The following is a 68506-nucleotide window of genomic DNA, read 5'->3' on the forward strand; positions in this document are numbered from 1 at the left end:
TGCTAATGGGGGCGTTGTCCCCCGGAACCACAAGATGGCGCTGCAGTCTCGCTGGTCTCACACCTGCTGCTGTGGCCTGAGCGGGCTGGGCAGGACGATGTGAGGAATCCGGCTGCTCAGGAACCAAGCCGGCTGTTCTTAGCTGTTGTTTCTGGACACCCTTGGCCCATGCTACTCCTAGCCGGGGTGGGGGGCATGTTTCTCCTGTACCCCACCCCACTTCTAGTGGTGACCTCTTCAGATTCTTCCCCCTCCCCTAGGTGGGCTGAGAAAAGCAGGCAAGGCCAGCCCCTCTGCTCTTAGTGTCTCTAGCTGGACAGGCTTCCCCGTATCTGAGGGGCAGTGTTCTTCTGTGAGTTTGGGGAGGAGCACCCACGTGAACTGGTTTGGGAGGAGGCAGGAGCACAGGACCCGGATGGAGCCAAGGATACGGCTTCTGCTCCCTGCTCCAGCCAGACAGTGAGGCATAGCCTTTGCTCTCTTGGGCTTCAGTTCCCCCACTCCACAACAGTTCCCGGGGGCCTCTGCTCCAACACCCCGGGACTGTCTGACCTCACCCAGGATGGGGAAATGGGCATGGAACAGCGAGGGGTGGAGTGGCAGCTTCCTGAACGCCAGCTGTCTGGGAGGAGAGGGAGAGGGCCTTTGGGGGCTTTGCCTAGTTCTCCCTCGACTTCTCAGTACCTTCAGGCAGAGACGAAAATTGATTGCCCCTCCCGGGGCCCTGAGAGGCCAACGGAGCCTAATTTTAAAAATGAAAAAATCCCAGGATGAAAATGGCTAAGAGGACAAGTTTTTCTGTGCAGAACGGAGATCAAATCAACGTTGGAGCAATTAATGTGTGAGGGGAGAGAAGGAAAGGGGGCCGGCACCTGGGTGCTAATGGCGCTGGGCTGGTGGAGGCTGCAGGATTAATCTCAAGGTCAGATGGAGCAGTGGATGACCTTGTGGAGTTTGAGCCAGCTAGGATACTGGCACCTCCTTCCAGTTCCCTGTTCCCCAACCTGTCGGTGACCTGCCCACGCCTAGGAGCCCCCCTCAGTCCCTCCTGGGACAAGCCCTGTCTAGGGTCCAGGCGTGGGCTGCATTGGCCTGGGAGGGGGTGGAGTGGGGTCTGGGAACTCCCAAGGCTGGTCCTTCAGGCCAGTCCTTCAAATAACTGAGAACGCTCTCCTTGTTCTTCATCCTGAGGATTCACTCAGTGGAGTGGAAAGCTGCCTGTCACCTTTTTTTAAAAAATAAATTTTACTGGGGAATATTGGGGAACAGTGTGTTTCTCCAGGGCCCATCAGCTCCAAGTCATTGTCCTTCAATCTAGTTGTGGAGGGCGCAGCTCAGCTCCAAGTCCTGTCGCCATTTTCAGTCTTTAGTTGCAGGGGGCACAGCCCACCATCCCATGCGGGAATTGAACCAGCAACCTTGTTAAGAGCTCGCGCTCTAACCAACTGAGCCATCCAGCCGCCCCTCCGGAAGCTCAGCGGCAGCTCATTGTCTTCAATTTAGTTGTGGAGGGTGCAGCTCACTGGCCCATGTGGGAATAGAACTGGCAACCCTGTTGTTCAGAGCTCATACTCTAACCAACTGAGCCATTCGGCTGCCCCTGCCGGTCAGCTTCTTCATGCAGCCCCTCAAGACCTCCATTTCACTCCCATCCACCTGCCTGCTGGGTTTCTTGGGAAGCAGGGTCTGGATGGCTCACTAGGCAGGACTGAGGGTGTGAGTGGGGTTCTTCCCACAAGAGGGCGCGGAAGGGTCAGGAGGTTGAAAGTTGTCAACCTGGTTGGGGGTGGAGGGTGGGGAGGAGTCTCAGCTTCCTTGTACATCCGGAACTGCTGGCTGAGGAACCTGCAGTCCTACTGGTCTGACGAAGGCAGGCACAGGTGCTACCTGCATCATTTCAACAAGCAGCCAGAAAGTGTTGGTGTATCTCAGACCGGTCTGCATGAACCCTAGTTTGTGACTGGAAAGGAGTCTGGTCAACAGCTTCCTGACTGGTGGTTATGAACGTCTCTGATTAAATAGGAAGGGAATGTGTTCTTCATCCATATTCTTTATTTGGTAGACAACACCTTTCCAGACATCAGATCCACTAAGGGTAATTATTTTTAAGAAGATAGAGTGGGAAACTGGGCAGGTATGAAAGCAGAGATGGACCTGTCCAACCCCCTCATTTCCCTGAGGAAACCCCCAAGGCCTTGAGAATAAACAAAAGTCTGAAAGGGTGTGAAGTCTGGAAAAGAGCTAGGCAGGGGGAGGACAAGCAGCGGTAGCCCCCTTCGGGTCCATGTGGGAACCCAAAGCAGGAGCCAGGGTTCTGGGCACGAGGATCCTGCCATCCTCAGTTCCCCTCCATTATGTCTGTCTTCCCTCACCAGCTACCAGCTTCTCACTTCCTTGTATCCAGAGGGTGTATGGGATCCGAGGCCCACAGAGTGAGGCAGAGGCATTCACTGGTATGTACGTACAGGAAGGTGCTCTCTACTCCTGCCTTGCACAGGCCATTTCCCCTTCTGGCCATCAGACAGAAGGCCGGGCGTGGACTGCAGGCCCTGCTGAGGCCAGGCCGGGGGTGGCACTGGCTCTCTGTTCCTTAGAACCTACCTCCTCAGTGCTAGGAAGTCCTGGACATCCAACCTGGACCCCCAAGGCCTGCTGCGGGCCTTTGGACATCCGTAGGACAGGGTTGTCTGGCAAGCCGGAACTGGAGTGAATCGTGGGAGGGGAGAATGTCCTCCTTGGAATTTCACAAGTTTCCATTACCCACTCTTCCTTTAAATCAGAGATTCTTCCTTTACTGTTTGGAACCATTGACTTGGACAAGAGTCTGATACACGTTACGAATCTTTTTCCCTCCATCCCCACGCAGCCTCCTAAAAACGAACCCTCATATTTAACACTCTTGCTTCCAATCCATGCCCTCTTCCCCTCCTGGGCCCCTCCAAGCCACCTGGCATGTCAGCTGGAGCAGCTAGAAAAAGCCCCTTCAATTCTCCTCCTGTCCCTCCCCCCCGGGGACCCCCACCTCTTAGGGTCCAGCCCCCATCCCCCTCTCAGGCTCCTCCAGTCACATCTTTTTTCTTTGCTCTCTTTTCCGAGGGGGGCAGTGGAATTTATACAATATTTAAGCAGCCAGAGCCGAGTCCGGGAAGATATTATTAATGTAAAAGGGACGGGCTGCAAATGCTTTTGGACCTGGTTACAATTAGAGGGTGATTTTTCTAAAGGTCAATGAATTCAGATAATATCCACAGGGGGGAGAGAAATTTAATACCTTTTTAGTGAATTAATTAATTATAATATTATATCGGCTTGGGGTTCTTTTCCAGAGTGATTAAGAGAGCGATCTGTCTTCTGTGAGGCTGGGGGGCGGCGCCTGCCACCAGCGAGGACCCTGTCTCGGGGCTCAGGATGGGGGCCCTTCCCTCTCTTCTCACCCCAGTGGTGACCCGGGAACTGGGGGGTTCCAGCAGCAGTAGAGGCTGGCAGGACTTAGTCTGGACAGGGGCGGGTAGAGTGATTGGCAGTGCCCTTTCCCCTCGGCGGGTGCCCCAGGCCCAGGCCTCCTCCTGCTGCCTTGTCCCTGAGCCTCACGCCACGGCCTGAAGAGCTGAGGCATGGGTTATGGCCTCCTGCTTTACACTTGGAGAAACCGAGGACCACGGGACTTAGGGACTTGACCTGAGTCCCACTATGAGTTAAGACAGACTGGTTTGGCAACACTGGCTGGAAATAACGAGAAGGCTCACCCACCTCTCAGACCAGGACTTCTGGAAAGTCTTCTACACTGGCCTGTGAAGGTCCCTCTTGCAGAAGGAGGCTCTTTAAGGGCTCTACTTATAAAAAGAAAATGCCCCAGGAATGCTGGTAAGTCCAGTTGCTACAAGGCCTGGTGGGGAATCACTGAGATTTCTGTCCCTGGAGGGACCTGAAGGTGCCCGGGGAGAGGTACCTTTCACCTCCATGGTTATTCATTCATGTATTCAATCATTCATTCATTCAACAAACATTTGTGGCATAACCATTCCCATGCCATTGTGGGCAGACTGAAATAGCCTTTCTCGAAGCCCCACCCACCTCATCTTGAGCCCCAGCTGCTCCTCTGAACAATGGGGGTGGGCTGGGGAGACCCGGTGATCCCTTTCCACCCAGACAACAGTCCTTGCCTCCACCTGAGGGCAGGAGGATGGCTGGGAGGGAGTGTTCATTCATTCACTCAGCAAACCCTGAGCACCCACTTTCAGCAGTCCCCATGCTGGTTGCAGGGCATGCTTGGGTGGATACGGGACGCCCCCTGCTCTCTAGGAGCCAGTCCCAGGGACAGGTGGGGGCAGGGAGACACACACACACACACACACACACACACACACACGAACAGCAATGAGGATTCAGCAAGGGGTTTAAATAAAGGGAGAGGCGATATTAAGCTGAGTTGTGAGGACGGGCTGATGAGGAGAGGGAGAGGGCATCGCAGGCACAGGGCACAGAGCACATGAAGGCCTGACGAACAGGGGTGCCTGCGGAGGAGCGGGCCAGTGGGACTTCTCCATAGATGACGCTGGGCGGGCCTGTTGAATGCAATGGTGACTGGAAGACTATTCCGCGGAGAACACAGGTTCTGAGTCCAGGAAGGCAGGAATCAGCAAAGCCAAACAGGCCTGTGTTTAAATGTGGGCTCTACCATGGCTTCCTATGTGATGGGGGAAACTCTGTGCCTCAGTTTCCCCTCCTGTACTAGGGGATTTCGATGTCTACCTCCCAGTGTTGTTGTGAGAAGTAAAGGACTAACTGAAGGGAAGGCCAAGGCACAGCATCTCACTCAAGATATGGCTCCAGCCTTCATAGCTTCCAGATGGCCCTCGAGGGGTTGGGTGGATCAGTAACCTGCCCCAGCTGTGCCCTCAATTCCTTTTTCCTCCCAAGAGGGTACCAACAGAAGCCCTACCCTGGGGACATTTTTTGGGCTGGGGGAGATCAGCGTTTTTCTCCCCTACTTGCTCAGCTCTTTCTCTTTCCTTCCTGCGTCTGTCCCTCTTCTCTCTCTATGCCCCCCTCAGCCTTGGCTGCCCCCAGCCCCTCCCCCATCCTCTCATCCCTTTGCATGTGCGGCAGCCGGGGAGGGCCTTCCCATTGTACTATCTTTGGGCCCTAAATTAAAATTGATGACATCTTGAAATGAGCAGTGAGGGTAATTTTGCTTCTGAGCCGGGATGCTAATGAGGCCCCTTAATGGTGCGAACGCTGAGCTGACGGGTCGTGTGTCACACGCAGCGGCGAGGGGGGTAATGGCCACGGTAAGTGCCGGTAATTACACCCTGTCTTGCTGTATTTTGGCAGGCCTGGTGGGAGAGTGGGGGCTCAGTCACTGCCAGCGGGGGTGACCCCACCCACCGTGGGCCTGACAGCCAGAGATATCCCCTTTTGGCTTAGCCAGGCCCCTCAACTCCAATCCTACCTAGAATGAGGGGCACACTCCCCCAGTCTGCACAGGGCAGTTAGACACACGCATGCTTACCCATCATACTCCCCACACACACACTACACACCCTGGGAAGACGCACAGCTTCATCTACACACCCTCATGGCTCACACACTTTTGAGCACACAAACCCCTTCTCAAATAGTGTGCGAGCACTGAATGCCTACTGTGCTTCAGTCTATTATCTCTAATTCTTCCCACTCTTCTGAGATAGGTATCACTATTCTCATTTTATCATACAAAATCTAAGCCTTGGGAGATGAAGCAATTCGTCCAAGACCACACAGCTTGGCAGTGGCAGAGGCAGGAGCAGAATTCAGGTCTGTCTTAGTTTGCAATCTTTGTACCCCCCTCCCCGCCTTTCTTCTTACGTATATTTGCATATATATATATATATACACCTCTCAATGTACAAACACACGTGCATGCCTGTGCATGCGTGTATATTTATCACACACAGGTCACACATATCCTCAAATACATATACCAGCGCACTGTGCAAATATTCACCTATGCACTGCTGACACATGTAGGCATGGTGTACTTAGCATGGACACACAGATACACACATGTGCATACATGCCAGATCACACCATGTTCACACTCCATGCACACACAGTGCACTAGCCGCTCCAGGCTCCAGCATCGCGGTCTCTTAAAAAGGAGAATAAGTCATGCTCCACTTTCCTTGCTCGTATTTAACTGTTGTTAAGGCAGAATGACAACCACAAAAAAGGAATGTGATGTACCCTCCTATAATCCTCTGCAGAAACATACACTGGTACACACACAGAGACCTTGTACATGTGCACACACTCTGACCATGTGATACCTGAGCTCTTCGTGCACGCAACGTGCAGCCTTTAGACACAGCTCTGCACGCACACTATACATATGCAACGAACCTGCACACACAGCCCTGGTATAGCATCCCACGTGTACATACCTCTGAAGCTGGAAACTCCACAAGGCTCCTGGTTACTTGTCATGTGCATGTCTTCCCATCCCCCGAATGTTTATCAACCTATGATTACAGTAGAGGGTAAAAGCATGGACTATGGAGTTAGACCATCTGGGTTCTTGGCCTAGGATCATCGCTTTACTTGCTGTGTGACCTTGGGCAAATTACTTAACCTCTCTGTGTCTCATTTTCCTCCTCTGTAAAATGGAGGTGGTAATAGTGTACCTGCTTCATAGGGATGCTGTGAGGGTTAAATGAGTTCACAGATGTAAAGCAGTTAGTGTCTGGCACATGGTGAGCCCCAGGAAACATGGAGGCAAGGAGTATGTCTGTGACAAAGGATGCACGTCAGGATATGACAAGCCCCGAGGAGTGAGCCGTGGAAGGCAAAGGAAGAGTGCCCACCTAAGGCTTGGGTGGTCTGGGAGGACTTCCTGGAGGAAGAGGGATTTGGGTTAGGCCTTGAGAAGAACTGTAGCCATGGTTTATTGAGCACCTACTCTGTGCTGCGCCCTGCTCTAAACAGTTTGTGTGAATGAGCCCTCTGAGTTCTCTGTGACCCCCAGGAGGTGAGTCCTATCACGTCCACATTATGGATAAGGAGAAAAAGGTTCAGAGAAACTTGGTAAGTTGTCCAAGGACAGGAAGGGTTTAGATAAGAGGAGAAGAGGGCACGGGAATTCCAGGTGGGAAAGCAGCATGTGTCAGGAATAGAGCAACAGATGGGAAGACACCCCCAGAGGGCTTTCCTTGATACACTGTAACTGTTTCCAGATAATGAGAAGGGGGTGAGCATCTGGAGGGGCGTTCTGACCTAATTGCTGTGTCTCTTTCAACAACACCAGGGACCTGGGGCGTGTTTGGGGGCGGGGGTGGGGGCGGGGGTGGGGCAGCACAGCCCATAGCATGCTGGAGCAGGGGTGGGAACTAGCCATCCACCCTCCCCCTCTTCTTCCACCAAGGGCCCAGCTAGGGAAGAGATGGGTCATCCTGAGCGTCCTGGCCCTGGAGACGAGAACAGGTCTGGCTCTTTGGAAAAGGACCAGAAGAGAACTCAGGAGAGCAAGAAGCCGTGGGAGGAGATAGTGAGGGCGGTGAGCAAATTTCTAAGGCCAGCATAGCCGCACCCCAGGGGCTGCTTCCCTGGGGCCCCTCCACAAGGAATAAGCCAGTCATCAGGGCGCCCGAGGTTCTCCACAAACAGGCCATTACGTCCTTTTTGGCCTTATGTCCTTTAAACTATCCCAGGGCCCGATAAGCTGGTTCGCTCACCATTCTTAAAAACATCACAGATGTGTTTTTCCCTCAGTGTTTGGTCGAGTGGTTCCCACTTGCAGGGCATTTTTCGCTACCCAGCCAACACATGTGCCCCATCCTCCATGAAGCTCTGGCATCCAGACCTTGGGGCCCCTCCTCCTTGTATCTCTCAATCCCTTAGGCCAGTGGCAGAACACGAAGAAGGGAATAGGTCTCATCTGGTCGGATGGTTCTTTGGACAGTCAGCCTACACCCCAGCCTTCTGTAGGATCTTCTCTCTCACCTGCTCCCAAACTACTCGCTCACCTGCCCACCCTCACCACACCCCACCTTACTCGCTGCAGCCTTTACTCCAGACACCCAGTTGCTGTTCCCGCAGCACAAGTCCCCTCAGCCATGCCTTTGCCCACGCTGATCCCTCTGCCTAACCCCTCTCCCTATATCCTAGTGCGTCCCAACCCTGCCCACCAGAGACCCAACACGGAGGCCGCACTCCTCCCCAGGTGCCTTCTGGCCCTCCTCATCCCACACAGCACTACTTTCCTAGCATCCTCTGCCCAACACAAAGGGGCATGGCAGGGCAGGAGGAGAAGGGGCTTGGGTTTCCGAGGACCCCAAATGCAGGTTAGCATCCCAATTCCTCCCCTTTCTAGTGGTGGGAACTTGGGGAAGTCCTCCACTCATATCTCTGTCATTTTCTTCTGTCAGGGGTGATAGGCAACCCAACCCCCCCAGGCTGAGTGTTGCCCGGGATTTGTGTGTTCAGCACCTGGCCAGTGGCAGGCAGAGGAGAGGGTGCCCACTGTAGGATCATACTGTTTATTGCCCAAATCAGAACACTGAGAGTAGAAGAGGGCACTATGAATAATTACACTAGGGCAATAAGTGAAAACTAGGACTGTCCTGGGAGAAGCAAGATGTGTGGTCCCTACATCAATACGCAGGGTCAGTCCCCTTCCTGCCCACACCTCTGGTCGGATGGGCTGGGGCGTTTGTGCGGCCCCACCTGCCAGATGAGCTTGGCCCCCTAGGGACCGGTTGAGGCAAGGGAGGCATGGAGATCAGGTCATACCTGGGGCAGAATCTGAGGGGGAGGTGACATCCTGGAGACAAGGAAGGTGGAGATGTTGTGGCTCCCAAGGCCAAACCGTGGAGAAGAAATTTGAGGGGTGGGAGACACCAAATCCCAATGTGCTCTCATGGAGGTCCCAATTTTAACTGCTGCCCTTGTAAAGCACTGGCTTTGCAAGGCAGGCCCTCCTCTGAGCCTTTGCATGCATGGTGGAGGCGGGGGGAATGGTACGTATATTATCCCCATTTCACAGAGGGGAAGCTGAGGCACAGAGAGCTCTAGAGTAACTCGCCCAAAGTCACACAGCTAGGAAGGGCAGAGCTGGGGTCTGAACGCAGGAGCCTGTCCCCGTCCCCCGAGGCCCCGACTGCTGGCTCTGTAGAGAAGTTAAGTTGCGTTGCTGAGGTATATGGCTTCCCGGGAAGGGGCAAGTCACCTCCCCACTCAGGGTCCCAATGTTGAACATTGTGAGATCGGGGAAATTCTGCAGGAGGCAGCTAGACTAGTAGACAGCAACTTCGCTTGGAGTCAGACCTGGTTTGAGTCTGGCTCCATCCATCCTGGTACATGTCTCACTCTCACGGAGCCCCCATTGCCTCATCTGGAAAACACCTGTTCTGTCGGGTGTCTGAGGTTCTAGACACTAAGCTAGGGGAAATGATCAGCAGAAGGTGGGTGTCTCATGAATGCTGGTTCCCTCTCTTCCACTCTCCAAGCTGGGCCTGCCCTTGGCTCCCCTCACCCCAAGGAGGCCAGGACTCAGGACTCCAGAGTGTTATCAAATAAGGGCTCGCTGCCCGGTGTGCATAGCAGCCAAGACTATCGTACTGGCTTTTGAGAAAAGAAAAAGCTCTCATTGTGAGGTCAATTGGCAAGGAGACAGGTGGCAAGGCTCAACTCTGTCTCCCCGATCCAGGGTTCAGGCAAGATTTACGGGGTTTCAGCATCGGATCTTCCTGGGCAACAGACCCTTCCCTTCCGAAAGGATTCCTTGTTTCAGTTTCCAGTCACGTCCCAGTCTTTTCATTCTGTGGGGTAGGGGGGAGCAGTTAAGGGTTCACAAGTGTTCCTCATTAGTGATGTATCCAAGGTTTAAATTTTGGTTCCAAGTCTTGTTAGAAATAGGATAGGACCAGTTCGAATTGGTTCTGTAGTTACACACTTCCGTCCTGATTTGGGCCTGGGATTTTGAAGGAAGGCTGCAGGTTTCTGAATCCAAGATGGTCAAAATGTTAGGAGTTGTTTTTCTTTAGATTGTTGTCACGGGAAGGCAGCTGACTTCAGGTCAGGGCAGTGTGGACTATTCCAGCTGGCCCCTCTAGGATCAGGATGGGCTCAGAGGCTGGCCTGGGGGTAGGGCAGCATCTACCATGGGTCCCTTTGGTGCCTTCGCTGGTAGGTTCTAGAAAAGGGGAGGGGGAGGCTGCCTCCTAATGAACAATTAGTGTCTGCCGCTTGGCTAATCATGTGGTTCTGTGTAATTAAGAAGCTAATTAGTGCTGTGTCAATTAAGGTTTAATTAGTCCCCTCTTCAGAGAAGACTGGAAGACCCTCATGCTGGAAGCTTCTGGAATGGAAGTTGGGGGGTGGGCAGGTGGATGCAAGGAGGGACAACAGGTATGGCAGGGAGCCCCACTTCCGCTTGTTGTACCCCCTCCAGTTCCGGGGTCAGTGATTTATTGACCGTTGGCCCCACTCCCGTTAGCTCTGGTCATGGAGATTTTAGGACCCTATGAGGCTCTCCTCATCACCAAGGTTTGCTCATCCCAGAGTGATGACACCCCTGCACAGCCTCTGTGGAAGGGGCCCTTAAGGCATTGCATCCCATTCTTCACATTTGCTTTAGGTCACTTCAACTGCCCCACCCCTTTGAGGGAGATAAAGAAACTGGGACCCAGAGAGGTTAAGCAACTTGCTCAAGGTCACAGATCCAGTTAGGTGGCAGACCTGGGATTCAATCCTTGTTTTTCTCTCCTCTGCTCCCCACCTGGGCACCCCACCTTCCCCTGTTACTCAGCAATGACCTGGCCTGGTGGCAGGGTACAGAGCCACACTGGTTACTCTCCTGCCGACAAAAGGCTGAAGGTGGAGCGTTGCATTCTGGGTAGCGGGGCTTTGTCTGTTTGGCTGTCTGCAAGGAGGCACTTGGGACTACAATCATCTTTGGGATGTCACACTCAGCAGGGTTTCCTCTGACACTTTAACTCCAGTCAGCTGCTTCCTGAAGGCTCTCCCGTCCCTGCTACCTGGTCTCACTCCCCTCACAGGGGGGTGTCTCCATCTCCTTTGCAAGGCAGCTTCATTTTCTGGTGGGGTCCAGTGCTGTCCACACATCCGGCAGAAACCACTTTCCTCACAGTGCCTAGAAGCCCTAGTCCGTCCTCCATCTCCATCCCCAGCCCTAGGCAACCACTCATCTACTTTGTGTCTTTACAGATATGTCTATGCTGGAAATTTCACCTGAATGGGATCATACAATATGTGGTCTTTTGTGACTGGCTTCTTCCATTTAGCATGACGTTTCCCCCATTCTTCTTATTAGTCTGAATAATACTGTGATGGACATCGAGCATAAGATTTTTAAGCACACGTTGAAGTTCTTTAGGGTAAGTTTCTGGAAGTGAAACTGCTAAGACAAAAGATGAGGCATTTGGTTTGATCTACTCCTCACCCCTCAATTACCCTGTCACAGCCCAGAAATGCCATCCTGCCCACATATGGCAGAGGAAGCCTGGCAGGTGTGACCCCAGCCAGCCTCCTGCGGTTTGCATTGCTCCAAAGATGGAGGCACCACTTTTGTGTTGAGGGATCAGGAAAAGCTTCGTGAAGCAGCTGGTGTTTGGTTTGGGGAATTCGGAATTCAGAAGAAAAGCCAACAGAAGCAATTACAGAGGGCTGGAGGGGGCAGCTCAGGTCAGGTGAGGGGCCTGGGCTTGCGGAATTATTGGGGGTATACAAGGAAGGAAGGAACAAGGCTGGGGGTGCAATCAGCCTTCAAGGGCCACCAAGGAGTGGAGGCTTCATCCTGGAAGCACTGGGAACCATCCAGCAAAGACATTCCTGGACGTTGAAGCCGGAGTCCTTGCTCATGACATAAGCGGGAAAAGAGACATGAGGGGGAGAGGAAGGGGGCCTGCGGTGGCAGCAGGGGCATAGTAAAGACACTACAGAAAGGCAGCTCTCAGGGCAGGCATGACCCCAAACAACTCTGACTAGAGCGTGAAAGCAGAAAGGGGTGAGGAGTAGATCAAACCAAATGCCTCATCTTTTGTCTTAGCATTTTCACTTCCAGAAAGTTACTCTAAAGAACTTCTTCAACGTGTGCTTGAAGGTCTTATGCTCGATGTCCATCACAGTATTATTCAGACTAGTAAGCAGAGTGGGGAAAACGTCATGCTAAATGGAAGAAGCCAGTCACAAATGACCACATATTGTATGATCCCATTCAGGTGAAATTTCCAGAATAGACATATCTGTAGAGACAGAAAGTAGATGAGTGGTTGCCTGGGGCTGGGGATGGAGGGTGGAGGATGGACTAGGTAGGGCCAGTTCATGGGGTACAGGGTTCTGATTTGGGAGATGAAAATGTTCTCAAGTTGGGTTATGGTGATGGCCAAACAACTCTGTATGAGTAAAAATACTAAAAATGATTGCACGGTACATTGAAAATGAGTGAACTTTATAAACTATATCTCAATAAAGCTGTTCACATTTTCAAACAGGGCAGGTGGATTCTAAACCGTTTTTTGGAAGCCAGGCCCTAGGCTAGGTCTGCAGACAAGGAGAGAAATAAGACAAACCCTTGTACACTGGGAACCCACAGTTTAAAGGGAGAGGAGAAAGGGCCCTTAGAAAACAATGTGGTGAAGTCATAGGGTTTTTGGGGATACAGGATGGATCCCTCGTTCTGCTCCACGGGCTAACCCCCTCCGGTGGTGGTGATAGACAGGAGCCTCTGCCTTGCCGCCCCCAATCCCCAGGAGTAGGAGTAGCTGAAAGGCCCAAGGAGGGAGGGGACGCAGAGAGATTAAGCTTGAGGAGGGGAAGAAATGAAACAGAACAGAGATAATTGTTCCCGTTTGACAACTTTTTCTAATTAGGAACCAATTATGTCCTCGGATACCTAATTGGGGTCCTCGTAGATTCTCTAATTTGCTGGGTAATTACTGGCCAGTAATTCTGCCAGGATGAAATTCAGGAAAAAAAATGTTTTCACAATATTTTGGCTTTCACTGTCCAGAGGGCTTTGCCCAGAAAACAAGCTAGGTGAGCTCTTTCTTCAGCCTCTAACCCACATCCCTCGTGGTCTTCCTCATATCGTCCAGTGGTCTGTCCTCTATCCCTGAGCTCTAGGAGTTGCATTCTAGTAATAAGCCTTCAGCCAACAATACAAGCATATGGTGGGGTCATCTGTATTTTTGCCTCTGTAGCATCCAGCCAGTTTTTGGTAATATAGGATTCTTGTGTGTCCGGAACAGTTTCCGGACACACACACACAAACACACACACACACACACACACACTTATTTAATTCCACAACCCGATGATATGGATATCAATGTCATCTCCATTTTACAGATGAGAAAACTGAGATACCAAGAGGTTAAGTAACATACAGGAACTTGCCATAAAGAAATGATCCAAGATGTACCTGAAGGTTTTATGCTCAAGGACGTCCGTCATGGTGTTATTTTTAATGTCCAAGGCTAGTCAGTGGTGGAGCCATGGCTGGAAACCAGAGTCCATCTCTCCTGGCCTTGTACTCAGGCATGACACCATATTTCCCCTCACCGTGAAGTTATCCTTTTCTGCCTCAGTTTCCCTGTGTGAAGTCATTCCTTCTCCGTTTAGTAAAATGGCTTTATTGGGGTATAAATGACATTCATTGCACATATTTAAAGTGTACAATTTGATGACATTTAAGTATGTTTCCAGCCATGAAACTATCACCACAATCAAGATAGTGAACATATCCGTCTCCTCCAAAAGTTCCATGTGATCTTCTATAATCCCTCTCTCATGCTCCTTCCCACCCACCTCCATCACTAGGCAACCATTGACCTGCTTTCTGTCACTGTAGATTAACTTACATTTTCTAGAAGTTAACCTAAATGGAATTATACGCGATGCAGCCTTTTTTCCCCTCTGGCTTCTTTCAGTAAGCATAATTATTTTGAGATTCATCCATGTGTTGTTGCACGTATCAGTATGCCATTCCTTTTTATTGCTGAGTAATATTCCATTGTCTGGAGATACCACCATTTATCTATTCCTTCATTTTTTGATAGACATTGGGTTTGGCTATGAACATCTATGTACAGGTCTTTGTATGGACACATGCTTTCATTTCCCTTGGGTAATTACCTAGGAGTGGAATGGCTGGGCCATTTGGTGGGTATATAGTGAACCTTTAAAGAAATTGCCAAACTGTTTTCCAGAGTGGTTGTACTATTTTATATTCCCACCAGCAACATATGGGATTTGCAGCTCCTCCACTGCCTCAGTAATATTTGGTAGGGCCAGCCTTTCATTTTAGCCATTCTAATAGGTATATAGTGATATCTCATTGCGGGTTTAATTTTAATTTTCCTAATGACTAATGATGTTGAAAATCTTTTCATGTTTATTTGCCATGCATAATTTTTCTTCGGTGAAGCATCTGTTTAAATCTTTTGCCCATTTTTATTGAGTTTTGAGAGTTCCTTGTATATTCTACATACAAGTTCTTTATTATATGTGTGATTTGCAAATATTTCATACCAGTCTATGACTTATTTTTCATTTTCTTAACACATCTTTTGAAGAGCAGAAGATCTTAATTTTGATGAAGTCAAATTTATCAATTTTTTAAATGTACGTTATCTTTTTTTTTTTTTTTTCAGGATTTTTATCGGGGAAGGGAACAGGACTTTATTGGGGACAGTGTGTACTTCCAGACCTTTTTTTCCCCCAAGTCAAGTTGTTGTCCTTTCAATCTTAGTTGTGGAGGCTGCCGTTCAGCTTCAAGTTGTTGTCCTTTCAGTCTTAGTTGTGGAGGGCGCAGCTCAGCTCCAGGTCCAGTTGCCGTTTTCTAGTAGCAGGGGGCGCAGCCCACCATCCCTTGCGGGACTCGAGGAGTTGAACCAGCAACCTTGTGGTTGAGAGCCCACTGGCCCATGTGGGAATCGAACCAGCAGCCTTTGGAGTTAGGAGCAAGGAGCTCTAACCGCCTGAGCCACAGGGCCAACCCCTATCAATTTTTTTTATGGTTCATGTTTTTCTGTTTGTCCTGTTGAAGAAATATTTACCAAACCCAAAGTCACAAAGACTTTTCTCCTATGTTTTCTTCTACATTTTTTATTTATTTATAATTTTAGGTTTTACTTTTAGGCCTACGATCCATTTTGAGTTCATTTTTAAATATAGTGCAAGATATGAGTCACAGATCATTTTTTACAGATGGATACCCAATTGTTCTAGTATCATTTGTTGAAAAGATGATTCCTGCCTTGCCTTCTTTGTTTAAAAAAATTGATCATATATGTATGTACCTATTTCTGGACTTTCTATTGTTTCATTGATCTATTTGTCTATCAATCAGTTCCATCAATTTGTCTGTCTTGATTACTGTATGTTTATAAATCAGATAGTACAAATTCTCCAGATTGTTATTCTTTTTTCAAAGTTGTTTTGGCTATTGTAAGTCTCTCTATGTGAATTTTAGAATCAGCCTGTCAGTTTCCACATAAATTTCCTGCTGAAATTTGATTGGAATTGCATTGAATCTATAGATCAATTTTGGGGAGAATTGACAGTTTAACAATATTGAGGTTTCTGATCTGTGAACAGAGTATGCTATTATTAGTGTTTTTCTGGTAATTTCGGACTGACTAGAGGTTTCTCAATTATATTGACTTTTCTTAAGGCATCATCTTATGGTTTCATTCATTTTCTCTTGTTTTTCTGTTTTCTGTTTCATTGATTTCTTCTCTGATCTTATTATTTCCTTTCTTCTGATTATTTTGTTTCACTTGTTTTTCTTTTTCTAGTTTCTTTAGGTGGAAGTTCTGGTCATTGATCTGAAATCTTTCTCCTTTTTTAATAAAGGCATTTAGTGGAATAAATTGCCCTCAAAGTACTGTATTAGCTGCATTTTACAAATGTTGACATGTGTTTTCATTCTCATTCAGTTCAAAATATTTCCTGGAGGGTGGTGGTGGCGAGGTTAGGAAGCCATGGAAGGGCCTCCTTCCCTCAGGACCCTGAGCTGGCTTCATGTTTCCCTTCTCTGCACTCTGCTTTCTGCCTTCCCGGCCACACAGCTGGATGCTCTGTCTTTGGGAGCAATCCTATCAGCCCAGGCTGGATCCGGAGGGAGCAGCAGCTCTGACTCTCAGAACTGAGGGGTGTCAGAAGAGGTGTCAGAGTGAGAATCTTTCTGAGGATGAGGGTTCATTGTAGGATGCTCAAGAATGTGCAGACACAGATTGGTGGTCATTCCAGGACTTGGAACTTCCAGAACGGGGCTGTCAGCAGGCTGTATGAAAATGACCTCTGATGCTCTTCCCTCTTCCTAAGGTAGAGAATCTGATAGGGCCAGTTGGCCATCATGTCTGTCACTTGCCCATTTGTCCTCAGAGCCATTCCTTGACCTTCCTCTGCTCTGTGTTGCTCTGCTCGTCACAGGGATAACAGCCTTTGTGGCCAGCGTTTCTCAGCTCCGGTATCAGCTGGCTTCCATCTGAGTTCAGCCAATGGCAGCCACTGGAAGGAGGTGGTAGGGCAGAAGGAATGGAGAGGCCAGGGTGTTTGTCTCCTTTTCTTTTGGCCTTGGGTGGCCTCTCCAGAAGGAGTGTGCTTTCCTCTTTGCGGCTCCTGCTCCCCCAAGCAGCCCTCTTCCAGGTGTATCTTCTGCTAGGCAGCCCCGGGTGTAGTTTACCTCCTTCTACCTGGCCCCGGTTTCTGGGCTCTGGTAACACCAGCTCTTCTTTTCCAGTGTTGATAACTGCTGGGGTGCCTTCCCACCCCACTGGCATCTCGGTTCTCCCACCACCCATTAAACTCATTCCCCATGTTAAACCCTCCCCCTACTTCCCGACACACATACTCAATTTAGAATTCCCTTAGAGTTTTCCCAGTGGTCCCAACTCATAGAGCCATCATCTAAAATGGAGTGGCCCCTTTGGCTAGACTTTTAGGACAAGACCCCCTAAAATGGCTGGATTCTTTCATGGCTCAGCCACCCATCCTTGCTCCAACCAGACATGTTCAAGTTCAGGACTGGCACACACTGTCCAGCTTCAAAGGGCACCACTCACACAGAGTCAGTGTGAATAGTGGTCTCTTAAGGTTTTCAATGGGAAGCCCTTCTCTGGACGGTGGGGTTGGTTTTAGTCAATGTCCTAACAAGATGCATGGCAACATTTAATAGAAAGAACCACTTGGGGCCTGTGTTTTGGAGAGGATGGGGTTTGTCTTAAGCATCTTCCCAGCAACCTTTCCCTACTTCTTCTGAAAAATACCCCTGCTTTGAGGAACAGCTCTTCTTCCCCTCTATGTTGTTCTGATAAGGCTCTCAATGACCACAGCCCCCCCCCCAACTGGAGTACAGATGACCCAGGCCTGATCAGTCAGTGTGTCCAAGTCTCCTGGCAATAATGATTCATCTAGAGGAGGGCCATTTGATCAAAGAGAGCCATCCAGAGTCCTGGGACTGATAAATTTTCCCACTGGGGTTTCCGGCACCTCTGATTTCTATCAGCCTTGCTTTCTCCCCACCTACCAGTGTGGAGGACGTCTGCAATAGGGGCCATAGAGGTCAACACACAGGGCGTCACAGAGTTGAGACAGAAGGAAGGAAAGAGAGAGAATTCTGGTAGCATTGGGTCCCCAGCTCCCAGCTATTGTTGATATCTTTTTTTTTTTTAATTTTACAAATACCAGATTGTCCTTCCGTTTATGAGAGCCAATAAATTCCTTTTTTGCTTAAGCTGGTTTGCAGAGGATTCTTGTCACTAGTATGGTATACATAGAACTTTCTGGATTCCTTGCCAGGAAAGTGAGATTTTGGGGCAACCTCTTCATTCCTCTCACAGAACAACTAATGTCAAGAGAAGGGAAGTAGATCAGTTAGTAGTTTAGTAGTTTTTCTTTTTCTTTTTTTCCAATTTAATTGAGAAATAATTGACATATATTATTGTGTAATTTTTTTAAAATTAAAGTTTATTGGGGTGAAAATCGTTAGTAAAGTTACATAGGTTTCAGGTGTACAATTCTGTAATACATCATCTATCTGGATGATTGGATAAAGAAGTTGTTGTATATATCACTGTGTAATTTTAAGGAATACAGCATGATGGTTTGATTTACATCTATTGTGAAATGCTTACCACAATAATTTTAGCTAACATTCATCATCTCATAGAGATACAATAAAAAGAAAACAAAAAAGAAAAGAAAAAAGATTCTCCTTTGATGAGAGCTCTTAGGATTTACTTTCTTAACAACTTTCCTACATAGAATATCAAACAGCAGTATTAGCTCTAGTGATTGCTGTACATTATCCCTAGAAATTATTTATCTTATAACTGGAAGTTTGTACCTTTGGACCACCTTCTTCCAATTCTCCCTCCTCCCACCTTCTGCCTCTGTCTCACAAGTCTGATCTCTCGCTCTCTCTTTTTTTAATTCCACATATAAGTGAGATCATACAGTATTTGTCTTTCTCTGTCTGGCTTATGTCACTTAGTAGAATGCCATCAAGTTTTATCCATGTTGTTGCAAATGGTAGGATTTCCTCATTTTTTATGGCTAAATCATATTCATATGTGTGTGTGTGTGTGTGTGTATACATACATACATATATATGTATGTACAAGGTCTGATAATTAAGATCGCAAACTCATCCTAGAAAAAGTGCCGCATACCTCACTGCTGAATATCACTACGGTCACCTTCGAAGTCCTCCCCTTGGGAAGCCATGCACCGATGCCAGTGCCTAGTCCACCCTTCAAAGCAATTTTGGAACTCTTTTTCTGGAATGGCCATCAGAGCTGTCGTCGTATTACCCTTGATGTCCTGAATATCATCAAAATGTCTTCCTTTCAATATTTTCTTTATCTTTGGGTAAAGAAAGAAGTCAGTGGGGGCCAGATCAGGTGAGTAGGGAGGGTGTTCCAATCCAGTGATTTGTTTACTGGCTAAAAACTCCCTCCCAGACAGTGCCGTGTGAGCTGGGGCATTGTCGTGATGCAAGAGCTTTTTCAGGACCATTTTTGTACATACTTTTCTCATGCCAAGATTTTCAGTTAAGATTTTCCTGTTTTTCTATTGATGTTTACGTGGCCTGCTATGCTTCTCACCATCAGCCGATGATTTTGATGCACAATTCAATGAATTTTTGCAATGTTTTCATCAGTTCTACTCCCTACTGGCCACCCTGGCCTCTCTTCATCAGAAAAACGTTTAATCCACTTGTACACTGCTGTTTTCTTCATGGCGTTATCCCCATAAAGTTGAACTAACATGTCCATGATTTCACTTTGACTCTTGCCAAGTTTAACAAGAAATTTAATGTTTGTTCGTTGCTCTAATTCGAGCTCAGACAGTCTCCCAACGGCACACAGAAACACGCAACAATAATCAACACCGCTCAGCAAGACACCGCCACACATCGACATGAACACAGCTGTGAGACACTGATATACCAAGGTTATGAAACCTTACCAAGCTGTTTGTACAGTGCTGCCAATGTAAGCATACGGTGGCAAGTTCATGAACTTAATTGTCAGTCCTCGTATATACATGTATATTATTCATTTATATATATCATAACTTCTTTTTGAAATTTTTATTCAAAATATAGCTAACATACAATATTATATTAGTTTCAGGTTTACACAATAGTTATTCAACATTTATATACCTAAAGAGGTGATCCCCTTGACGAGTCTAGTACCCACCTGGCTCTATACAGAGTTATTACTATATTATTGACTATATTTCCTATGCTGTACTTTACATCCCCATGACTATTTTGTAACAGCAAATTTATACTTCTTAATCCCTTCCCCTTTTTTACCCACGCTCTCAAACCCCCTTCCGTCTGGCAACCATCAAAATATTCTCTGTATCTATGATTCTCTTTTTTTGTTTATTTTATTCTTTAGAGTCCACATATAAGTGAAATCACATTGCGTCTTTCTCTATCTGACATTCTCCTCACAACACAATACCTTCCAGGTCCATCCATGCCGCCACAGATGGCAAGAACCCATTCCCTTCCGTGGCTGAGCAATATTCCACTGTATATTGTACCACCTCCTCTTTATCCATTCTTCTCTGGACAGACACCCGGGCTGCTTCCACATCTTGGCCATTGTAAACAATATGCGATGAACATCTGGATGCATACATCTCTTGAAGTAGCATTTTGGGTTTCTTTGGATAAATCACAGGAAGTGGGATAACTGGATCCTTCTTTGTCTCTTGTCACAAGTCTACTTTGTCTGGTATAAGTATTGCTACCCCAGATTTTTGTTTATTTGTTTCCATTTTCATGAAATAACTTTTTCCATCTCTTTGCTTTCAGTCTGTGTGTCTTTGAATCTGAAGTGATTCTTTTGTAGGCTGCATATGTAAGAGTTTTGTTTTCTTATCCATTCAGCCTCCCTATATTTTTTTATTAGAGCATTTAATCCACTACATTGAAAGCAATTGTTGATGAATATATAGTTATTGCCATTTTGTTTTTCATAGTTTTGAATTTTTTTCTATCTTAAAGAACTCTAACATTCCTTGTAACACTGGTTTGGTGATGATGAACTCCTTCAGCTTTTTCTTGTCTGGGAAGCTCTTTATCTGTCCTTCAATTCTAAATGATAGCCTTGCTGGGTAGAATACCCTTGGTTGTATGTCCTTGGTTTTCATCACTTTGACTATTTCCTGCCAATCCTTTCTGGCCTGCAAAGTTTCTGTTGAGAAATCAACTGACAGTCTCATGGGAGCTGCCTTGTAGGTATCAACTGCTTTTCTCTTTCTGCTTTTAGGATTCTCTCTTTGTCTTATAACTTTGCCATTTTAATTATAATGTGTCTAGTATGGGTCTGTTTGGGTTCATCCTGTTTGGGACTCTCTGCACTTCCTGGGCTTGTATGTCTATTTCCTAGGCCAGGTTAGGAAAGTTTTCAGTCATTCTTTCTTCAAATACATTCTCAATCCCTTGCTTTCCCTCTTCTTCTTCTTGTACCCCTATGATGCAAATATTGTTACACTTGATGTTGTCCCAGAGATCTTAAATTATCCTCATTTTTGTGGATTCCTTTTCCTTCTTGCTATTCCAATTGGGTGTTTTTGCTACCTTGTTTTCCAAATTGCTGATTCGATCCTCTGCTTCATCTAGTCTGCTTGTGATTCCTTCTAGTGCATTCTTCATTTCAGTTATTGTATTCTTCACTTCTGACTGGTTCTTTTTTATGTTTGCTATGTCTCTTGCCTCTGTTTTGTTTAGTGTTTTTTCTCTTGCCTCTGTTTTGTTTAGTGTTTTTTTTCTGGAGTTTTCTCCTGTTCTTCCATTTGGGATGTATTTCTTTGTTTCCTCATTTTGGCTGCCTCTCTGTGTTTGTTTCTATGTATTAGGTAGGGCTGTATGTTTCCCAGTGTTGCCGGGTGGCCTTATGGACTAGGGGTCCTGTGGGGTCCAGTGGCACAGTCTCCCTGGTCACCTGAGTCGGGTGCTCCAGAAGTGTCCCTTGTGTGGTGGGTTGTGAGTGCCCTCCTGTTATAATTGAGCCTGGATTGCTATTGTCATGTTAGTGGGTGGGATCGATCCTCAGGCTGATTGGCCGTGGGATTTGGCCATATCCACAGCTTATTTGCTCCTGTGCAGTTGCTTACCCCGCTGAACGGGATTTGCCCCAGAAGGCTCTGGGGCCTGTTGAGACTGCCTTTTGTGTGTGCTGCTTGTGGGGTTAATTGGGTGGTGCTCTGCTGTGGTCTGAAGCCAACCTCCAACTATGTTGGTTCTGGGGCCTTTTGGGAAGGGCTCCAGGGCAGGCCCAGGTCAGTCACTGCCTGTGACTGGACAGAAAGTACCTGCTGGATCTACAAAGTGATCCATGGATGGTCACTGCCTGTGCTGTACCTGGAGGCATGTGGTAGAAGCCCCGGGTCGGGCGTAGCTCTGCAAAAAGCCAGGACACTCCAAGACCTTCTGCCACCTGCTGGATCCTGTAAGGTTCAGCTGCTGATTAAGCCTCCTGTGGTAGGCAAGTTGGGAGGCAGGGCCTCAGTGAGTCAGCACGGTAGAGCAGCAGAACTCACCAGGCCAATCAGATCCAGATTTGGCCTGTGGGGGCGGGCTCAACACAGGAAAGATGGAGTCTGCCTGCCGGTTCCACAGGAGAAGGGCCCCACACTGAGAAAATGGGGACCTTCCCTCCAGTCTTTGCCCTGAAGTTACACAACTCAGTCTCTACCCGTATGTCTCTGACACCCCCAGAGTCACCATCCCTTCATCGGAGCCCAGGGTGAGTACCTGCGTGGGTCATTTAAGAGCATGTCTGGGTTCCCCATAGCCTTCCATCCCACCGGAACGGTCAGAATCCCCACCGTTTTTCACAGCCAGAAGTTGTGGGGAGTTCTCTTCTTGGCACCAGTACTCTGGGCTGGGGTGCCTGATGTGGGGGCTGAGGTCCCTTGCTGGCTGAGCTATTTCTCCCAATTTTCAACCATCACACATGGATGTGGGACCAGCTCGTTTCCCATCTACTAGTCTTGACGTGGCTTCTTCTTATATCCTTAGTTATAAAACTTCTGTTCAGCTAGACTTTAGATGGTTTTCCAGGTTGATTGTTCTATAATTTAGTTGTAATTTTAGGATGAAGCAAGCATAGCATTTATCTACTCCACCATCCATTCATCCATCAATGGACACTTAGGTTGTTTCCATGTCTTGACTATTGTAAATAATGCTGCAATGAACATAGGGGTGCAGATATTTTTTTGAGTCAGTGTTTTTGTTTCCTTCAGATATATTCCCAGAAGTAAGATTGCTGGGTCATATGATAGTTCTATTTTTAAAATTTTGAGAAACCTCATACTGTTTTCCATCGTGGCTGCTCCAATTTACAATCCTACCAACTGTGCGCAAGGGTTCCCTTTTCTTTACATCTTTGCCAGCATTTGTTACCTTTTGTCTTTTTGATGATAGCTGTTCTAACAGGTGTGAGGCGATATCTCACTGTGGTTTTAAGTTGCATTTTCCCAATGGCTTGTGATGTTGAATATCTTTTCATGTACCTGTTGGCCTTTTTAATATCTTCTTTGAAGAAATATCTATTCAGGTCTTTTGCCTACAACTTCTGTGGATCAGGACTTTGGACGTGGCTGAGCTGGGTGGGTCTAGTTCAGGATCTCATGTAAGGTTGCAGTCAAGATGTCTGCCAGAGCTACGGTCATCTGCAAACTTGATGAGACTGGAGGATCTGCTCTCAAAAAAGCTTCCTCACATGGCTGGCAAGTCTGTGCTAGCCATTAATAGGAGAACTCAGTTCCTTGAATGTATACCTCTCCAGAGTTCTGAGTGTTCTCACACCATTTGCAGCTGACTCTGACTTCCCACTTCCCCCAGAACGAGTGATCCAAGAGAGTAGGGTGGGAGCCCCACTGTCTGTTATGACCTGGTCTCTTAGTCCCACACATCTTGAAATCTGGCTACCATATTTATTATGAAACAGGCTGTACAGCCTCTTTTATCTTCACTCAGCCATTGTTAGAAATGGGTGTTAAGTTTGTATAACCTGCTAGGCCCACTCAAGTCTCAGCACCTGTGTGGTCAGAATCGTTATCCCCATTTTACAGATGAGGAAATTGACTTGGAGAAGTTAACTCACGTTTTCAGGATGACATCTCCAGTGAGGCACCTAGGACCCTGGGTCTTCTGTCCTCAATGCCTGAGCTTGTCTCATGTCACCATGCTGCTTCCTAAAAAGGAGAATGTGCTCTGCACTGGGAGCCAGGGGCCCTGGGTTCCAATTTAGACTCTGCTACCTTGCTGTGACACCCGGGCAGTCACTTCCTGTGGCAGACAATGTTGACTTCCTGCCTGTATTCCTAAGGTTTGTGTCTGCTCCAATTTTATTTCTCCCTCACACAGATGAGTTTGGAGATCGTGGCACAGAGCTGGCATATTGCTCTGCTCCTCGAGGTTCCCAGAGACCAGGCTCCTTCCAGCTCACAGCTCTGCCATGGCCTTTGCTCTCATGGTCCAGTGTGGCGGCATCCACATTCTTAGCAGCAAATGGAGGAAAGAACAGAAAAGAGGGCACGGACTTGCCAGCCATGTCAGGGAGGCTCTTTGGGAGCAGACGCTCCAGTCCCATCAAGCTTGCAGATGACCGTAGCTCTGGCAGACATCTTGACTGTAGTTTCACAAGAGACCCTGAACCAGACCCACCCCCTGTTGCCACATCCAAATTCCTGACCCACAGAACCTGTGTGAGAGAAGAAATGTTCATTGTTGTTTTAAGCTATTAGTGTTAGGTTTATTTGTTACATAGCAATAGATAACAACTATAGTATTTATTCACTGAATATTAGTTCCCTCTTCTTTCTGGCAAGATCCTGTCTTCTGTACCAACTCTCTCCCACCATGTGAATCTCACTTCCCAGAAATGCTGCCCGTGAAACTTTAGAATGCATGTATCTGCTCTCCCTGTGTAAAATGGCTCTGTGTGATTCAGAAGAGAATTCGAGTAAGCCTTGTCCTCAAAGGCATCAAAATCCCATGTCCGCTTCAGGGCACAAGTTGTCACACAGGTGTGTTGTAAATGAAAACATGATAAGCCAGGTATTGAGAGAGCTGGGCTCTCATCCAGCCAGGGCACTACCCAGGCCTGCAATCATGGCGAAGTCATTGTCCCCGAGTCTCAGTTTCTTCTTCTTATGTAAAACACTTGCTTACCGCCCATTCTCACGGGTGAGTCAGAAACATACACGTAAAACCTTTTCTTGAAGTGTATTTACACAAAAATTGCACACATCATCACCATACAGCTCAGTGAATTTTTACGCACTGAACATGTTCATTTAACCAGCACGCAGATTAAGAAAGAGAAGCTTACCAGCCCCCTAGAAGCCTGCACACCCCCTCCTCGTCTTACCCCTTATAGTAACAATGGGTAATAGTAACTGACTTCCAATGCTACGAATCGGTGTCTTCTGTCCTTGTACTCTGTGTAGAGAGAACCATACAGTACTCTTTTTGTGTCTGGCCGCTCTCACTTGGCTCCAGGCCTGTGAGGTTCATGCATGTTGCCGTGTGTGGTTACAGATGGTTCCTTCTCCTGCTGTGTAGAATTCCACCCTTTGAATGTACCCCAATTCGTTTATCCATTCTGCTATCAATGGACAGCTGGGTTTCCATCTCGGGGCTGTTATGAAGAGTGTTGCTGTAACATTCTAGTTCGTGCCTTTTGGAGCATGGATGTTCACATACCTGTTTCATGTATACCTAGCAAGGAATTGCTGGGTAGGATGGTATGCGCATGTCCACTTCAGTCGTTGTTGCCCAAGGTGATGTACCAAATTACACTCTCCGCGGTGGTATACGAGGGTTCCGGGCACTCTGTGCCCTCGTGAGGTAGGAAGTCTCTATCTACCTACAGCAAAATATGCGGAAGCTGGTACCTGGATGGAAAAAACTGGACTGCTGTGCTCTGAGAGTGGGTGGCAGCGGGAGGACGGGCTGCTATGACACCCCAGGAGAGGGATGAAAGGAGGGAGTTATAGCCTGTAGTGAGTGCCACTCTATAGTCAGGTGCTTCTAACAGGATTGAGGCTGAAACTTGCCTTCTCTCTGTGGGATTTGTTCTCGCGTTACACTGAGGTAGAAATCACTCCGCCTCTGCGACGGGCCTGTGGTGATAGAGTCCAAAGGGTCCCCTGGAGAGAAGGTGGGGAAAGGCTGTGGTGGCCTCCCCAACAGCTAGCCATTTTCTCCCTGCCCAACAGTGAATCCGGGTTGGTCTGTCTGCCAATCACTGCAAACCCATTGTGGGTGATGGGGCCCACCTTCCCCCTCCAGCCTCACCAGTGAAGAGCTGTCTGGCCAACCCCTGCTCGCCAGTATCAGCATCGTTGGCTTGTTTCAGCAGTCCAATCAGGCAGCAGGTGCCAGAAAATTGACACTCCTTTAGGAACAGCCCTCACCCAGTGACAGTGAATTATGGGGTATAAATACCTCAGCTCCTTCAAAAGCGCATGTCCTCCAGGATCCAGTGCCAGTTGCCCTTGGTGGTAACCAATTTGATAATGCCCTTTATTGACTGCCTTCCCTCCCAATCTCCCCCCACCCCCACCCCCACCCCCCGCCACTGACGTTTCCTGGATTCTTCTCCGGAACAAATTTATTTGCATTCAAAACCTTGTCTAGGGCCTGCTTCTGGGGGAGCCCAACCCCAGACCGCATGTGACCCAATCTGGAAAAAGATGTGTGTAGACCCGTTAGGAACTTCTGGAAATCCCCCCTCTGGTAAAAGGTGCAGGAGGAGAAGACCTCTCTTTCCCACCAGGCATATTTGTTCTGTGTGGATGCTGTGTGTGAGCCTGACACCTGGGGCTGCAGTAGCTACTTTGTGACCATGTGGGGACCACATGCAGCACATGTGGTGGATGACAAAGCCAAAGGATGGAAGCTAGGCTCCTTGATGACACCTTTGACTGTCCTGATCAGCTCAGGGTCACCTAGCTCTGCACTTCTTGTTAAGGAGACACCTGTCCTTATAGATGAAGTCACCTTTATTTGAGTTTCCTTTTGCTTGCAGCCAAATTCACCAATTCCCGATACAGGCCTTGTCCCAGAGGGGTTACTGTTGGAATCACCATGCCCCCCGCTATCACCTTGAAGCTCCTGATCCACGGCCCCGGAGAAGGATTAAGAGGCAGGCCTAGGGTGGAGTGGGGCAGAAGGGGGCCACATGTGGTTGAGGACCAGGGATCACAGAAGGGAGAGGGACATGTGGACAGCGGCTATCTGGGGTCCCAAGGACAAGGGGTGGGGAGGGCAAAGAGGCAAACCCTCCATTAATCTGGCCAGGGTGAGTGTTGTTATTGTTGTTATTATGAAGCCTCGGAAGGCTCACACTCCGCCTGGCCTGGCCAGGCCCCACTAATGGCCCCATAAATCCCAGCCATAAAGAGTAATGGGGGGAGACAAATGAGATAATTAGGAATAAATCTCACCGAGGTCTCTATTCAGCAGTGTCCCTGGAACTGGCCAATCTTCCGAGCCATTAGCCAGGCCCCTCATTAATGCGGAGCTGCCCAGTGCTGTAGAGGCCTGGGAGGGACCCGGGGTGAGGGGCACCACTGCCCCCACTGCCCGCTGCGGGTGACCTTGGGAGGAGAGAGGGCCGTGTGCCTGCAGCCTACCTGCTGTGCTTTCCCGTCTCCAGGGCCTACAGACGCTTTGTCGGCCTGCACTGTCCAGTCTGCCGTGCGGTCTCTTCCCCTCCTTTTCTTCATCTCACGCCATCTCCCGTCTACCTTCAGTCTCTGTTTCTCTCTTATCAGACAATCCCTGTCTGCGTCATTGGGCCGTGGAAGGTCTGAGTTCGCGGAAATTGTGGGGCCACCTGCAACAACCCTCCAGCATCCGTCCTTCCGCCCCCTGTCCACACCACGGCAGGGACCCCACCTGCACCCCCATGCCCCAGGACAGTCCTTGGCACAGGGCACCCCCAGCGCGCACTGCTGCAGTTCATTCCCCTTGGGATAGTGCTCACCAAGAGAGTCACCTCTCGGCCTGGAGCTGGGCGCCCTCTCCTTGGTCTTACCTCTGCCTGTCGGAGCCTGAGAATAAGCCTCTTTCTCCTCCCAGGCTGCAGATTGTTCGAGACAGTTGTGCAGACTTCTCTTCTCCAGCCAGATGCCCTGAGCCGCATTTGACCACTCCAGGTTCCAGCCAAGTCTGCCCGACCCGGGCACCTTCTCTGGGCCTCCCCTGGTAGTCTGACCCCATGGTGACTTCTGTTGTTTCCCCCCCGTTTTGGTACAGCACCTCTACTCCTTTGGGGAGCTTCCCTTCACCAATTCCACAAAGTTCCGGAGGGGCAGCCAAGTAACTCACTGTCCCTGGCCACAGAGGCCTGGCCCATTATAACCCTCCATCGCCTGATTCAGTGACTGGCCAAGGGATAAGCCTTAGTGCCTTCCCTGGACCCTCCCTCCCCACCAGATGGCAAAACTGAGAAATGCCAGGTAGACACAGAGTGTGAATGTGCCCCTTCCCCACCCCCACCTGTCTGCAATAGGAAGGAATGAAGCTGTAACCCAGACAGAGACACCCCCAGAGATGGGAGGAATGCGGCATAGGGGCGGCCACAGGGTTAGGGAAAGGTAGTAAAAGCAGGTGAGCAAGGAAGGCTGGGAGGGGGCTTTCCTCTGGAGGAGGTGGAGGGTGAGGGGATGACAATGGAGGGGCTGTGGCCACAGGTACCATCCCACGATAAGGATGTCTCCTTGTCATCCTAGGTAAGTTGAAATGTGGAAAGGAACATAAACACAGAGGTGACAAGGGGCCAAGTCTGTGATCTCTGTCCCCTCTGCTGTCCCCACGTGTGGCCTGAGGATCCAGTCCGTGCTTCTTGCCCACCCTCCTATAAGGGGCCAGTCCTGAGAGCTCCCATGCTGCTTTCCCACTGCTCAGCAATGGGGAGTGTCTGCATCAACCACCCCGAGGTCCGTGGGGAGCAGCCCTCAGCCCCCCACTGCTGCCTCATCTGCCCTGGGGAACTGGCGAAGGCTCCAGGGCAGGACAGACTGCAGGCAATCCAGCTCTGGGCTGCTCAAAGGGGTCGGTCCCGGCAGCCCCGGAACCACGTGGGTGGCAGGGCCTGAAGCTCGGTTTGGCCGGCTCTGGGCGTGAGCACAGGAAATGGCAATGAAACATGCCAAAGAATAAGCAGAAGCTGACAGAGGCTGGGGACGGAAAGGGGCAGGCTAACCATCCCTCTCCTCACAAGCAGGCTCCTGGCTCAGCTACTTGCTCGGTCATGGGGTAAAATCTCTTGGGTTTGGTACACCAGATCACGAAGTGGTCATGGGCAGTCCTGGCCAGGGCAACGTAACTTGGCCTCCCCACCTTCTCCTCCCACAAGTGTGGTCCTTAATGCCTGTCTTGGGTTAGACATAAGGGTGGCCCCTGAAGAAGTCACCTGGACAAAAGGGACAGGTCTGCTGCCCCATAGATTAAAGAAAACCAGAGTGACAGGCTATATCCAGGGTCACTGTGTCCACCGTTAGATTTCCAGAGTCTCGCCGCTGTTCCATTGTACATATAAGGAAACAGGCCCGGAGAGTGACAGGGACTTCCCTGAAGCCCACAGCAGAGCCAGCGCTGGAACTGACACCTGGCTCAGACCAGCTGGTTGGAAAGCAGATACTGGGAGCCTACAGGGAATGGCCATGGAGTGGAGGAGAAGCATCTAGAAGGATATCTGGGCAGGGGTGGGTGGGTGGGCGGCCTCTAAGACAAATGTCATCTGCTTCCCAACAGAGATGAGGGCCACCTGGGCGAGTTGGGGGACGAAGGCGGGCAGCAGAGCCTGCGGCCTGGGGTGCGGGGGAGTGGCCATAGGGCTCAGCAGCACAGCACAGCTTGCTCAGGGCTGGTGTTGGTTGCAGACACTGAAATGTGAGTTGTGTTGAATGTATGTGTGTGTGCTGTGTGTGTGTGTGTGTGTGTGTGTGTGTATGTGTATGTGCCTGCACGCTGGGGGGAGGCGGGCTAAATCCCTTAGCCTGTCTGGCCCCCACCCAGCTCAGCCTCTCGGGTTTCAGCCACTGTCCTAAAGAAAACAGCCACCCGGAGCCTGCAGCAGGAAATCACTATTTGGATTGCAGAGGTGCCTCTTCCTGCTGTGGCCCTCATGGAGGGGAGAGGGCCAGGGAGGGGACTTTCCTGCCCACCTGGACCAGACCTCGGATTGGTCAGGAGCACGACCAACCCCCACACTGGTCCTCTGGCCTTCCTACTGTCCCTCAGACCCCAGCCTTGGAGAAGGAGACCTGAGGTTGAGCCCTCCCACCATTCTGTCCTCCTCAAGACCAAGAGCCATAGCAGTGAGAGAAGTGGACGCTCGCCGAGGGCCACAGGAATGGACTGGAAAACTTTCACAGACAGCGATTGGGTAGTCCTGTCAAAGTCACAAACGCACACCCCTGGAGGCCCAACAATCCCACTCTCAAGAACATTCTAGAGCTCTTTCAAGTAAATGGACCTGTTCATGCAACTTTGTAACAGAAATAAATGGAAGGGACACAGCAGGAGCTGGGTAACTGAATTGTGGCTCTTCCCTCAGTGAAACTCCTGATAAGGAAGATTCCCAAGAAGAATGGTTAAGGGATAAAAACAGTGCAGGACTGTTACGTGTATAGGATTTTGATATTTTTGTTAAAAAAAATACACGTAAATGCTCGCATAGGCACAGATTAGACTTTGGAAACTGTTTACGCTGGGTATGTAATAACTGAGAAAAAATTGAGATAAATAAACTAACATTGGCGGGGGAGGGGGGAGGCGGGCGAAGAGATGGGGTTTCTCTCATGGCTTTGGTCCTGACTATGTGACCCTGGGCAGGTGATTTCCTCTCTGTGTCCTGACTTTCCTGTGCAGCTGAGAGGTCAGAGAACCTTGAGGTTGGCAGTGAGGCCTGTGTTCACGTGCATGAGTGGGGGGAGCAGAGGGGTGTCGCCTGGGGGAGAGTCCCTCTCACCACCTCATATTACCTCCTCCTGTTGCAATGGCAGCCCACTGCCAAGACCATGGGCTACTCCCTCCTATGACATTTCTTAAGAGTTCAGATTTCATCTGGCCCTTTTTCTGAGCTCCCGCCTTTCTTCCAGAATCCCTCCAGACCACTGCAGACTTTGTTTGCCAATTTCTCATGAGGGCTCCACGTTTCACGGCTTTCTTCAGCCCTGGCTCCTCCTCAGGACAATCCAAGACTCACCATGAGGTGTCCTCTCACTCACCCTGGACCTCTCTGGCTTCCCTTCAGGTGCAGGATGGGGTGGGAGGGGCTCAATCCCGCTAGCCCTCCCAGGGAGCCCTGCAGTACTCAGGTCTGCCCCTACCCCTGCATGGCAAGGGTGCTAGATGCATGGCCTCTGAGACTCCTGCCAGTTTCTTCTTTCCCAAGCCCCCTGGCAGTCGGGGACAACTGAAGCTGGGCCATGTAACCACCACTCAAGCCATGTCCACCTCCCAGTGCAGTCCAAGAGCAAGCCCAGGCTGTGCCAGGCCCAGGGTTGCCCCCACTCCAGGCACGGCTCTGCCACTGAGATAGGCACCACCCTACGCCTTGGAGCCATCAATGGCTAGGGCTTCAAGAAGTTGGAGTCAGCAGGAGATTAATTAATCAAAACTCGAACACATCTGCTGTTAATTAATTCTATGCCAAGCATTAACTCTTTCCTTCCTGGGCTTCCCTTCCCTTTGGCAGGAAGAGGGAAATAATGGTGGGGAGTTGGTACCCCCCTTACTTCCTTCCCTTAGCGGGAGCATGAATGAGGAATGGAAGGGATCCCAGAGGGCATCCATTTGGGTACTTTGCAGGGGGGTTGAGGGAAGTGGTTGCCTTTTAGAGTCGTGGTCCGTGGACATTACTCATGAGTCCTGAGGAAATCTGAAATGAACAAATATCTTTATTTACAGCAACAAATAGAACAGACCCTCCCTCCATTCCCTCCCTTTCCCCTTCCAGTCTTTTCTATACCATTCCATTCCCACTCCCGCTCTGCCTCAGGTCCAAGCTCAGCCCTGCCAGCTCGGGTCACTGTACGGGTCAGGCCCCCACAAAAGCCCAGGAAAGGAGAGCAGGGAGGGGCTTGGCTGAGGACAGGGTGGGGCGTCTCTTTTCACATTTTGCTGTTCTCTAAGCCTGGGGCGGCAGCAGGAGGAGGCACCAGGAGCAGTGAGAGGTAGAGAAGCGCACAGCCCGCCTGGCCCTCGCCTGGCCCCCACGTTCCTGCCGCCTCCCCCGACTTTCACAGTGTTCTGAAGCCCAGGCCGCTGGTCCAGGAGCGGTTCTGTCGCTAGCCCTCCCCCACGAGGTCCTCGGTGCTGTGTGTCGCAGGGAACCCGCAGGAGGACGGGCAGTCTGCAGTGGGCCCAGCTTCTGTGACCGAGGTGGCCTCCGGAGCGCCCCGCCCCCCTTCTCACCGGGCTGGGGTTCTGCGAAGGCACGTGGCTGGGGACAGAGGACCAGGGGTGGGGGCTGACCGGGCGGTGTGCGACCTTGCTGGAACGTCGCGGGTCAGGAGGAGAAGCAGAGCCCACAGCACTCCATGCAGATCTCCAGGCAGTCGGCCGACTCGCAGCAGGCGTCCAGGATGCCGCAGTCTAGGTCGCAGGGCAGGTCGCAGTCAGCACACTCGCCGGAGCCGCAGCAGCAGCAGCAGAGGCACGAGTCCTCCGAGCTGCAGGAGCCGCACGTGGCGCAGTCCAGGACAATGTTGCACAGCGTCAGGAACTCGCAGAACAGGCAGGACAGGATGCAGTGCACGCAGCAGTCTGCGGGGGGCGGGGCCGGGGAGGGGGCGGAGAGAGCAGGTGAGAGCGCCAGGGGCGGGGCCCGGGCACAGCGGGGCGGGCGGGCTCACCGAGTGCCCAGGGCTCGGCAGCAGTTAAGCTCCTGCAGCCCACCCGCAGCTCCCTGAAGTGGGGACCGTGAGGAGCCCCACTTAGGCACAGAGTGACTTACACACACCTACTGGGTAAATGGCAGGGCCCTGAGTTCCTGCTCTTAATGCCCCCTGAGTCAATTATTTAACAAACACGGAGTGATGCCATGTTCCAGGCACCGTTCTAAGTGCTGGGCATGAATTAAACTCATTTAAACTTGCAAAAACCCTACTCTATAGATGACGAAACTGAGGCAGAGAAGTCACTTCAAAATATAGGCAGAATCCTACCACTCTGCTCATCTCTGGGGGGCGGAGGGGGGGGACAGCAACAGCCTCTCACTGGCCTCCCACCAACAACCTGTGACTCTCCCTCCCAGAATCTACTCCCCACACCGTGGGCCCCTTGAAAAACTTCCACGGGATTCTGTCCCTTCTCTGCTCAGAACCCTCCAGCGGCTTCCACCTCACTAGGAGTAAAATCTGAAGAGCTCACAGTGGCCCCCACACCCACATGTGATCTGTCCCCCTACTCTGTCCCCCTGGATCACAGGCTATTCCTGGTCCTGTAGGCACTGCTTCCAATGCCCTAACCTGGAATGCTCTTACCCCACATAAATGCTCTGCTCACTCCCTCCCCTCCTTCATTGTCCAGATGCTACCTTCTTTAATATCGCAACCTGCCCACCGCACCCCAGTACCTCCATCCCTTTGCCCCGGCCTGCTTCACCTGGCCCCCCTAGGACTTATCACCTTCCACCACATGACACAGCTTTCTCCTCCTACTAAAACAGAAGCTCCGAAAGGGCAGGCATCTTTGTCTATTTTGGTTACTGATCTGTTACAAGTCCCCAGCACAGTGCCCAGTATATTGTAGGTGCTGAGAAATCAATGGTAAGGGAATGAATGCAGGAGCCCGCCCTTGGGCAGCCCGCGCTGGTAAGTGGTGGGGCTGGGAACTGAACCCAGGCAGGCTGGCTCTGGAGTGCATGCTCAGTGCTTAGTGTCCTGAGCCGGCACCTCTCCTAGTGACCAGGCCATGGGGCAGAGTGTCCAGTTCCCCTGACTCGGTGGGCCCCCGGCACAGGCTGGTCCTGTGGGGGTCTCACTGCCGCGGAGGGTCTGACTCCCACAGCCCTTTTCTGAGTGGAGGGAGTGGGGTCTTATACAGCCGGAATCTATCTCTGCAATCTGTCTGAAAATTAGATAAGAGTTCTCTTCCAGTGCAAACCGGATGAGGTCACTACCTTTTGTAAGGCCCTTCAATGGCTCCCTATTGCCCTCCAGGTAAAATCTAGGTCCACTGCAAGGTTTACAAGGCGTCCCCCACCCGAAGCCCCTGCCTGCCTGGAGTCTCACCGCCCACCATTCCTTACCTTCATAAACTAGCCACACTAGCCATTTCTCACCTCCGTGCTAATGCTCCCTGGTTACTACTCAACCTTTAAGGCTTGCTCAGACTCCTCCAGAGCCTTCCTAGACTCACCTCCTGAGCTTTCTGTGTGGCTTCATCACTGTATTTATCACGCTACAGGGTGACTACCTGCTGTGTCTCTCATGAGAGCTTCATGAGGTCATAGACTGGGTTTCCAGCACACAGCAGATGCCTAGGACACTTTAAATGAAGGACTTACCTCTTTCATAAATTAAACTGTTGGGCAGAATCTGCTCTGCAGGGTGGGAAAGTTTATGAATATGTTGCATGCAAATGTGTACACTGAATCCTGTTTGCAGAGGACCAGGCCAGAGTCCCCCAGTATGGACAGGAATCACTTAACAATTCTGGGGTGAAGGTCAAGCACCACTGAGCTACAGGCAGCTGTCACCCGTGCTGAACTGACACCTGATGGGGTGGGGGGAGCTGGCTGCCCAGCGCGGCCCTGCAGGGGACCTTTGCGTTGCAGGAACAATGGCTGTTGTATCTGGGTCCTCTGATCTCCCACTATACCTGCAGCCCCTGCCCCGCCTCCAATTAAAAATCTGATATGCATCGTTTTCTTCTGCTGGGTGTTCTGCTCTCACTAAACAGATGGTCCACTCTTTGAGGAAAATGTCTGTTTCCAGAAATGGGGTGGCTTACGCTGGATCAACCCAGATGGCTCCATCCCTTGTTACAGCGACTCTGGGCGGGCAGTGGTCGGAAGGGGTTGGCTTTGAGAATGCAGATATGCTTCAGTTTATCCAACAACCTGTGCAAGGTTCTTCCATTTGAATCTTGCATCAGACTCCCTGAAGGCTTGTGAAAACCCAGGCTCCTGCCTCACCCAGAGGTTCAGGTCCAGTGGGCCTGGCGTGGGGCACTTGAAACCAAAAACGTTGTTGCTGGTCCCTGCATGATGCCTTAAGGAACCTGGCTTTGGAGGACCCTCCTGGGGTGGGGGGATACTTACCTTCCTGTGCCTGGAGAGGGATCTGGGAGGCAGCAGATTTGGTGCTGCCCTTGCTCTTCTTGCTGCCCTGGCTGGCAAGAGATGGGTGTGCTTGCAACTTCCGGTGGGCCTTGGGGCCACCCAGGGCACCATTCCCCGCCCGCCTGGCACTGCCCAGCTCCGAGGGGTGGCCAGAGCCATTCGCCAGTAGTGGGGTGCAGCCCAAGGGGTTCCCCTGAGGCTGGCCTAGAGAGATGACAAGAAAGGGCGATGGGGGCAAGGTAGGAGACCACTCAGCTTCCCAGAGCTCTGCTCTACTCCTGCCTACTTCATTCTTACTGGTTACCTAGCCAGACTTGTATTCTGCAGATGGGGAAACTGAGGCCCACAGGCATACTATGAAATAGAAGCAGAGTGGAGCCTAGCTCCTGACTCCTAGGCCAGTGCTCATTCCAGAAAAGACAGAGGTGCAAGGCAAAGGGAGGGGCTCAGAGCCCCGCACCCCACTTTCTTACTCCACATGAAATCCGTTCTCCTGCTCTTGGTGTCCTGGGATTTTGGCAAAAGTAGTGGCAATTAGGGGTGAAAGAACAGGGACAGTTTGGCTGGGGTGGGAAGGACAGCAGTGAAGCAGTTAACCTTCACCTCGGTCTCTGCCAAGCCCCCAGCTGTTTTTGCCCTTCGTGTGCTGGGTGAGTTATTAGAAACATCTGTTTGGAGATGAATGCCTGGCCCTGGAATCTGGGGGCTCCTTACAGCAGCCCCTTTATCTCCGGCTCCTCCACACTCCTGCCCCGTTGGCCTCTGTGGGGTGGGCTGGCAGAGGAGTTTGTCGAGGGGCCCTTGGGGTCTGAGTAAGGAGGGAGAGAAGAAAAGAAGAGGGAGGCCAGCTGGGAGACTCCTGAGGCCAGGAACCCCTGACTCCCCATCCCAAGCTGAGAGACATCAGCTTTATCAGTGGGGTGCAAGGAAACTGGCCCTCAAAATGTCCCAAAACGCCTAGTTCTTTTCCTCAGCTCACTTAGGTTTGCTCGCCTGAAAGGCACAGTTCTGTTCTCAAGACATGAAGGCATGTGTGTGTGTGTGTGTGTTGGGGGAGGTGACTGAGAAGGGGTCATGGAGAGCTCCGGAACCCCTCAGCTGCTCAGCGCAGAGATCCTTGGGCCCTGAGGACCTCTGTCAGTATGGGGAACTTCCATCTCTCAGGTGCTGGGGTCTGGGTCCCCAACTGCCTCCAGGCCTGGCCTCTGTATTTGAACTGTGGTAGGAGGAGATGAAAGGGCGGATGGCATGGTGGGAGAGGCTGGAGGCTGAGGAGAGGGGAAGGCAGCCTCATGCCATGCCTCAGGGGCCTGGGTTTTCTAGTAACGGTACTAGTCATACCACTGAGCACTTACTTCATACTGGCCACTGTTCTTAGCCACTGACATGCTAATTATTCTCTCCCTGGATCCTCTCAATATCCCTACAGGGCGGTGTCCTCCTTTTATAGACAAGGAAACTGAGTCCCAGAGAGGTACAGTAACTTGTCAAAGGTCACACAGCTAGTAAGTGTCAGCAGTGGACCAACCTAGAGGCTAAAAGCTGGGGCTAAGAGTAGAGAGAGGCAAGGAGGCTGGGAGACAAGCGACTGGGAAATAAGCTGCCCCTATCACAACAATCATGCTTAGAACGAGCAGTTCCTATGTTGTGAGTGGTTGTTAGGTGTCAGACACAGTGCTAAGAGCTTTATGTGTAGTAACTTCTTTAAGTATCACAATAGATGATCAGCCTCATCTCTCAGATGAAAAAACTGAGGCCCAGAGAGGATAAATCTCACCAAAGATTCCACGTCTAGGAAGCGGAGGGGGAGGGAATGGAGACTGGGAGAAAGGAGCAGGGCAGGACGAGGTGGGGAGTGAGAAGGACTGAGAGAGGGCACTGGAGAGGCTCCATGCTGGGAGAGGTGTGGCTGGTGCCTGCATCTGGGTAAACAGGGGTAAGGCTATGGGAAGTGGCCAGGCCTGAATCACCATGCCCCCACTTCTTGGCCCCACAGTTGTGACTAGGCTGAATGCTTGGCCAGCTTGGGTGCCCCCTGCCCTGCTGCCTAAACATGGGCACAGTGACCAGAGGGCGGGCATGTGTGGTGAGCCGAGGGCCCTGGGGGGTGTGGGCAGACACAAGCTTGCCTATGGCCATAGCCATGGGGTGGTCATAGGGACTGAGTCACAGAGCAAACACTCAGGGCCCACAGACATAGGAGTGTCTGTCCACTTCCCACCCAGGCCCCCTCCTCTGTGGCCACGCAGCTGACCTCTTTCACTCAGTTCTGCTGGTGGCTGTGTCTGGAGGAGGCTGAGGGCAATGTGCTAGCGGGATTTAGTAACCCTGAATTCCAGGGAGTCCAACTTTGCCCCAGATGCCCTGCCTGAAGGCAGCTCCTGCTCCATGTGCCAGATAGGCAGGCAGGCAGGCAGGCAGGCAGAGGAAAGATCACTGGGCCAGGAGACCTGAGTCCCCCAGCTTGTATCCAGGCTCTGGTCCTCTGCACCTCAGTTTCCTTGTCTGTAAAATGGGCTTGGCGGTGACCAGTCTGCTGCCTCACTGCAGGCTGATTTGGAGAGCACGTGCAGGGAAGGAAAGTTGGAAAGTGCAAATGTGTCTACAGATTTCGTATATCTTATTAGTAATTACAAAACGATTCTGGCTGCCCCTTCCCCTATTTTTGAGGATGAGGGTGGAGAATCTTCTTCCTCCCAGGACCTTTTTGGAGACCTCGAGCCAAGCCTGGGAATGGAGCTAAATTTTGTTCCTTTCTGCCCAGATCAACTGGAGGCTTCTCTCCTTTCTTTTGCCCTTGATACCCTGAAGGATGGTGCTGTGTTGGGCTCTGGCTGCCTGCGTCTGGTCCCCTGCTCTCCTCGAGGTGAGGGTGCCTCTCCATATGGCCTCATGATCTCTTGTCTTGAACCATATTGCCTAGAGCCTGTGCATACTCATTTTGAACGAATTGTATACTAATCATTTTGTGGAGATCTTCTTCCTTAGACAGAAAAGACAACAGTGTCATACACCTTTCCACTGCCCACACTTCAAGGTCCTGGCCCCGTACTAGGCTCCCACAGGCACCCACTGCATTTGTGCCAGCCCATCTGGATTGCATTCCCTAATGCAACCTCTATATATTGCCACCCCAACTCCCGGACCCCCTAGGACTCACATGTCACAGCTTCTGTGGGGACATCGAGGTCAGTGCTGTCCAGGGCCTGGCATGCCCCAGAGCCATCGCCTTGGGGCATGGGGGTTGTTGTCTCCTCCAGGGAGCCCTCCTCTAGCGCAGCCTCCACAGGATGAGTGGATGCTGTTCCTACCTCCAGCCCAGGCAGGAGGGATAGGGTCTGGGCTAGGGAAAAAGCAGACAACCAAGGTGTATTTTCCTGGTGCCCTCCTGCTTGCCCTCCTACCTCCAGCCCAGGCAGGAGGGATAGGGTCTGGGCTAGGGAAAAAGCAGACAACCGAGGTGTATTTTCCTGGTGCCCTCCTGCTTGCCCAGCCTTGGGCCCCTTTTCGCAGCCCAGAAAGCTGTGAGCCCTCATTCTTGGTCTCTGTACCAGTTACCCAGCCTTTACCCTATTTGGCAACAGTTCCAGACTCCAAAATAGAAAGCTCCCAAACCACAAAGTGTGAGTGAGCAAGGATGTGAGCGTGTGCACGTGTGTGCGTGCCTGTGTGTGGTGTCAGGGAAGGGGAGAGAGAAGGCAAAAACACAGTGCAGGAGAGAACAGACAGGTGGTCAGCGATGGAGAGATAGGGACAGGCATCAAGAGTGACAGGGAGAGAGAAAGAATCAAAGGGACAGTAAAAGGGACAGGGAAGCAAAGAGAGATAGAGCATCAGAAGGTGGGGAGATTAGCACGGAAGGAAAGAGCCCCAGAAACCCAGTGACAGACAGCCTGGGCCAGGAGGGAGACTCAACAATAGAGTGAAAGTCAGCGATGGAGAGAGAGATATAGACAGGGTCGGAGGCAGAGGCGAAAGAAGGGAGCGCGACACAGACAGAGCGAGAGGGAGGGAGACAGTGAGAAATTGGGTCAGAGAGAGAGGATGATAGCAAGAGAAAGAGACAGAGAAAATCTGGTGTGAAGAGAAGACTGGGCCTGAGGTGGAGAGGCTACAAGGCAGGAAGAGGGACAGGAGACGGCCAGAGAGGGCTGGGAAGAGGTGGACCGCAGCCACATGTAATTACAGTGACTGGCTCAGCCCTCTGTGCACAGTGGGCGGAAGGAAGGAATGGAGCCACCTTCAAACCCACAGCTCCTGAGGCAGCAGGATTTGGCCCCCTGGGCCCAAGGGGAGGAAGGTTAGGGGGATGGGAGGTGGAGAACGGAGGCAGAAAGGGGCCCAGTTGCCACATCCTTGATCACTGGGATGTGGGAAGGCCTGAGGTGGAGCAGGGAGGAGGGTGAAGGCAGGGGTCACAGGGTCAGAGGTCAGGCTGGGCAATTATGGGGTGCAGGGTGCAACCTGAGCCTCTCCTCAGACCCCAGGCTGTACAGTTGGAATGACAGACTGGGCCTACAGTTGGGCCTCAAAAGGATACCCCCCCCCCCCAATGCAATATTGAGAGCAGGGAACATATAGAAAGAAGAGACTCAGAGGGACACAGAGACCAAAAGGGCACAGGCAAAGGAGAGCGACATAGGAAGACAGAGAGAGATGAAGAAAAGGGTGGTGAAACCCAGAGAGTAAAAGATCCTCAGCCAGGCGAACACACCACACAGAGACCAAGAGAGAGACACCCCCCGAGGGACAGAGAGAAAGAGAGACAGAGACTTGGAAATAGAAATGAATCAACCACGAACAGAGGAGCTTCCGTGTGGGGTCCTTCTCTGAGCTGTCTCCCAGTGAGGGGCGTGTGGGAGAAGGGAGGAGGGAGATACTTAGACGGATCAATTAAGTCTGGGCACACAGGTCTAGAGGATGGGGACATCCTGAGGGGAGGAGACGATCCAGGAGCTCAGCTGCCTCCCTGCGTCCTGAGTATCCCTCTGTGGCCTCTGACTTTCAGAGACCCCTGAGCAATCCTGTTCCAAAGACCCTGGTCTCCCAGGGTCAGGGGGACAGAGGCCACAGTGGGTAGCAGAGTGCTGCAGGCCCGAGCCGACTGCTCACACCTGTCGAGGAAAACCACCGGCTCTGCCTGGAGACAGGAGCTGAGGCCAGGAGGCAGGATGCGATGGAGCTCCTGCGGCTGCTGGAGGTACCAGAGTTATCTGTTGGGGACCCTCATAGCGCCCACAGCTTCTCCAGGGAGACAGGGGGCAGGTTTCCTCCTGCCCCATCCAAATTTTGCGCCTTCTGAGAGCCCCTGTCCCCACCTGGGTTAAGGAGAGAAGTCAAATGGCTTTTGGAAGGTCAGGCTTGGACAAAGAGGAGCAGGCAAGTGGAGATGACATCCAGGGAGGAGAAAGGTATCCTGCTAGCTGGCACCTCTCTAGCCCTGAGCCTGGTCTGCAGCCGCTCAGACCAAACTCTTACGGCTAAGACCCCAGGTTGTACATGAAGGGGGAGGCTCAGGGCTTGGGTCCTAATTCCCTGGAACGGAGGGGACAACGACAGCCTCTGGCCCAGAGGAATCTTGCCATGGAGCACTGGGAGCACTGAATCTCCCATGTGGTATAATGAAAAAGGCCTGAGCAAGGAGCTGTAAGATCCAAGCCTTCGTTTTCCCCGGTTACCAGCCTGGGCAAGTTACCAGGACTTGGGTTACCTTGTGTGTAAAGAGGTGGTCCTAATGCTTATCCCTCAGGGTTTCAGAGAGTAAATGAAATGCTCAGCAATATCCTGGTCTGCAGGGGCCATTCGTGTACCCTTCTACCCACCCACCACCTACCTGCCCTCCTTCCTTCTTCTCCCTCCCTCTTTCCTTTCCTCCTCCCTCCCTCTTTCCCCACTTCCCTCCTTCCTTCCCTCCCTCCCTCCCTCCTTCCTTCCCTCCCTCCCTCCTTCTTTCCCTCCCTCCCTCCTTCCTTCCCTCCCTCCCTCCTTCTTTCCCTCCTCCCTCCTTCCTTCCCTCCTCCCTCCTTCCTTCCCTTGCTCCCTCCCTCCCTCCTGTGCTGTGTGGTTGAATATTTGTTAAGCAGCTACAATGCATCAGCAATATGTCAAGAACTGGGTAGACCAGATGAGAAAGGTCACTGCCTCAGGAGTTCTCTGTCAGGGTGGGGTAGGGGAGCAGTCTCACACACACACACACACACACACACACACACACACACACACACACACACGGAAGGGCAGAAATGACAGTAGGACACCTCTAAGAGCTGTGGAAGCACAAAAGATGGGCACTTATTCCAAGTGTGTGTGGGGGGAGGTGGGGGGCCAGGAGGCTTCCTGGAGAAGGTAGTGCCCACACTGGGTCTTGAATAATCAGTCAGCAAAGAAGGGGAAAGGTCATTTCAAGAAGAGGAGCAGGAACCAAGGTCCCAGGGTAAACAGCTGCAGTGTGAACAAGGGAAATGACAGCCGTGTGGCGCCGTGGAGGCCAGTACACCTACAATCGCTGGGGGCCTTGTGGTCCTTTCCCAGGCTTTCTCCTGAGGTCATGGGGTGCACAAGGGTGAGCCTGTCAGTCCTGCAGTAGATGGAGCCAGACTGTAGCTCTCTGGGCCCCCAGGGTTGGAAAGGGAGGAAGGCAGAAAAGAGGGTTAAGAGATGGGTCCCCATCTCCGCCCTCTTTTCCCAGTATCACCATTCTCGGGGCATCTCTCCTCATTGTCACCTTGAGGGCTGACGACCTTGAACTCTTGGGACGAGGAGATTATAGAGAGCACAGACTAAGTGCTGAGGGGCCCCTCCTGCAGGAAACCTGCCATTCTAGGGTGAGCATCAGACCTCAGAAGGAAACCTGGAAAGAGAATCCAGACCAGTCATCTTGACCTGGAAATATAAAGGGACAGCCCTCCTGGGATCAGGAGGGGCAGCAGAGGGGACCCAGCAGCCTCCTGAAGGAGCCACGCGGAGGGCAGGCGAGGAAAGTGTGCTGAGTGCACAGAGACCTGGAAACAGAATGACAGGGAATGAGAAGTGGCAGGAAGACCTGATCTGCCAATGAGATGCTGCCCAGCGGGGCCCCGGTGCCAAGATGCTGGACCAAGAAACAGCTTTCGCCAGGAGCACATGGAGCAAAAGAGCCAGGCCAGCGACAGAGCCCAAGTGCTCAACCATTAAGAGACCAGAAGAACCCAGTTTTCCTATTGTGACCATGAGACCCTGCTGTTCAGGGGAGAACATCTCTGGGGGAAAATGCTCAGAGGAAGTGCAAGAGGGTAGAAATGTGGAGTGGGCTGGAGGGAAAAGTGGCCAGCAGAAGCCAAGGTCCACTGTGTGGACGCGCCATTTGTGTTCTGAATAAAGGCGCCTGCCAAGGGGGGCAGGGGTGGGCTGGAGACCCTGGATTGGCCCCATCCTCCTGGAGGCGCCATCAGCTCAGCCAGCAGCATGCCTGCGCCACCTGATCAGAGAGCCACCTTTTTCTAATGTACACACGGGCCATATATACTGGTGGCGTCTCTGAGCAGAAGCCCCAACCCTGCACCTCTCTCAAGGGTCCCTCCCCATCTACAAAGGGGAAATACAGAAAGGCGACAGCCCCTTTGCTTCAACATACTTGCATCCCTTCCACAGGATAAGGTTCTGAATTCAAAGCCCTGAGTTCCGGAAAGATAGCCCCAGAAGAGAGTGGAAAATCAGGTTTAAATCCATCAGCTCAAGAGGGAAGGCTTACAACCTCAGCAGAGACCCTATGGACTCCCTCTGCCTGCTATCCACCAAGTTGGGGGTGGGGTACCCCTGGACCAAGAAGGAGTGAGGGGACCTCTTCCAGATGGGATGGGTTCACTCCAAGCCTGGAAGTGCCTACAGGGCCCTTATTCCAGAGCTCCAATGCCTGGTGCCTTACACCCAGCCCTCTCCATTGACTCTGTGGACAGTGGATCGAGGCTTCTCCATTGGAACTCTGACCATCTTTGGAGAGAGAGGGCCAGGATCTGATCTGCTCAGAGTGGTGACTGGAAGCCCACACTCCCATGTTCCTCGGCCTCATCGTCAAGGCCTCAGCCAACACCTTCAAACTAATCAATGGACGAGGATCTTGTGTTCCAGGCAGACCGACCTCTCCATGGCCCCAAACCACCACCGTGCCTTCTGACCAACCCTCCAATGCTTACATTGTTCCTTTTGACCAGAAGGTCCTACCTCTCTTCTCCCACTCCCCAAATCCAGCCCATCCTTCAAGACCCAACTCAAGCTTCCCCTCTTCCTCTAGACAGCCTTCCCCGACCCCTGAGCCAGCAGTCCTTCCTCTGAGCGGCCCACTTACTGAGAACTGAGCACTCAGCATCGCCTATCAGTTAGAAGGTGGCGGTGGAGCCCTGGCTCCTTGAGCAGCCCGCCGCCTCCCCAGCTCCTTCCCTTGGGGCCGTGGCAGTCTTCCTCTCTGCACCTCAGTGACTACTCAGCAAATGTCTGTTGGTGAGGACTGAGTTCTGGAGTTGGGGGGCCCCAGGTCAGGGAAGGAGAGAGAACAAGAGGGCGAGGATTAGGGGTGGCACCTGGCTCTGAACTCCAAAACGGCGAGAATGTGGACTCGCTTGATACATACTTGTGACATACTGGTCACAGTCCCAGGCTACCACCAGGCCAAGCACTGGAGAGGGCCTGAACTGGCCAGTTAGGCTGGGTCGGGTTGGTTTTATTTTAGGTCTAAAGGCTCCAATTCCCCAGGAAATTCAATTTAGAACCAAAAGCAGGAATGTGACGCCCCAGTGCTGGGCAGAAATCTTCTGTGGGTTAGAGAGCCAGGCTCCGGGTCTCCCAGGGGTGGGTGGGGAGAGGCCACTGGGGGCGCCAAGGGTGTGGGGGCTTGGCCACCTGCCCCAACCGGAGCTGCCCTTCACCTCATCTTCATCTTAGGCAGCTAAGGGAGGGGCTGGCTTGCTCCCTGGCTGTCCTGCCAGCAGGGCCCCCAGGGGGCAGCGCTGTGGCCTTGCTGCTCTGTCAGTGCTCAGCAGGGAGTGTGGGGGATTCTGGTCTCGGCGTCTGTGGGGTTTTGGCTGGGTCTCCTGCGGTTTGGGCTTCCCGCAGCAGCCTCATTCTCCCAAGGCGGCACAGCCAGGCCGCCTCATGTTATGAAAGCCACATTGTCTAGCCCAGCCCAGGCTGGGGAGGGGGCTTGCTGGGCGCTGGGGGGCCTCAAGTTACAGCCTAGGGCTTAACCCTCCCAGTGGCCCACCTGGCCCTCATCCCCTGCATGTTTAGCTCCCACCTCTCCCTGTGGGGCTGGGAATGGGTGGCACGGGGGAGAGGATCTTGGAAAGAGGCAGAGAGCAAACGAATAAGCAGAGGAAGAAAGTAGGGAAGTGGGAGGAAGGGAGAGAAGCGGGAGGCTGAGAGAGGAGGAGTGAAGCGGTGAGAGGCTGAGAAGGAGAGAGAAGGTTCCCAGACCCAGAGAAAGAGTTTTCCTAGCCCCCTAACTTAGCTCTCTCCAATCTGAAGGAGCCCCGTTCTTGGAGGAACTTATGCTCCAGAAGGCCCTGATCCAGGGGCCCACAGAGAGGAGAGAAGCTGAGGGTTAGCGGGGATGGGCAGCAGATACATTAGTGTCATCCATGGGCTGGCCCCTGGCCAGACATCTCCCACTTCTCCTCACTCTGCTCTAGGTGACCCCCGTCCCCACTCCACAGCTCCAGGCGTCCAGAGTGCCAGTGTCAGCGTCCTCACCACATAAGACCAGGGCAGCTGAGACAGGCCTCTCCAAACAGGCAGACAAACCCCTAAGGGCGGATGTGAAGACTAAGCCATGCAGGGAGTTAGTGTCAGTCCGGGACCAGACCTTCAGTACTCAAGATACTCAAAGAGGGGAGAAAGAAAGAGTGGGGGTGGGGGAACAGAAGGCAAAAGAATTAGAGTCACCACGAACTGAAATTTAAGTCTTGAAACCTGGGCCTATATGCCTACATCCCTCCCCCCCAAAAAAAAAAAAATCCCCGAAGTTCCTGACTTCTCCCAGACTGTATTCTATTGTGAGCCTCAGCTCACATCTGCAGAGTGAAGAGGACACGGCTCCCACCCTCAGGGAGTCACAAACCCTCCCAGGGTAGGAAGGCTCCTTCAAGAATCCCAGGGAGGTTACAAACCCTGTAAATTGGGGGAAGGGGCGAGTGTGTTGTGTTGTGTTGCGTTGTGCGTGTGTTAGCAGGGTAGGAGTGGTGGGGATTGGCCAGGCCTCAGTGGGGAGAAGGGCGAGCGAGAGGAGATGGCAGCTAGGGAAGGGGCCGCCTCGTGTGGCCGCTTTTTGCGGACAAAAGTTTTCGGGAATCGCTGGGCTCTGGTTGGGTTGGGGGAAGGGAAGGAGAGAAAGACTCACACCCCTACCCCCACTTCAGGCCCCCATAAATATTTACACACTGAGCAGAAACGGTTGGGACACAAAACCCTGACTGACCGACAGACACCGCGGGGTGTGTGTGTGTGTGTGTGTGTGTGTGTGTGTGTGTGTGTGTCTGGTGTTGGGAGTAGGGGGAGTTGGAGCCAACTTGGCACAGCCGCCGCCTGCGTTCCGGCCCTGCCCCCATCATCCCAGCCTTACGCTTTCCTTGGACTTGGTCCGCAATAGCCAGACCCCTCACCCCACCTCCAATCAAGCTCCCCGAAACCTTCTCTTGTCAGAGGGAGGAGGGGGGAGAATGAACACACCCCACCCCCAAGCCGCCCACCCCGCTCGCGTCCAGCCTCGGTCTCCACCCTGGTCTTACCTGGGCCCGGGGCTGCGCTGGGGGCTTCATCGGGTGCGTCGCAGTGAGGGGGGTGCTGGCCACTCACCTGGGACATCGGCCCGGGACCTGCGGAAAACAAGGCACAGTGGGCGGGGCCGACCTTCCCTCCGCGCGTGCTGGGAAAGGGGGACTGGCAGGGGATGATCCCGCCGCAGGCGCGCGCCTCCCCCCAATTCCAGCGCGGCCACCAACTAACTTACTGGTGGTGCAAGCTGTGCCCTTCTTTCTCGCCCCACCAGGATCACGGCGCGGGGCCTGCCATGCGCGCCTGCCCAGGGCGCCCCCGCCGAGGGGCCACGCGGCTCCCTGGTGCCCGCCCAGCACCCCCCTCCCCTCTCACTCGCGCCGTTCTCCCATTTCGGCGCCAGCTCGAGCCGCGCGCCCCCTTCCTTCTTCCTTTTCTCCCTCCAGCCCCCTCGCTCCTCCCCTGCTCGCCGCTCCCTTCCCCTCTTCCCTGGCCCACCCTCTCCCCGCCCCCTCCTCGCCTTCCTCGTCGCACCCCCACCACGTCCCTTCCCCCGCGCCGGGCTCAGCGCTGCCTGGGCCGGACACGTCTGTCCGCGGGGCACCGCGGCCAGAGCCCCCACAGGAAGCTGGCTCCGCGCGTTTCCTCCGCGCTCACAGAGCTGGGCCCCAGTCTCCCCAAATCTCTGCCCACCAGTCCCAGCGCCCCGAGGGGCTGCAGAGGGGGCTGCGCGTTCTCCTTCTCCAGTCCTAAACTCTTCAAAAGTTTTCGGAACGTCAAGAGAACGAGAGACAGAAACCACTGTGAACACAACAACCTCTGACCAATTGTCAAAATAATTGTAGCCCCCGAATCTCGTCCCAAAGATGGGGGTGATCCAGTTCCTCAAGTTCCCTTTGCCCACCCCCTCCGTCCCGGCCCCAGGTCTACACCGGGTCCCGGGGGTCTGGGGCTCACAAACGTCGTGCCCACCCCGCCAGAGGTTGTCTCCGGGAAATCCGGTTAGTGATTAGCAACCTCCGAGCAACCCTGAGCAGCCTTAATCCTCCCCCCACACCCGGCCAGCGGTGCGTGGGAATTTGTATCAGAAAATCAACTTTGGAAGCGAAGAGAGCTTCTCCGAGTTCATCCCTGCTTTTGGCTCCAGAATGGAATCGGAGGCCTTCCCAATTGCGGGTGCGCGGGGAAAGGAGAGAGAAGGGGCCCTTCCAGGCGGGGACAGCTGGGCGGCACATCTGGAACTGTGAGCTGGGTCCCTCCTCAGGGCCATAGGAAGGAGCCACTGCCAGGCAGCCTGAGGGAGTTCAAGGACCCTCAGCATGACCCCGGGACCAGGTCCCGGAGAAGGGGGGAGGGAATGGAGCCTGCGGCCCGCCGGGTGGGGCTGGGCGGGCCGGTAGGATGACCCTCCCATGGGGCCGCCCGCTGGGGTGACAGCGTCTTGGCCACACTTGTCCCGGCCGCCTTGGAGCCGCGTCTGGGCTCCCCACCACGAGAGCCAGTGAGCAATTAGGGAGGTGGCGGCGGCGCCAGGCCAGTTCTCCCAGTCCCGCGGAAGCGGGGGGCCTAGGACGCGGGGGTCTGAGTGACGGACTCTCCCAGCCCCCGCAGGCGCTACTTACCGCGCTGGAAGATCCTCGCGGCGCCGTCGTGGCCAGGATCGCCGTGGCCCCACGGCGTCCGTCGCGCTCTTGCCACACGCACCCGCGTCCCCCGTGATGAGTCCAGGTGGCTGAGGCCGGAAGAGGGGGTCCCGGGCCAGGAGGAGAGGGTCCTGCTCCCGGGGCTGGCTGCCTGCTGCGGGGGCCTGGCCTGGCGCCCCTGGAGCCAGCCCCAAGCAGGCTGCAGTGTGGGAGCTCCGGAGAATGGGGTGGACTCCCCCTTCCTGACAAAGGCTGAGTCACCGGGACGCGCCCGCGCCGGGGCCTGGCGACTGCTGCATTCTTACCGGCTTACCTGGGCTCGCGGGCTGGGCCTCACCCGCCTTCAAGGGTGGGGTGGATGGTAAGGGGATGGACATTGTCTCTCTGTGTCCTCTCCTGCGTGTAGGGCACCCTCCCCCACCACAGACCTTAGCGCTACACCCGGTCCCTTCTCCGTCTCTATCCAGGGCCCCCAAACTCTGAATCAGCCTAGTTCCCCAGCCTTACTGTCCAAAGTCGCCTGCTTGAGCTCAAAAGTCCTCTGAATCTGGCCCAGTAGTAACTAACGTGTTTAGTTTGTTGGAAATGTAAAAGACGCTTTAAATTTAATTCCACATGCTGGTTATCCAAATGTGCTGAGTTTGCGAAAATTCAACAAGCTGAACTTTTAAGCTACATGCATTTTTTTGTGTAATGATTACACTTGAACAAAAGTTTTAAAAAACCAACACTCATTAAAATTAACCTTCCACAACAGAGCACAGGAGGGTGTGATGGCCAGAGGATGGGCCTTGGCATGGGTCTCCAGCTTTTCCACCCACAGGTGTCCTGGAGGAAGTCCTCTCACCAATCTGAGCCTCAGAAGGGGTGAACATTGGGGTCCTTAATGTGGAACCCAATCATTTCATTGTTATCCAGGACCAGGATTAGGGTGAGATAAGTGGGGCACTTGCCTAGAATGCCAAGATAAATAAGATTGTAATACAATATTTTTTTAAAAATCCAGTTACAGCTCTGCCTGTCAACTGCTTATTTTTGTAAATAAAGTTTTATTGGATGGCATTGTACACCAGAAGCTAAACATTAATGAATGCCAACTATAATTTTATATATATAATGTGATGGCTCGGTGTGAGGTCGGAGGGATAATGGATGGGGGGAGGGGGGTTCACAGTGTGAGGGATATAAATGATGAACGTCTAAGTAGTACCTTGTCTTGTACACCGGAAACTAATAAAAAATAAAAAAAATAAAAAAAATAAAGTTTTATTGGAACCAGGACTGGGGTTAGAGTGAAGGGAGAGGAAATAGGATCACGTAAGTTCAGGGTTATGTCCTGTCTTTATTGAAAATGTGAGCATTTTGTTCATCATGGATTTTTTTGTATTAATTTTGATTTTTAGATATATTGCAGGAAAGTATTGTTTATCTTAATTACTGATATTTTTGATGCCCCCTTAAGTTTTGCACCTGAGCCAACTGCGTCACTCACTCTAGACCTTACCCACGTCACCCCAGTGCCTGGCCTATTACTCTCTCTTCCTGAAAGACCTGGCTAGGACCCCAGGGTAAATAAACAGAGGTTGAATTTGTCCCCCACCACACACTCACAACACTAGGTAGGCTCCATACCCAAGCCTGCGGCCTACTGATCAATTCAGAGTAAAATTCATACTCCTTACAATGGCCTTCAAGCTCCATAGGCTGGGCTCTGCCCGCCTTGGCTTTCAATTCCCTCACTCATTTCCTTCTAGCCCTGCTGCTTCCTGAGTTTTTTGTTTGTTGTCTTTTTTTGTGTGTGTTTTTTCCAATTTGCCTCATGTGCTTGCCTCAGGGTCTTTGTACTTGCTCTTCCCTCTGCTGAGAATGTGCTTTCCCTAGATATTCACGTGGCCCCTTTCCTCATTTTCTTATTTCCTCTGTTTATGTCACCTTTTCAGAGAGGCCATCACAAACCCCTCACTCTGTCTCGACTTGATTATTCTTCATAGATCCCTTCACCACTTTTCCTATTGTATATTTGCTTGTTTATTGGTAGAATGAAAGCTCCAGGAAAGAGGGGACTTTGTCTTACCTGCTAGTGTATTCCCTAGAACTGTATATCTGCCACAGAGAGCTCAATAAATATTTCCAGTTTCACAGATGGGAAACAAAAGGCCAGAGAGGGGAAGGGGCTAATGCAAATCATGTAGTGAATTAATGGCAGCAGTGAGTTAAGGGCAACATCGTACTGAATCTCAGGTTTCCAGACTACCAACCCAGTGCTTTTTCCTGCCTCTCGGGACTCATCCTCGCCCTCCACCCCCAGGGGCCTCCAGGCAACAAAGGGTGACAGTGACCCTGCACAGCTCTCCTATACAGTCCTTTCCACACAAAGCGCTTCCCAGGCCTGGCTGTACTCCAGCCTCTGGCGTCCAGCAGACATGCACAGCTCTTCCCGGCTGGCTTCCTGTCTCTGGCACAGGGCCAGTCGGCGGCTGGACTGGGTTCCACAGCTGGACCACAGCTGTGGTCCCCGCCTTGCCCTGGAGAATGGCAGACAGCTCACTGTGGCACAACTGCCCTGCAGAGGGCAGTGTAGAAGGGGGTGTGTTTGTGTGTAGCCTGGGGAAGCTGCTGGGTAGGGACTGAGAAATTTTAGCTCCCCTCAATGACTCTTTCTCTGAAGGGCACTTCCCTGAATGGAGCTCTAATTCCCTCCCCCTACCTGAAGGAAATGGCAGAGGATGGGGTGAGGGGAGCTCTGAGCCCCAGGCCTGATTCTATCCCTTTCTTTTACTCCTGGTGATGGGAGGTAACAGTGGTGTGTCACATTCAGTAAACATGATTTGGGTATGCTCTATATGCCAACCCCTTGCTAGACATTTCTAGATTTGTTGCTTCCTTTAATGCCCACACAATCCAGATATGAATGAGGAAACTGAGGCACTTGCCCATGGCCACACAACTAGTAGTGGGTGGTCCTGCGACTTTGTACCACATTTTCTGAGGCCAAGTGCAGTGCTCATTCCAACACTCCATACAGCTGTTAGCCTTATAGAGAATTGTGGTATTCCTGGCTGCCGAAGATAAAAACATGCCCCTGTGCACCCCTCCTCTGTCTCATTGGTAATTAGAGTATCAGGAACTTGGTAGAGGACAGTAGGAAGAGTGGGGCTTCGTTTGGTGTCATGGAGGCCCAGCTTGCATCTTGGCTCAGTCACTTCTACCTAGCTATGTGATTTGGGGCAAATTATTAGAACACACTGAGCTTCCAGTTTTTCCGTGTAAACCCGGGAGGATAGTTCCTACCTCTCAACTGAGGGGAGAACTGAGTGACCACCTGGTTACAACATCCATCGTCTCTCAGTAAATGTTAACTTTTGCTCAACACTTCCCTCCCCCATGCTCACACAGCAGCAAGTGAGTGTCAGAGAGCATGGCTATTATTGGGAATCTTATGTACAAACGCTTAGACACTGCTTACTATGCGGGAGGCACAGTTCACAGCACCTTACATGGCTTAACCAGTTTAATATTCACAATATTAAATATCAATTACTATAAGTATTTCCCAGAGGAGGAAAGCAAAGCACAAAGAGGTCAAGCAACTTGCTGAAGCCCCACAGCCGTCCACAGGCGGGAGGGAGGTGGCTCAGGTCCTCACTGATCCTCCAATCCCAGATAGAATCTCTTCCCTTCATCCTCGTGGTACGTCAATGAAATCTGAGCTACTAATCACGCATAAATGTCCTCATGCAGCGGCCTCTAAACTTTTTATTTTTCAGTAATTCAACTTTATAACAATTATATATATATATATAAACTGATTACAATTTTCTGGGCAGTGCCAGCATTTGGATTTTTAAAAACTAGACTATTTCTTAGAGCAGTTTTAGATTCACAGCAAAATTGAGTGGAAAGTATAAAGATTTCCCATACTCCCGTCGTTGCACAAACGCACAGCCTCCCCACTACAAACATCCTGCACCAGAGGGACATATTTGTTACAATCGATGACTTTACATTGTTACATCATTATCACCCAATGTCCATAGTTTACATTGGGTTCACTCTTGGTGGTGTAGTGTTCTGTGGGTTTTGACAAATGTATAATAACACGTGTCCACCAGTCTAGTGTCATACGGAATAGTTTCACTGTCCTAAAAATCCTCTGAGCTCCACCGACTCATCCTCCCCTGCTAAGCGCTGGCAACCACTGATCTTTTTATTGTCTCTGTAGTTTTGCCTTTTCCAGAATGCCATACAGTTGGAATCATATGCCATGTAGACTTTTCAGATTGGCTTCTTTCACTTAGTAACATGTATTTAATTTCTTCCATGTCTTTTCATGGCTTGATGGTTCATTTGTTTTTAATGTTGCATCGTATGTCCACACATAAAAACTTGTACACGAATCTTTATGCAGCTTTATTCATAATTGCCAAAACTTGGAAGCCACCAAGATGTCTTTAGTAGGAAAACGGATAAATAAACTTGTACATCCAGACAATGGAATAACTTTTCAGCTCATTTGAATAAATACCAAGGAGTGTGATTGCTGGATTGTATGGTGAGAGTATGTTCAATTTTGTAAGAAGCCACTAAACTGACTTCCAAAATGGCTGCACCATTTTCCATTCCCACCAGCGATGAATGCGCGTTCCTGTTGCTCCACCCAAGGTCATATAGTTTTCTCCTATGTTATCTTCTTGGAGTTTTATGGTTTTGTATTTTCATTTAAGTCTGTGGTTCATTTTGAGTTAATTTTTGCGAAACGTGTAAGGTCTGTGTCCAGATTCATTGTTTTGCATGTGGATATCCAGTTGTTCCAGCAACATTTGTTGAAAAGATTATCTTTGCTCCATTGTATTGCTTTTGCTCCTTTGTCAAGGATCAGTTGACTATATTTATGTGGGTCTATTTCTGGGCTCTCTATTCTGTTCCATTCATCTATTTGTCTATTATTTCACCAATAATAGACACAACACTGTCAGGATTACTGTAGCTTTATTCTAAGTCTTGAAGTTGAGTAGAGGCTGTCCTCCCACTTTGTTCTTCTTCAGCATGTGTCGGTCATTCTGGGTCTTCTGCCTCTCCACACACAAACTGTTTTTTAAGAGCTTTTTCAAGATATAATTCACATACGATATAATTTACACACTGAAAGTGTACAATTCAATGATTTTTGGTATATTATTAAATGTTTTAAATTGTGGTTAAAATATACAAGTTCTGACAATTAAGTTCGCGAACTTGTAACAATGTTGCTAAACTTTTTTGATATCAGAGGGATTATTCATTATGAATTTGTACCAACTGGACAAACAGTTAACCACATTTACTATTTGGAAGTGCTGAAAAGGCTGTGTGAAAAAGTTACATGACCTGAAACTTTTCACCAACAATTCATGCCTCTTGCATCACGACAATGCAGCAGCTCACAGGGCACTGTCTGTGAGGGAGTTTGTAGCCAGTAAACAAATAACTGTATTGGATAACTCACCTGATCTGGCTCCCAGTGACTTCTTTCTTTACCAGAAGATAAAGGAAATATTGAAAGGAAGACATTTTGATGACATTCAGGACATCAAGGGTAATACAATGACAACAGCTCTGATGACCATTCCAGAAAAAGAGTTCCAAAATTGCTTTGAAGAGTGGACGAGGCACTGGCGTCGGTGCATAACTTCCCAAGGGGAGTACTTCGAAGGTGACCATAGTGATATTCAGCAATGAGGTATGTAGCACTTTTTCTAGGATGAGTTCTTGAACTTAACTGTCCAAACTTGTATATAACAGAACATTTTTCATTTAAACTATGCTAAGTATACAACTCAGTGACATTAATTACATTCAGAATATTATACAACCATCACCACTATCTATTTCCAAAACATTGTCTTCACTCCAAACAGAAATTCTGTAACTATTAAGCAGTAATTCCCTATATTCGTTTCCTAGGGCAGCAATGACCAAGTACCCAAAACTAGGTATCTTAACAGTAATTTATTGTCTCACAGTTCTGGAGATTAGGAGTACAAAATCAAGGTGTCAGCCGGGCCACGTTCTCTCTGACAGCTCTAGGGGAGAATCCTTCCTTGCTTCTTCTAGCTTCTGGAATTCGCTGGCAATCCTTGGAGTTCCTTGGCTTGTAGTTACACCACAGTCACATGGCTATCTTCTTCCTGTGTTTTCACATCATCTTCCCTCTGTGTGTGTCTGTCTCTGTGTCCAAATTTCCCTTTTTTATAAGGTCACCAGTCATATTGGATAAGGCCAATTCTAAATGACTTTATCTTAACCTTGTTAAATCTGCACAGACTCTATTTCCAAATAACATCATATTCTGAGGTACTGAGGGTTAGAATGTCAACATATCTTTCTGGGGGGATACAATTCAACCCACAAGACCCTGCATTTCTCCTTCTCCTCAGCCTCTGATCACCTCTAATCTACTTTCTGTTTCTATGGATTTGTTTATTCTAGATATTTCATATACTGTACGTGGAATACAGTATTTGTCCTTTTGTGTCTGGCTTCTTTCACTTAGCATAATATTTTCAAGTTTCATCCATGGTGTAGCATTCATCAAAACATCACTCTTGTTTATGGTTGAATACTATTCCATTGTATGGATATGCCACATTAAAAAAAACCCATTTACATGTTGATGGACACTTGGGTTGTTTCTACCTTTTGGCAACTGTGAATAATGCCACAGTGAATATGAGTGTACATCTATCTATTTGAATTGTGCTTCCTCCAAACCATTTTGATAGGGTACCTATATCAATTTCTAAAAATTGAACATCAATCCCAGTATCTGTCTATTTACTTATAAATTATATACCTCTGCCATTGGGTTAATATGTAATGTACTTAATAAATACACATCAAAGTACAAAAGTGAACAGATGAGACAAAAAGTAGATATGAATGAATCCTATATAAATAGAAATATATATAAGTAGGTTTTTCTTTCTTAACCCCATTTTGGAGACAGTGATATATTGCTCATTCCTGAACATATGTGATTAACAGACAGTCTTGCTTTAACCTACTGGTTATAGCTTTTCCTGGATCCCAAATTTGACAATTTGATAGGAGATATTGTCACTTTCTCCCCAAATTCCCCCTCAGATACACAGTTTTTACCATACAAGTTTGGGAGACTCATGACAACCAGAAAGTCTCATTTAAGATTTATTTGACTTAATCTGAAATTCCACGGGTGGAATTTCAGGCATCTGGATGGAGTGGGATTTGGGAGTTGGGAAAGAGAATTTCATCCACCTCTGTGGCCCTGTTCTGAATTTTTTTAGGTTTGTGCTGGCATAACCAGCTTACTTTATTTTCTGAGTCTATAGGTTTTTGAGGGCAATCTGACATGGTTGAAGAAAACAAACAAAGCAAAATAGATGGAAAAGTACAGAGAGTGGGATTGAGTTGGATAATCAGCAAGTGAATAGCCAAGAAATAAAAACAGGACTGTGGGTGATGAAAGGAGGTGGTGCAAACTGAGACAGGTATTGGCCAGGGTGTGTGTGTGTGTGTGTGTGTGTGTGTGTGTGTGTGTGTGTGTGTGTGTGTGCTGGTCCCTGAAGATGACTATGGATTCCCATTGCGGTACCAGCTGGGCTGGACTAAAGCAGTCAAGCTAATAGGTAAAATAATGTCAGATTCCCATTAAGGGGAAAACTCACTGAGTGTTTGAGCTTGAGGTTTCCTTTCTGCTTTGGGCCTGACAGCAACAAGAAACAAAACATTCTCACATTTATCACCTCATTTATGGCCATCTGTATCAATTAATATCCAATCTGAAAAGCAGAAACCTTTCTAGGTGCTTCAAGTAGAAGGGGTTTGATCCAGGGAATTGGTTTCAAATGTCTTGGAAGGGAGGAAGTGATGCTCAGAAGCTAGGAAACTGCTGCCACCCCTGGGCTGGAATCTACAAGCCCACGCTTGGTGTTGAGCAGCTGGAACAGCTGCCAGTGAGCAGCAACCGAGGAACCTGCACGCCCACTGATGCTGCGAAAGCACCTAACCCAGGTGCCTGCCTCTGCTGCTGCCACTTCAGAAGTCTCTCACAGAAGCAAGTAAGCCAAGTCTCCCTCCCTCTTATAAATTCTATACTGTGCCTTCCCACCTCTCACTTGTTCCCGCCATTGGCAGAACTGAACTGCAGTTTGGGAAACGTAGTTTTCAGGCTTCCAGCACCTGCAGAACCCACAAGGGAGGGAAGGAAGCTGAGAGCCAATGAGCAGAAAACAAGCCACAGTAGCTACTGCAGATTCCGACTAAAAATAGTCACTGTTTACCAGTGTATTTTCTGTCTCCTCTCATCAGAGGACAGCGTGCTATTTGTCCACCACACTTTCTCCAGCACCTGGAACCGTACTCCATAAAAATGTTCTGCCTGACTACTTTGTCCTCTCGCAAATACAGAGGATGAGTGTTCTCCACTTTTAACATACAAAGAAACCAAGGTCCAGAAAGTCATGACTTGCCCAAAAGGACCCAGCCGCCGTGACTTGCCTGTCTGGTAAGCTTCAGAAAGGCTTTGGGCAAGGACAGCCTGAGTCAGCAGCTGCCTGCTCCCTGCCACCCCTCCGGGTCTGGCTGCCCCAAGCAAGCCATGAGCCATGATGTGGATGTCTCTTTCATGTCTCCATGTGCTCATGGAGCTGAGGCCAAGAAGGGCTGACTCAGCCGTGACCTCTTCAGGGCTGGTAACTTCTTTCTATCCCAGGAAATAGGGCATCCTGGCGGCTCTGCCAAGAAGGCCTTAATGGAGGTCAGGTAGTCTAGGCAATTGAGGCAGGGCTGGCAGAGACAGGAGCAAGGCCCTGCCCTGGCTCCTCCCTGCTTTGTTCCCGAGGATGGCTCCCTCCTATAGGGATCCAGTCATTGCTGTTCCTCCCTCCAGTCACTGCAATACTTAGGTTCCCATAATTCCCAAATCAAAAATTGGTACACATGGTGAGACACATATGACACATATGTCCTTATTAGGAAAATGGGAGCATGTTAGAAATAGAGTCTATCCAGGGTTTCTCAGTCTTGGCACTACTGACATTTTGGGACCAGATGATTCTTTATTTTGGGGGGCTTTCCAGGGCTTAGGAGCATATCTGGTGTCTACCCACTAGATGCCAGTAGCACTCCCCCAGTTGTGACAACTAAAACTGTCTCCAGACACTGCTAAATGTCCCATGGGTGGGTGGGTGGGGGAGGCAAAAGCATTGCTGGTTGAAAAGTATTGGCCCATCCCCCAAACTCAGGACGTATCTTTGCACTGGACATCCCAGTGGCCGGGAGAGGGTGCCCAGTGTGGCAGAAAACATAGCCTCTGCCCCTCAAGGAAGAGTGACACAATTCTGCCCCTAGTCTGAGGGAAAAGACGGATGCTGACTTTGGGGAACTTTGGGGCTAATGGGGGAGATTGGTCAGCTCCTAGAGAAGAAAACATCATGGTGGTTAAGAGCACTGACTTTGGAGCCAGATTCTGGCTCCACTATTTATAGGACGAGTTACCTCTATGTGCCTTTTCCCTTTATCTGTGAAATGGGGATAGTGATAGCACTTATTATATAGAGTTTATTAAATTACTTATTATTTTTATTTTTATAATATACTTTATTTTTTAGAAAAGTCTTAGATTTACAGAAAAATTGAGACGGTAGTAGAGTTCCCATCTATGTCACAGCCAGTTTTCCCTATTATTAACATTTGCTACAATTAATGAACCAATTTTGATATGTTACTATTCACTAAAGCCCAGAGTTTATTCAGATTTCCTTAGTTTTTACTTACTGTTCTTTTTCTGTGCCAGGATCCCACCCAGGATAGCACGTTACATTTAGTTGTCATGTCCCCTTAGGCTCCTCCTGACTAACAGCTCCTGAGACTGGTTTTGTTTCTGATGAACTTGACAGTTTTTGAAGCCCCTTTACAAAGGTCTTGGTGTGGACTGATGAGGTATACAGTAGGATGTACCTTTATTGGAGTTTGTGTGATGTTTTCCTTAGGTTTGTACTGGGCTTATGGATTTTGGGGAGGACGATCACAGGAGCAAAGTGCCCTTCTCATTACATCTTATCAATAGTACATACGAGGTCAGACAATTAAGTTCCGAGCTCATCCTAGAAAAGGTGCTACGTACCTCACTGCTGAATATCACTACGGTCACCTTTGAAGGACTCCCCTTGGGAAGCTATGCACTGATGCCAGTGCCTAGTCCACCCTTCAAAGCAATTTTGGAACTTTTTCTGGAATGGCCATCAGAGCTGTTGTCATATTACCCTTGATGTCCTGAATGTCATCAAAATGTCTTCCTTTCAATATTTCCTTTATCTTTGGGTAAAGAAGTCATTGGGGCCAGATCAGGTGAGTAGGGAGGGTGTTCCAATACAGTTATTTGTTTACTGGCTAAAAACTCCCTCACAGACAGTGCCCTGTGAGCTGGTGCTTGGTCGTGATGCAAGAGCCATGAATTGTTGGCAAAAAGTTCAGGTCGTTTTCGTCTGTTTTTCGCGCAGCCTTTTCAGCACTTCCAAATAGTAAACTTGGTTAAATGTTTGTCCAATTGGTACAAATTCGTAAGAAATAATCCCTCTGATATAAAAAAAAAAAGGTTAGCAACATCGTTGCAACAAGTTCTCGAATTTAATTCTCACATGTTGTACTATTAACATAATTTGTATCTGTTGCTATTGACCATGATGATCACTTGGCTGAGGAGGTGTTCGTCAGGTTTCTCTTTTGTGAAGATCCCCCCGCCTTCCTGACTCTGCTCTTTGGGAGGAAGTCACTACGCACAGACTAAACTTAGAGCGGGGAGCCCCGTCAGGTTTTTGTGGAGACTGAATACGTTCAGAAGCATCACATCCTTAAACAGTGCCTGACATGTCGAATACTCCACCTTATGATTTGTTGTGATGATGATAATGACGAGAAGGAGGAGGATACACTGTGAAGACGAGCCCAGACAGTCACGACACAGAAAATATACTAGGACACCTTGTAAGATAATTTACTGTGTTGGTCAGAATAATGAGCCCACCCCATGATGTCCTGGGAATTTATGAATATGTTATCTTGAACGGCAAAAGGGATTTTGTGGATGTGACACAGGATATGAAGCTTGAGATGGGCAGATTCCCTTGGATTTATCCAGGTGGGCCAATCTCATCACATAAATCCTTAAAAATGCAGAAACTTTCCTGGTGGAGGGTTCAGAGAGAAGGTACAATATGATGACAGAAGAATGTCAGGGAGATGGCAGCATAAAGACTCCACCGACCACTGCTGGCTTTGAAGATGGAGGGAGGAGGCCCCAGAAAGCCCTGCAGCGCTGCCAACACCTGAGGCCAGCTTCATGAGACCTGGACCTCTGACCTGCAAAACTGTGAGACGATACATTTGCATTGTTGCCGACCTTGTGGTAATTTGTTATAGCAGCCGTAGGAAAACTAATACATGTGTTGGGGCTGGAAATGGAAATATAATTCTCAAGCAGAAATTACTATTTGCTGATGGCAACGAATCAGTTTGCCAGCCCTCTTTTCCTACAAACTCAGTTTTTCCTCACAATAGCAAAAAACCCCCAAACATTGATGCTGATTCTGCCATTTCTTGAGGGCCAGCATCACATCAGGCACCCTGCTAGGTGTTTTGTTGTTGTTGTTTGTTTTTTAGAACATTAAACACCTTTATTACAAGACCTAAGATAGGAGGGAGGATGATTTATTTACCTTTCTGGGCCTTGGTTTTCCTCTGATAGAACCCCAGCTCCACGCCCTCCAACACAGACCCATCTGCTCGGCCACACTGGCCTGGTTGTGAAGCGCTGCCTGCAACAAGCATGCCCCGCTGGAACTGCTCCTTAAAAGACAGCTGATTTGGGCATTGTTTTTCCTTCCATCATATTGCTTCTGAGTTTTCTTTGATCATTTTTTAAAAATCTCTTCCTCCTCAGGAGTCAGCTTGGCTCCCTTCTTGTGGCCCAGGGACAGAGCATAGTGGTACGGTGTGCTGTCAATGAGTTCTTTTTTCTAAACAAAAATAACTTTATTGAGATATAATTCACATACCATACAATTCACCCACATAAAGTGTCTAATTCAATGGATTTTCATATAGTCGTAGAGCGACCATCACCACAGTCAACTGTAGAATATTTTTATCATCTCAGTAAGAAACGCTGTATTCTTCAGCACCCTTCTAATCCCCCACACCAGCCCTAAGTAACCGCAAACCTTCTTTCTGTCTCTACATTTCCCTGTTGTAGACTTTCATATGAATGGAATCATAATATGTGATCTATTGTAACTGGCTTTTTTCAGCTAGCCTAATGTTTTCAAGATTTATCATGCCCTACCCTGTATCAGTACTTCATTTTCTAAAATATTTTGTATTAAAATATAGCTAACATACAGTATTGTATTAGTTTCAGGAGTACACCATAGTTATTCAGCATTTATAGACCTAAAGAAGTGATCACCATGATAAGTCCAGCAACCATCTGACACCGTACCACACTATCGCCATATTATTATTCATATTCCCCATTACATCCCCATGACTTATTTATGTTATACCGGGAAATTTGGACAACTTATTGCCCCTCACCTTCCCCCCACCTTTTAATTTTTCAATTACAGTTGACATTCAATATTATTCTATATTAATTTCAGGTGTACATAGAGGCTACACATTTATATAATTTAAGAAGTGATCCCCCTGACTAGTCTAGTACCCACCTGGCACTAGTTATTACCATATAATTGAGTATATTCCCTATGCTTTACTTTACATCCCATGACTACTTTGTAACTACCTATTTGTACTTCTTTATCCCTTCACCTTTTGCACTCCGCCCACTAACCCCCTCCCATCTATCACCCCAACAAATCTAGTACCCATCTGACACCATACATAGTTATTACAATATTATTGACTATATCCCTTATGCTGTACCCCACATGCCCATGACTACTTTGTAACAACCAATTTGTACTTTTTAATCCCCTCCACTTTTTTTACCCACATCCTCAACCCCCCTCCCATCTGGCAACTATCAAAATATTCTCTGTATCTATGAGTTTGTTTCTGATTTGTTTGTTTATTTTGCTCCTTAGATTCCACATATAAGCAAAATCACATTGCATCTGTCTTTCTCTGTCTGACACTCCATTCAGCACAATACCTTCCAGGTCCATCCATGCTGACAAAGATTAGCAAGAACCCATTCCCTTCCACGGCTGAGCAATATTCCACTGTATATATGTACCACCTTCTCTTTATTCATTCTTTCATTGACGGACACCAGGCTGCCTCCATAGCTTGGCCATTATAAACAATGCTGCAATGAACCTATGGACACACACATTCCCTCGAAGTAGCGTTTGGGTTTCTTTGGATAAATACCCTGAAATGGTATTACTGGGTCCTTCTTTGTCTCTTGTTATAGCCTTTGTCTGGTATAAGTATGGCTATCCCAGCTTTTTGTTTGTTTGTTTGTTTCCATTTTCATGAAATATCTTTTTCCATCTCTTTACTTTCCATTTGTGTATCTTTCAATCTCAAGTGATTCTCTTCTAGGCAACATATGTAAGGGTTTTGTTTTCTTATCCACTCAGCCATTCTCTGTCTTTTGATTGGACAATTTAATCCATTTACATTGAAGGTAATTGTTGGTAAATATGTAGCTATTGCCATTTTATTATCATAATTTTGATCTTCCCCCCCACTTCATCTTAAAGAAGTCCCTCTAACATTCCTTATAATACTGGTTTGATGGTAACAAATTCCTTCAGCTTTTTTTTTTGTCTGGGAAGCTCTTTATCTGTCCTTCAATTTTAAATGAGACCTTGCTGGTTAGTGTAGTCTTGGTTGTAGGTCCTTGGTTTTTTTTGTGTTGTTTTTTTAAAAAAGATTTTATTGGGGAAGGGGAACAGGACTTTATTGGGGAGCAGTGTGTACTTCCAGGACTTTTTCCAAGTCAAGTTGTTGTCCTTTCAGTCTTAGTTGTGGAGGGCGCAGCTCAGCTCCAGGTCCAGTTGACGTTGCTGTTGCTAGTTGCAGGGGGCGCTGCCCACCATCCCTTGCGGGACTCGAGGAATTGAACTGGCAACCTTGTGGTTGAGAGCCCACTGGCCCATGTGGGAATTGAACCGGCAGCCTTCGGAGTCAGGAACATGGAGCTCTAACCGCCTGAGCCACCGGGCCGGCCCAGGTCCTTGGTTTTCATCACTTGGAATATTTCCTGCCAATCCCTTCTTGCCTGCAAAGTTTCTGTTAAAAAAATCAGCTGATAGTCTTTTGGGGGCTCCCATATAAGTTACTAGCTGCCTCCCTCTTTGTCTAGTTGTGGGCCTGTTTGGGCTCATCCTGTTTGGGACTCTGCACTTCCTGGACTTGTATGTCTGTTTCCTTCACCAGGTTAAGAAAGTTTTCAGTCATTGTTTCTTCAGATAGTTTCTCAATCCCTTGCTTTCTCCCTTCTCCTTCTGGTACCCCTATGATGGGAATGTTGTTAAGCTTGATGTTGTCCCAGAGGTCTCTTACACTGTCCTCATTTTTTGGATTCCTTTTTCTTTTTGATGTTCGGATTGGGTATTTTCTGCTACCTTGTCTTCTAAATTGCTGATTCAATCCTCTGCTTCCTCTAGTCTGTTAGAAGGTGATTCTTTCTAGTGCATTCTTCATTTCAGTTACATAGTCTTCATTTCTGACTGGTTCTTTTTTATAGTTTCTATGTCTTTTTTTACGTTGCTATATGTTTGTTGAAGTTTTTACTAAGTTCCTTGAGCTTCCTTAACCATTGTTTTGAACTCTGTCTCTGGTAGGTTACTTGCCTCCATTTTGTTTAATTATGTTCCTGAAGTTTTCTCCTGTTCTTTTATTTGGGACGTATTTCTGTTTCCTCATTTTGGCTGCCTCCCTGTGTTTGTTTCTACATATGAGATAGATCTTCTATGACCCGAGTCTTGGCCAGGTGGCCTTATGTAGTAGGTGCCCTGTGGGGCCCTGCCACAGTCTCCCTGGTCACCTACTCTGGGTGCTTCAGGAGAGGCCCTTGCGTGGGTTGTGCGTACCCTCCACTTATAGTTGAGCCTTGGTTGCTATTGGCGTCAGTGGGTGAGATTGACCCTCAGGTTGATTGGCTGTGCGGTTTGGCCACGTCCACAGCTTACAAACTGCTGTGTGGGGGCCTACCCAACTGAGCGGGATTTGCCCCAAAGGGCTCTGGTGCCTATTGAGACTGCCCTTTAGGCATGGTACCTCAAGGCATGGTACTTCTTGTTGCGTCCCTGCAGGAAAGATCTTTTGCCCTTATTGCCTCCCAGGTCAGCTCCCTGCTAATCATGAACTCTCAGCATGGTGGAGGTGGATCTTCAGTAAGCCAAAGTCCCTTTTAATCCGAAGGATTAAAGGAGATGTGTTTTCTATCTTAGAGGCTTAAATTCAAGACTCCCTAAAAACAGTGCCTGTAGATCTATCAGAACATTGTCAGAACATTGTCAGGAATATCCAGCTAATTCATTCATTCATTCATTCATTCATTCATTCATTCGTTCATTCATTCATTCAATAAGCATCCATTAAGCACCAACTATGGAGCCCCTGCTCTTAAGAAGCTCCAATTTTATGGGGGAGAGTGGGGGCACAGACAGGCATAACCATTACCTGAGGTAGAGTAGTATTTTGGTCTTCAGGAAGCATGTCATTGTTGTTTAACTGGGGAGGTAATACCAGCCGGTGGGCATCTGGGAAGGCTACAAGGTGGTGGTGTGTGTAAGTTGGGTCTTGAAGAACAGGTAAGCTTCACTAAACAGAGATGATGCCAATGGCATTGTAGGTAGGACAAACAGCACAACAAAGGCAGAGAGGAAGGGAAGTGGAGACCTGTGGATTAGCTCTTTCAGTCTTCATGGCATCCTAATTGAGTAGGTACCATGACCATTCCCATTGTGCTGAAAATTATTCTGAGGCACAGAGCAGTTGAATGACTTGCCTGAGAGCGCACCCAGCTTGTAAGTGCTGAGCTGGGGTTTGCAGCCCAGCCGTCCAGTTCTCGAGCTCCTCCTCTTAGTCTTTTCATCACATCCACAGGAGAAATGAAAGCTTAACAGGGTGAATTTAACATGGGAGCCAATGAGTGAACCATGTTTATTCTTTCGCTTTGTCAGTCAGCGAACATTGTGGGAGCTGCCAGTGAGTGCCAGCTCTGCTAGGGAAACCGAGCTTAACAGGCCGCCTTCCTCACTGGAGATGGAGGTGGATGTGTAGATGTTGCATAATGTGTACCCCGAGGGATGGGCACAGAGGAGGGAGAACGCAGAGACCACACCCTGGCTTCTGGGGAAGCCTTTTTCAGAAGGATGGAAGTGGGAGTAATGTTAGTGAAGGAGACAGGGAAAGTGGTTGGAGAGCTGGCAGGACAGCCCACAGGCAGAATCAAGCTCACCCTTAACATGTGCAGGGCCCAAGAACATGCACCAACAGCTCCTAGCACACAGCCTGCCTTCTTTTCTTTTTTTTTTTTTTTTCACACTCAGCTTTTCCTGCAGAGCGAAGGGTCTCGTATTAATGTGCTTGCGCATTCCAACCAACACCCAAGCTCTGTCCATGCTCTTCACCTACAAATAGCTGCCTGATCACCCTCAGGCCCAGGGGACACATACCAGTCAGGCTTGTCCTCAAGAGGACAAACCAAGGGAAAAGTCCTTGTGCCTCTGGAAGTGGGCCTGGGGCTGTTTGGGCAAAGCATTCCTAAATATTGGGTATCTGGAGCATGCTCTAGAACACAAGCTATGTGCTTCAGGAGGGAACATTTCTTTGGCCCCATGAGCATCTTGTTCTGTCAGGGACTTCCGTCGTCTAAGTCTAAAGCCCATTATGAATAGAATCATCAAGGCCGTAAGGAGAGGTTTCACCCAATGTCCCGTTCTCCAGGGAGGCTGAGTGGAGCAGGGATTAAGAAACAAAGCAGAAACAAACTCAGACACAGAGAACAAACTGATGGTTGCCAGATGGGAGGGGCAGGGTGAAAAAGGTGAAGGGAGTAAGAAGTATAATTGATAGTTGCAAAATAGTCACAGGGATGTCAAGTACAGCATAGGGATTATAGTCAATAATATTGTAATAACTGTGTATGGTGCCAGACGGGTACTAGATTTATCGGGGGGATTACTTTTGTAAATTATATAAATGTCTAACCACCATGCTATACACCTGAAACTAATATAATATTGAATGTCAACTGTAGTTGAAGTAATTAATTAATTTTGTAAAAAAAAACAAAAGAAGAAGAAGAAGAAGTGGCTACTGCAGTTAGAAGGTGGCCGCACGAGAGAGCAATGTGTGAACAGGGCAGGGTGTATGAAGATGGCGGGTAAGCATGAGGTGAGGAATGGAAGGCAGAGAGGACAGAGCCCTCTTTCAAGAAATTTGGCAGCAGAAGGAAATAAAGCCAGAGGAAAGGAGCTGAAGGGGAAGGTAGGAAAGGGAATGTTTTTGTTTGTTTGTGTTTAGAAGGCAGTAGACAGAAATATGTTTTAGTCTGAGGGAAAAGAGTCTGTGGAAAGAGAGAGAGAGAGAGAGGAGAGAGAGAGAGAGAGAGAGAGAGAGAGAGAGAGAGAGAGAGAGAGAGAGAGACACAGAGAGACACAGAGAGACAGAGAAAGAGAGAGACTCTGAAAAACCAAGGTGAAGAAAGGAATGAAGAGAAAATATGACCAAAAAATACCTTTTTACCTCATCAACCAGGGGATATGACGGCCTTAGACAAAAAGGAAGGACTCTTTCTCTGAATAGAGGTGGAGGGAGATTGAAGGAACCCTAATTGGGTGGTCTTGATTGTCCCTAAAATAATCCACATTTAATGAACACTCACTTACTGTATGCCAGGCACCATTTAAGGGCTAAGCATGCTAAATCTGACCCATTTCTCACAACAATCCTTTGGGTCAATATTATTATTGTCCCCTCCAATTGACAGTAATGAAAACAGAGGCACAGAGAAGATTAGCAATGGTTCCAAAGTAACACATCTAGTTAGTGCTGTTCTTAGATGTAGGCAAAGGGGCCTCTGACCTGGGATCTGCATTTCAGAAGGCTCTGATGTCACAGCCACACACAAAATAAATTTATTAACAAAAACAAGGCTTCAGTGTCTCACCATAATGAAGTAACAAGGACTAGATTTACTCTGCTGCCTTAAAAAAACTAGGACTCCAGACAAAATATATGGAACAATGATTTTAAGACTTTGGACAAAGGCAACTCAGGACTATGATCCCTGAGAAAAGGGAAACAAATGAGGTGAGCCCTATAATTACCCTAGCTCACTGCCGGAGGCAGTTTCCAGGCTTCAGTGCAGGGAGGGAAGAATCCAAACAGAGCTTGGATGTCTTGCTGATTGAGAAGACAGATTTAGAGTTCAAGAGGCCAACGTGCTAGAATTTGCAGGGCAGAGTCCCAGAGACAGGGAGCTGAACATATATCCAGAGATCTGCAGAAGTGTCTCCTGGAGCCTTTGGCTGAGCACTGATTTGCACACACATGAAAGGAAAAGCCAGGGAAAGAGCCACTCATGGCAGAGCAATGCCTGGAGCTCACACAGGGCTGGGATTAGTTTGTGTTCCCAAAAGGCAGAGTGGAAAGACCTCATAATGCATGAGGTATTGGGTACAGTCCCCAGAAAGGTATTGCCTTAGTAGAGGTCTAAATTAGCCTTAGACTAAGAACTACTCTGTATCTGTTCCGAAAATCTTTAAAGCAAGCCTCAAAAGGACATATTCCAAGTATTTTAACTATGTACCAGTACAAAGTCCAACACTACCTAAAGGAATGCAACAACAGACTCCGACACCAAACAATGGAAAATTCATAATCATCCAATCAAACTACAGACCAATATCCCTTATGGACATAGATGTAAAAATTAGAAACAGAATTTTAGCAAATCATATCCAACAATATATAAAAGGGATAATATATCATGACCACGTGGGTTTTATCTCAGAAATGCAAAGTTGGTTTAATGTTTGAAAACCAATCATTTTAATTTACCATATTAACAACTGAAAAAGGGAAACCATATCATCATTTCAATAGATATAGAAAATTCATTTGACAAACTCCAACATCCATTCCTAATAAAAACTTCCACAAAACTAGGAATAGAAGGAAAGTTCCTCAGTGTGACAGAGAGCATCTACAAATAAACAACAAAAGACATGCAAAGAAATGGAAAGTATGACTCAGAATCAGGAGAATAATCAATCAATAGAAACAAAGCTGGAAATAAGTAGATGAAGGAATTAGCATTAAAAGAGATAAGTGTGCCTCATATATTCAAGAAGGTAGAGAAACACATGAACATTATGAGGAGAGAAATAAAACTTATTTAAAAAATCCAAATGTTATTTCCAGAAATGAAAAATACAGTACCTTCAATAAAAAATACACTGGGTCTGATTAAGAGCAGATTAGAGACTGTAGAAGAAATGGTCAGAGATTTTGAAGAGATAGCAATAAAAAAAAAAATCCAAAATGAAACCCAGAGAGAAAATAAGACAGAAAAAATAAATAGAACATTGTAACATTTGAGATACTATCAAACAATCTAATATACAAGTAATTGGAGATTTAGATTGGGGCAGGGGTATAAAAATATATTTGAAGAAATAATGGTAAAATTTCCAAAATTGATGAGAATTAAAAACAACAGACTCAAGAGGTTCAATGAACCCAGGCACCCAAAACATAAAGAAAACCACATGAAGAAGTCATATCATAATCAAATTTCTGAAAACCAGTGATAAAGGGAAAAATTACAAAAGCACCCAGAAAAAAGATGTTTTAGAGAGGCACAAAGAAAAAGAATGACAGCAGATTTCTCATGAGAAACTATGTAAGCCAAGGGACAATGGAGAAACATCCTTAAAGTACTAAAAGGAAAAAGAAATCATCAACCTAAAATTCCATACTTGGTGAAAATATTTTTCATAAATGAAAGCAACTTAGAGACTCTTTCAGACTTAGGAAGACTGGGATCTAGAATAGACAAAGCAAATTTGAAAACAAGTAGGAAGTAGAAAAACTTATGCTGCCTGATTTCAAGACTTATTATAAAATTACAGTGTGCTGTTCATGTATAGACAAATGATCAATTGATATTCATTCATCAATTATAATTTGTACCTTTTCCCTTTTTATTTTAATAGATAATGTTGAAATTTTTTAAAAGAAAATTTAAAAGACTCTAAATAATTTTTTAGTTTTTTTACTTTACCTTAAAATGCATTTATAATAAAAATATATTCAAATTGTATACTTTGAACAGAATTACATTTTATTTTTAATCTCTCACATCATTACTGTCAATAAAACAATTACATGGGAATCTTGATTATAAAAACATAATTGGTGATTTTAATGAAACAAGAACAAGAAACAGAAATGTTATAGAATAAATAGATAATAATTCATGAATTACGGGGAATTTTTATTGATAGCCAAATATTGACAGCCCCTCATCAGAACCCATGTACATGTACAATATGAATTAAATTCAGTGATTTTTATATTTTTTTGTCTTTCATCATAGAAAAACCATCGCTCTGTATGCATACTCATGCATACACACATGTACACAAACACATAGTTTTTGGTTATAAGGAAGATATATTTGTCAGCCTAGGAAGCTGGAGCTTACTTTACGTAATGGTTTGTTAGTTTTATTTGTAATTTTTAACTATCGAGATATGGAATTTGGGGTCTCCTTTGCACTGTCGTCCTGGGACACAAACAGGCTGGGGCTGTGTCTGGAAGGTGATAGACCCAAGACCTCACCCAGGTGGTCTGATCCCAGGCCGCGAGTGCTCCCCCTGCACCACATTGCCTGTTTGGGGAGAGCAAAGCACAGAGATGTTTCTGGAAGAGGCTTATGAAGACACTAAGGAATCCATGCGAGGAGTGGGATGTAATGCTGAGGAGGGAAGTTTGACGGGTAAGGAGTCAGGAGTACAGATTAAGGGCGGTGGGGTGCTGTGGTCACTGGCTTTTCCTCTGGGGAGAGCAGACTCACTGAGAGTAGGGTTATCAGGAAAGAGCTTATAGCCTGGAGCTAGGAAGTCCCTGGGTTCTGCTCTCTCTGTTGAGCTGGCTGTCTACTCAACTAACACCCTATACCCCCCAGGAATGAAAAGCCAGTATCAATTGACAATCATAAAAGTAAATGCAGGGAAAACAAGTCAACATCCTACATTCTAGCTACATACAATAAGTTCT

At 49.1% G+C, this 68506-nt stretch overlaps 1 protein-coding gene across 2 annotated transcripts; it reads right to left on the bottom strand.

Annotated features, from left to right (window-relative positions):
* Positions 1–31426: 31426 nt before the first annotated feature.
* On the bottom strand, positions 31427–46043 carry MDFI (MyoD family inhibitor). Of its 2 annotated transcripts, XM_081044416.1 has the most exons (5): positions 45817–46043; positions 45596–45682; positions 37999–38181; positions 34818–35042; positions 31427–32317 (listed from the first exon to the last, which is right to left on the bottom strand). In XM_081044416.1, the coding sequence occupies exons 2-5, from the start codon at positions 45669–45671 to the stop codon at positions 32061–32063; spliced, it is 741 nt and encodes a 246-aa protein (XP_080900542.1). In that variant the 5' UTR covers positions 45672–45682; positions 45817–46043; the 3' UTR covers positions 31427–32060. The 2 variants fall into 2 exon arrangements, with proteins under 2 accessions (XP_080900542.1, XP_080900541.1); XM_081044415.1 differs by lacking the exons at positions 45596–45682; positions 45817–46043 and adding an exon at positions 38243–38381 and having other exon boundaries at positions 31433–32317; positions 37999–38149.
* Between the last annotated feature and the right edge of the window lie 22463 nt (positions 46044–68506).

The sequence above is a fragment of the Rhinolophus hipposideros genome, assembly GCF_964194185.1.
Source record: "Rhinolophus hipposideros genome assembly, chromosome: 3".
Taxonomy (NCBI): domain Eukaryota; kingdom Metazoa; phylum Chordata; class Mammalia; order Chiroptera; family Rhinolophidae; genus Rhinolophus; species Rhinolophus hipposideros.

Excerpts from the sequence above, each read along its gene's own strand:
- MDFI (XM_081044415.1), bottom strand. The coding sequence starts at position 38,374 with ATGAGGGCTCACAGCTTTCTGGGCTGCGAAAAGGGGCCCAAGGCTGGG. Across the intron at positions 38,150-38,242 it reads CCCTCCTGCCTGGGCTGGAG|GTAGGAACAGCATCCACTCA; the intron begins GTAGGAGGGCAA and ends CCTGGGCTGGAG. Across the intron at positions 35,043-37,998 it reads CCCCACAGAAGCTGTGACAT|GCCAGCCTCAGGGGAACCCC; the intron begins GTGAGTCCTAGG and ends TCATCTCTCTAG.